This window comes from Schistocerca serialis, chromosome 8 (genome assembly GCF_023864345.2).
Source record: "Schistocerca serialis cubense isolate TAMUIC-IGC-003099 chromosome 8, iqSchSeri2.2, whole genome shotgun sequence".
Classification (NCBI taxonomy): domain Eukaryota; kingdom Metazoa; phylum Arthropoda; class Insecta; order Orthoptera; family Acrididae; genus Schistocerca; species Schistocerca serialis.
Window position 1 is genome coordinate 499,394,493 of NC_064645.1, and position 72,089 is coordinate 499,466,581.

Consider the following 72,089-nt stretch of genomic DNA (forward strand, 5'->3'; position numbering starts at 1 on the left):
GTTATCCAACCTATGCCGCGACAAAAAATGCGACGTCCTGTGTATACAAGAGACGCATAGAGATGAGCGACAGAGACGACCAAAAATACCGGGCATGAAACTAGCTGCAGAAACACCGCACTCTCAGTATGGAAGTGCTATATTTGTAAGACCAGGGCTTCAGATAATCAGTGCTCACTGCACCGTAGAAAATAACATCGAAGTCATCTCAGTGGAGCTGAGTAACTGCGTGGTTACCTCCGTGTATAAGCCCCCTTCGGCTGCATTTTCCTTCACACCACCCAGGAACTTCCATAACAGCAAGACGTCTGTAGTAATCGGTGACTTTAACAGCCGTAGTCATTTGTGGGGATACTCTGAAGATGACGAAAATGGGGAGGCAGTCCTCTCCTGGGCTGAATCCTGCCAGTTGTCTCTTATACACGACAGCAAGCTACCCCCTTCCTTCAACAGTGGCAGGTGGCAACGTGGATTTAACCCTGACCTCCTCTTTGTGAGTGAAGACATCACACAGCTTTGCTCCAAATCAGTGTGCTCGCCCATACCAAAGATGCAACACAGGCCACTACTGTGTCAAGTTCTTCCAGCAATAAGGCCACAGGAGGTGAATTTCAAACGGAGATACAATTTCAAGAAAGCTGATTGGAAAAAATTTGCTAAGATGCTGGACAAGGAGATTAAGTCTGTGCGACCTATTGCTGAAGAGTATGACAGCTTTGTTCAAACTGTCAAACATTGCTCCCGGGCATCAATTCCAAGAGGGTGTAGGACAATGTATCTGCAGGGTGTGACACCTGAAACAGCTGCCCTGCTGGACGGATACTATCGACTACATGAAGAAAACCCTTATAGCGAGGAGACTTATCTGGCTGCGCAAAATACTCTCTCCTCAATCTCTGAGGCGAAGAGAGAACAGCAGATTAAACTGATGACAGAATGTGAGATGAGTAGAAGTAGTCAAAAGGCCTGGAGATTGTTACGACACCTTAACAATGAACCCTCCCAACCCAATACGCATACAAATGTGAAGGCAGACCAGATCGCACACCAGCTTTTGAAAAATGGTAAACCTGACCATACCAGTAAAATCGGGAGACGAATCCTGGAAAGGGAGCGCCAACAAGAGGGAAACACTCTGTCTCGACCATTCAGTCTGAATGAGATCGACTCAGCTCTAAATAAGTGCAAAGTCGGAAAAGCAGCAGGGGTAGATGACATAAGAAGTGAACAGATCAAGAACTTTTGTCCAGGCGCAAAGTGCTGGCTACTCTAGCTTACGAATAATTGTGTCAAGAGCGGCAAGATACGAAAATCTTGGCGGAAAGCAAAAATTATACCTATACATAAACCAGGGAAAGACCGGGATGACCCCAAAAGCTATAGGCCAATCTCCCTCCTATGCCACCTGTATAAGGTATTGGAAAGGTTGATCCTCCAAAGAATTACGGATATGATAGAACCATTACTGATCCCTCAACAGGCAGGATTTAGACAAGGGAAGAGCTGCACAGCACAGGTGTTGAAATTGATACAGCATATAGAGGACGGCTTCCAAAGGCGGCAGATAACAGGAGCGGTGTTTATAGATCTTTCAGCCGCCTGCGACACTGTCAACCACAGACTCTTGTTGCTGAAGCTATACAGCCTCACCAAGGACTACAAACTAACCTGTCTAATTAGAAATCTTCTGCAGAACCGAAGATATTTTGTGGAATATCAAGGACAAAGAAGCAGATGGAGGCAGCAGAAAAATGGGCTGCCACAGGGCAGTGTACTGGCACCCACCCTCTTCAATATATACACTAATGACCAGCCGTTACCAGAAGGAACACAAAGCTTCGTATATGCAGATGGCCGAGCAATCACAGCACAAGATCACAGCTTTGAGAGGGTGGAGCGGAAGCTAACTGATGCTCTGAAAGAATTAACTGCCAATTACAGGGACAATCAATTGAAACCAAATCCTTCTAAGACCCAGACCTGTGCTTTCCACCTCCGAAACAGACTAGTAGAACCTTGCAGATAGATTGGGAAGGAACCTCTTTAGAACACTGCAAGACTCCAAAATACCTCGGAGTCACTCTGGACCGTGCTCTTACATATAAGGAACACTGCTTAAAAACAAAGCAAAAACTGGCTGCCAGGAATAATGTGGTAGGAAGCTGACTGGAACAACATGGGGAGCACAGCCAGACACAGTGCGCACATCCGCATTAGCCCTCTGCTACTCTGCAGCTGAGTACGCTTGCCCAGTATGGTGCAGATCTACACATACAAAGAAAGTTGATGTTGCTCTGAATGAGACATGTCGTATCACTACGGGTTGTCTAAGAGCCACACCTGTGGAAAAACTGTACTGCTTATCCGGCATAGCCCCCCCCCCCCCCCCCGGACATCCGAAGAGATACAGCAGCACGTAGTGAAATGAAGAAGGCATTAACATCCGAAGCCCACCCACTACATGGCCACCAACCGGCATAGCAAAGACTTGTGTCTAGAAAGAGCTTCCTTCACAGTACAGAACCACTCGCTGACACTCCACATCAACACCGGGAGAAGAGATGGCAGGTCAGATGCCAGCATCTGGAGGAGTGGCTGATCCCGCAAGAAGTTCTTCCCCCAGGCCACACAGAGAAATGGTCCACATGGAAATCACTCAACCGCCTGCGTTCTTCTGTCACAAGATCCAAGAGTAATCTGGAGAGGTGGGGCTTCCAGGTGGACTCTCTCCAGTGTGACTGCGGAGCTGCCATGCAGACATCAACACATCTACTACAATGCACATTACCTCCAACCGTGTGCACCATGGAGGACCTCGTAAACGCTACACAAAGTGCACTGGACGTTGCAGATTTTTGGGCATCCACTGTATAGATTAAAATTATCTTATGTTTGACAACACAATCTGTGTCTAATCATTTATTTCATTCTTGACTAGTTTAATTTATAAACCATAATGTATGTATGTATGTAGTAATGTATCTAATATTGTTTTTAGTTTGCTTCTGACACGATAAATAAAAATAAATCCACATGGCGCGGATCCCAACCTCCCGATCAGTGCTCAAGAGTGCGTCGCACTAGAGATCTAAATACATTCGCCTTTACAGATGAAGCATCGTTTGCTAAATTTTTCCCAGTAAGTCGAAGTCGACAATTCGCCTTCTCTACCACAATCTTCATATCCTCATTCCATCTCAGACTGTTTTGCAACGTTACGCCCAGATATTTGAATAACGTGACTGTATCAAGCAGGACACTACTAACGCTGTATCCGAACATCACGGGTTTGTGTTTACTACTCATCCGCGTTAACTTACATTTTGCTACATTTAGAGCAAACTGCCACCAACTATAAATTTTGTCTACGTCATCTTGTATCCTCCCACAGTCACTCAGCTTCGACACTTTCCCGTACGCCACAGCATCATCATCTAACAAGTGCAGATTGCTGCCCACCCTGTCCGCCAAATCATGTAAGCACACAGAAAATAATAGCAATCGTATCACACTTTCGTGGGGCACTTCAGAGGTGTCCTTGTCCCTAATGAATACTCGCTGTTCAGGACAACGTATTGTATTGTGTTTTCCTACTTGAGATGTTTTTGAGGCATTCACATATCTGGAAACGTATTCCACATGCTCGCAGGACAGTGTCGTTGCACTGCTAGGGTCCTTTTTTAAATCAAGGAACTCTAAGGGTCACCGCCATCATGGTGATCACCAGCCATTACAGTTTGAAAGGCGTTGCACTGAGATTAACCTGGCCCAAAATTAATCATACGATTATACAGAGGAAACGATGATGTGTAATATCCGACTCAGTCTCGTCTCGCAAACACATGGAAAAATCAGCAGACAAGGTTTTTTTTATTTACAACTTAAAGTTTCTGTAAAACGAGTTTAGTAACACAACGTACCTCCACACTAGCAAAAAGGTGTGTAGACAACGTGACAAAACCACAGTGCATCTGAAGACCTCATAATGGTCTGAAGACGAAATATCCCAGCACTTGTTCGCTTACATCCAGCTAGATACCGAGAATTCTTTCTTCAAATGAACACAAATTAGAGAACGAAATGAAAGTCCATCAGCGAGTGGGCTTGTGTTGTGCTTGGCTAAGCACTCGTGTCTGATAACGTTCTATAGTAGCCCGATGTCGAGTAGTTCTGAAGGAACATTCTCATCATACAGTATGGGAAAACAGCAGTAACCCTGCACAACATGCGACATGGAAAGCCCCAAGACTACTGTGATGGCCTGTAAAAGTAGGTATCGCTAAGCGAATTGAAATTAATGAAGTAAACAAATTTAACGTATACTGGGTCATTCCGTGATCATGTTACAAAGTTTCAAAGATGATGGAGATGGTTAAATGTATCAACTTGAGGTATGAGACCATAGTACGGAAACAATTGAGATTAATTAAGTAAGCAAATTTAACGTATACATGGTCATTCCGTGATCATGTTACAATCTTTCAAGCATGACAGAGATGGTTAAATGTACCAATTTGAGGTAAGAGACTATGGTCCGGAAACGACCAAGTCAAAAGTTGTAAGAGAAAATTACCTCTGTCAATGGAATACCTATAACGGCACTGTTGTAGAGCAGATTGTAGTGCAGACAATCGCAACGAGCACATAGATGTAGCGGAAGTTCCAAGATCTGGAGGCCCACTTCAATTTGGACTGAAGGTTCGTGCCCACCTGGATCAGAGCCTCTTTGAAAAGTTGGTAGAATGAGGAGATACTGTTTCGTGGACAGCACACTCACCTGATCTGATCCCACGATTTCTTCTTCTGCGCCATGTGAAAGGTTTCGTATGCTAGACGCCTGTCGAGACTGGAGAGGGTCTTATGGCAAGAATTCTCGCTGCCTGCAACTCTTAATCTTTGCGACGATGCCACGCCTGCACTGACACTGGAGTACATAATTTTGAACAACTGTTTTAGATGTATCAGCTTGTGAAATTTGTGCAGATTAATGGAATTCGTTATTACTGTGCTGCAGGCAGAGGATTTTCAGTCTTTCTGACATCAAATTACGTGCATCGCTACTAATGTGGCAACAAGGCAAATTATTACGAGGTATTAGAGAGTGTTCAGCGGTAATTTCGTACGTCGTCATCAGGATTCAGAAGTTGGACGCTTTAGTTTCAGCGCTGCGCGAGGCTAAAAGTGAAATTTCAGTAGATTTTCCATAATACCTTTCGACTCGGAAATTTCTGGACACTCTGGACACATTTTCTCTTCTCCATCATCCCTGAAAGTTTGTAATATCGTCACAGAATCACCCTATATGTTTATAAAAATCATTCTATGTGCACATATCAAATAAAAATTAAAAACAAGAGTTTTCCGTGTTTTTACAGTTTTTGTTAGAAATTACTGAACATACACAACAATTAATTAATTTATAATGAGTAAGGGGAACAATAGTTGGTACCGCTAGGATACGTAATATTCAGTGCAATAAACTATTCTATCATCATCATTACTCTGACGTAATATAATAATAATAATAATATGAATCAAATGCATATTCTAACTTAAATTCGCTTCTGGAGCATCAAAAGAAGACAAGCAGCAGTATTTCAATGTGGTACTAGTAAAGTATCTTGGAACAGCTCTTCTTCGTTACTACATCATCCTTTTGAAATCGCTTACCACGTTCGGCAAAAACTGCTCCTCAGTTTTCAGGGAAGAACTAGACTGCCGCTCCAGTTTTTTTTTTTTTTTACTTTATTGTTATTTTAAAACCCGTACAACGGGCAGGCTTTCAGCAGCATTCTACGCTGCTCTTCAGCCATAGAATACACGAAAGTCCACGTAGCGTGTGCGAGTCCGGGGACCTGCCAAGAGAGGAGGAGGGGGGGGGGGGGGGAGAGGGAGAGGGGAGAGCAGAGATGCCATGGGCAGAGGATGGCTCTGAGCACTATGTGACTTAACTACTGTGGTCATCAGTCCCCTAGAACTTAGAACTACTTAAATCTAACTAACCTAAGGACATCACACACATCCATGCCCGAGGCAGGATTCGAACCTGCGACCGTAGCAGTCGCGCGGTTCCGAACTGCGCGCCTAGAACCGCTAGATCAGAAAGGTGCCGATCAGACGGACGTAGTTAATGGGAAGGGCGAAGGTTTGGAGCTTGAAGAGGAGACCGGAATGCCATACGTGGTCATAAGCACGTTCGAGGTCCAGGAAGAGGAAGATTGCGGAGCGACGGGAATTAAGCTGGTCGGAAAGGAGATGAGTGAGGTGAAGGAGAAGGTCGTCGGAAGAGAAGGACGGTCGAAAGCCACACTGGGTAACGGGAAGGAGGCGGTACTGGCGGAGATGCTGGTGGATGTGTCGGGTGAGGATAGAAACCAGGTGCGAGGGGAGGGACAGAGGCGTCAGTTCGATCGCGGACATCCGAGAAGAGGGAGTAATTGAACTGGGGATCATCAGGGCTGGAAAACACATCGGAGAGGTAAGAGGCAAAGTGATTGGCCTTACTAAGGGTGTCAGGGAAGGGGGTGATCTTCATGGAGAAGAGGATAGTAGGGGGAGGATTTAGTTCCGGTAAGGCTACGGAAGGCTGACCAGAACTTGGACGAGTTTAGAGGTAGGGTAGCATTTAAACGGGTGCATGTCTGTCGCCAGTCCCGGCGTTTCTTAGCCGCGAGCAAATTACGAATGTGTCGCTGGAGTTGCCGGTGGCGTCGTAGTGTGCCCATGTCACGCCGGTCATGCGTGTGTAGGAAGGCACGGTAGAGACGGCGGGATTCACGGAGGAGGAGGACGGCCTGTGGGGGTACGGGAGGACGGTGGGGGTGGATGGCGACAGTAGGGACGTGGGCCTCCACGGCCTCAGACAAGGTCTGCTGGAGAAAGGAGGCAGCATGGGTTACATCATCAGGGTGGTGGTAGGTGAAGGGGTGGCTATCGACCTGGGTGGAGAGGGTATCCTGGTAGGCATTCCAGTTGGCACGGGAATAGTCATGGACAGGGGGAGGGTCATTACGAGGGTCAGGGCGGGGGCGACGACCGTCTGAAATGGTGAGGAGAACAGGGAGATGGTCGCTACCAATAGGCTCCAGTCCATCCACCGTTATGTGGCGAAGGAGGTTGGGGGAGGAAAGGATAACATCGGGAGTGGAGTTGGATTCGGGACGGGTGTGCTGGGGGATGGGGTCGCCTTGAAGGGAGGAGAGGAACCGATGCCACTGCTGTAACTGGGCGATGGAACGACTATGGATGGTGAGGTCGGCGGCGATCACGTAGGAGGAGAAGGTATGGTCAGTGTGGGAGAGGAAGTCGAAGGGAATAGGGGCGTTAGGGCGGACATAGATGGTGGCGCAGGTAACGGTAAGGCCGGGGAAGAAGAGACTAAGGATCAGGTGTTCGGTGGGGTCGGGAAGGAGAGGTTGGAGCCGAATGGGGATCTGGCGGTGGTGACCAATGGCAACTCTGCCACGCGCAATCGGGAGGGGGTTATCGGAGCGGTGAAGGAGATAGGGCGAAGTGTGGATGGTGTGGTGGGGTTGGAGGAAGGTTTCATTGAGGAGGAAGGCATCCACACAGTGGGTGGCAAGGGTGTGCAGGAAGAGGTTCTTGTTGGTGGGATGGGAGTGGATATTGTTGAAAAGGATAAGGTGCTGTCGCACCGTGACAGGGATTTAGACAAGGGTGTCAAGACAGGAGAAGGTGAAATGGGCGTGGTTGTTGGAGTAGGTGGCATACATTTTTAGCTGGAAAATGGAACGGGCGGCGAGGGATATCTGTTGGAGGGTGTGGGGGCGGTGAAAAGGATGAACATTCTGAAGGACGATGGTGAGGAATCTGATGATGTCCTCAACGGTAGGGGATGGCCGAAGGGAATTGCCGGGAGGGGTGGGGGCGTCCAGAGGACGGACAGGGACGGTGAGTTCAGGAGTGGTCTGGGGGGGTCGGGTTTTACACTTTCGGGAGTAGGTGGGATGGGGGAGATTGCAGGTATTGCAGGAGGGAGGGGATTGAAGGTTAGGGCACTGCCGGAGGAAGTGTGCTTGCCTACAATGTGGGCAGGTGGGGGCCTCGTGGCACTCAGCTGTTGGGTGTGCGTTATAGTGCAGACACCTCTGGCAGCACAGGGATTGAGGAGGGGAACGGGAGGGGTCGACCTTGTAGCGCTGGTTGAAGAGGAGGGCACCCTCCTTCAGGAGACAATCAATGGATGGGGCGTCCTTGGAGAAAACCCGCATAAGGCGGGTGGGGCCAGCCGAGTTGAAAATGCAGCGGACCGCCCGCACCTCGAGCGTGGGATGCGCCTTGAGCTCTGCCAACACCTCCTCCTCCGTGATTGACAAACTGAGCCGAGTGATCACGGCAGTGAGGGTCAGCGGGCGACACGGGGGTTGGGGTTGGCAGGTAGGAGATGGAGAAGAAGCAGGGGTGAGGGAGGCGTTGGGGCCAAAACGGGTGATAGGCGGGAGAGGATGTCAGTATGGAGGGTTGGGCTGGGGGAGGAGATGAGAACGGAATCCCGCCTGGGAGTGAGGAGAGAGATGGGAGCACCAGGGAAGTGTTGGCGGAGGAGGAGGGAGAAAAAAAAAATGGTTCAAATGGCTCTGAGCACTATGGGACTTAACATCTGTGGTCATCAGTCCCCTAGAACTTAGAACTACTTAAACCTAACTAACCTAAGGACATCACACACATCCATGCCCGAGGCAGGATTCGAACCTGCGACCGTAGCAGTCGCGCGCTTCCGGACTGAGCACCTTAACCGCTAGACCACCGTGGCCGGTGGAGGAGGGAGAGATTCCGGCCTCGAGAAGAGAAGGATCGGGATGGGAGAGGAGGTATTTGTATAAAGAGGGGGGAGGAGGAGGAGGAGGAGGCAAAGGGAGCAGGGCCAGGTGGGAAGACATCCATGGCATCCTGGGGGGGGGGGAGTAGGAGGACGGGGCGGGGCTTTTTTGGGAGCAGAGGAGGTGGTGATGCCACTAGGGCGTTTAACGGCGGCAGAAGGGTGGGTGGTGACATGAGGGAAGAGAGCTATAGGGAGGTGCCGGGAAGGGGCAGGTCCCGGCGTGGACGCTGCAGTCAGCGCCGGAGATGGTGACGGTGGAGGGGACGGCGGCGGCGATGGTGGTGGCGGTGATGGCGAAGGCGATGGGGAGAATTGGGCATGGGCAGTGGCCCGACGGGCTAGCTGGAGTTGCAGTGAAAGGCTGGGGGAGTGGGGGTGAAGGGATCAGAGGGAGAGGAGTGGGAGGAAGAAGCTGGAGAGGGGGCGACAAAGAGCGAGGGCGAAGGGAGAGTGAGAAGAGGAGGGATGCAAAGAGGGGGGTGTGACTGGGCACACCACGTAATGGTGGTGGTGGCGGCGGAGGGGGAAGTATAAACTATGGCTGTGGTGGTAGTGGTGGTGGGGGCTGACATGACGACAGGGATAAACAAAAATGCACAGAACGAAAAGGAAAGGAAAAAACTGAGGACAGACGAAGACAAAGGATGAAGACGAAGACGGACGAAGACCAGAGTCCCACGCTGCTGGCGCTGGCGCTGATGACGGCTGGCAGGAATGCCGCAGCTGCTGCTGCTGCCGCGGACGAGGCCAGGGCCGCTGCTGCTGCTGGAGGGCAGGCTGGCTGGACCGCCGCTGCTGGAAGGCTGGCTGGCTGCTGCCGGCTGGACCGCTGCTGCTGGCCGGGACCGCTGCTGCCGGCCGGGACCGCTGCTGCCGGCCGGGACCGCTGCTGCTGCTGCTGCTGCTGCTCGGCTGGACCACTGCTGCTCGGCTGGCTGGCTGGCTGGCTGGCTCGCTCGCGGGCGCCTGAAAACCTAGCGCTTCGATTAGTGCTGGAACGGCACAATCGAAGGGCGGTATCCTTGCGGAGTACCGCCGGAGATGCAGCTCCAGTGCTCGCTTCGTCCCTTTATACCCGTGTCCCGCGCGACTGCGCATGCGGCCACAGATGCAAATTCGCCAGAGACGTTGTATGACAACGTTGAAATTATGGCAACTACATCATCCTTCTGGGACTCGATAGTGAAGGAGGCAACTGAAATTCGCTTGACGACGAATTTAATTAATAGAAATAGTGGTTTAAATCTTGATAAATCATGGAATCCGACACTTGCTGTAATAAACTCGCAAAGACGTCGTCACAGTGCAGTTCACAATGATATATCGATATGCCAACACAGATCAACTGCGGAGTCAAAGATACACCTCGCGCATTATGCACGTCTCTGCCGCTGACCAACGTCTCTGGCGCATTTGCATCTGTGGCCGCATGCGCAGTCGCGCTCTACACGAGTATAAAGGGACGAAGCGAGCACTGGTGCGGCCGGACTCGCACACGCATCGTGAACTTTCGCGCGCCGGAGATCGTCGCCCTCGGTTTAGTGTCTGTGCCGTCGTGTCTGTGCCTCAGTGTTTTTCGCCGTCCACGCTCCTTCGTTCACGTGTGTCATCTACCTCGTCAGTGTTTGTGCCCAGTGCCGACGGTTTTTCTTGTTTGTTTCGTCAAGTGTGAACGGCTTCATGTTTTTTAACTATTGTATCTCCTGTTTTTTAACCGCCATTCTGTTACTTGTCTGTCTCCCTTTCTTTTTTCTTGTACTGCTTATGGCTGAAGAGCGGAGTACACTGTTCCGCTGCCAGCCCACCTTGTATGGGGTGTCCAAATTACAATAAAGAAAAAAAAAAAAAACTGGTGCGGCAGTCGTCCGGCTCACTCTGAAGATGGCTGTACGTTATACAGCCGATATATTGGAGGAAGAAGGAGATTTCTTGCGGCTGCACACCCGAAACTTAATGGAATAGTGAACTGTTGATAATGTCGTCTTCGTTATCTTACAGACATTTTTGACTAACATCAACCTACCATGCCCAGTCTCAAAGGTAACTAACTCCCACAGCCTTTACAGTGCGTATTTAAAATAAATTCAATTTGCATCCTCAAAGTGGTGCAACTGGCGTCATTCTTACGCGACTGGCGAGAAATCTGGATAGACGTCATCTTTCAGGTGTAGATACACGACTGCGAACTGCGGTTTATCACGCTCAGCTCCATGTTAGTGTTGAGATAATTTCCGGTGGTATATTTAGGCCGAGCCAAATTTGCGAGTACCGCGTTTATTCGCAACGCGGCTCGCGGCTGCTGGCTGTGGAGGGTGAGAAGCGGCTGGTAGACACTGGTGTGGCTACGGGCAGCGACATTCCGGCAGGTCACGCGCGAGATGCGAATCGTGCCCCGATGTGATGCTAACAGCCAATTAGCGCGCGCGGCTACCGCAGCTGTCCGGCTCTCAGCCAATGGCCGCCGTTCGGCTGCCGGACGACTCTCTTCATTACTCGCCACTGTTAGCGTCCAGCGAGCGGCCTTGGACAACCACTGTACAACTGATTGGCTACTAAGCAAGAGGTACTAGTCCAGATTGCAACGCGAAATTATGTTCCTCTTAGCTGAGTAACCGTGGACTTGAGCGCTCACGAGTTATTACTCGACAAAGCTAATGCTATGAGATATAATGTCGTTATTGTCCAATGAAGTTAACACTGGGGGAATGGGACTACAGGCAAGTAAAACACAGTAGTTTTTCAACTTAGAACATATTATTCATCTAAAACAGCAAATGAGAAATCGTCCGGCTCTAGAGGGTGGTATTTAGATAAATGAAACGAACTCTAGGAGGTAAATGGCAAGAAAGATGGGACTTGGAAGTACGGACATGAATGAAAAAACAGGGGCAGTGCGACAAAGTGTAACTTTTTGGCATTGATGAAATCATGGTACTGGCTGCTGTAATGGCTCTTTATTTACGTGCCCATTACGGCACTCCAACCCCATTTCTCGATACCAGTAATATCATACTACATTTCTGCGAAGTAACGGACATATTTTTGTGACAATATTCACATTTGGTTTTATTAATGTATAGGTACTACGATGTACCGATATATTACAGAGATATTGTGTATTCATTTCTGTGAGACTGTCATAATCTTTGACTTACTTGTAACCGTTTTGGCGCGAATGGTACAGAGCAGTCTTTGTTTCACTTTGCAGAAGTTAAGTTGTTATTTCGCTTTGTAAAAGAACAGTCAAGTCTAGTGTTTGGTTAAAGTGGAAATTAAATATATGAAGATTGATACAAAACGGTTTTCTTGATGACGTGACAATTAAGAAGAAGTAAATGTGAATTTACAAGAAGTTTAATAAAAATGTATATCGTGAACACCAAGTCAAAAATTATTTCTACCCTACCATTCTTCTGATCTGGGATTGTCTGATCATTAAGAATTTCCTGAAAAACGCATTTGTTAGGCCTACATCTACATCTACATCTACATGATTACTCTGCAATTCACATTTAAGTGCTTGGGAGAGGGTTCATCGAACAATAATCATACTATCTCTCTACCATTCCACTCCCGAACAGCGTGCGGGAAAAACGAACACCTAATCCTTTCTGTTCGAGCTCTGATTTCTCTTATTTTATTTTGATGATCATTCCTACCTATGTAGATTGGGCTCAACAAAATATTTTCGCATTCGGAAGAGAAAGTTGGTGACTGAAATTTCGTAAATAGATCTCGCCGTGACGAAAAACGTCTTTGCTTTAATGACTTCCATTCCAACTCGCGTATCATATCTGCCACACTGTCTCCCCTATTACGTGATAATACAAAACGAGCTGCCCTTTTTTGCACCCTTTCGATGTCCTCCGTCAATCCCACCTGGTAAGGATCCCACACCGCGCAGCAATATTCTAACAGAGGACGAACTAGTGTAGTGTAAGCTGTCTCTTTAGTGGACTTGTAGCATCTTCTCAGTGTCCTGCCAATGAAACGCAACCTTTGGCTCACCTTCCCCACAATATTATCTATGTGGGCTTTCCAACTGAAGTTGTTCGTAATTTTAACACCCCGGTACTTAGTTGCATTGACAGCCTTGAGAATTGTACAATTTATCGAGTAATCGAATTCCAACGGATTTCTTTTGGAACACATGTGGATCACCTCACACATTTCGTTATTTAGCGTCAACTGCCACCTGCCACACCATACAGCAAACTTTTCTAAATCGTTTTGCAACTGATACTGGTCTTCGGATGACCTTACTAGACGGTAAATTACAACATCATCTGCGAACAACCTAAGAGAACTGCTCAGATTGTCACCCAGGTCATTTATATAGATCAGGAACAGTAGCGGTCCCAGGACGTTTCCCTGGGGAACACCTGATATCACTTCAGTTTTACTCGATGATTTGCCGTCTATTACTACGAACTGCGACCTTCCTGACAGGAAATCACGAATCTTTAAATATTGCTAAAATACAGATATGGACCTTCTAGCAGTCAAAGTGGAATCACCTAGAATCAACAAGATGAGCCACAACAACTTCGACGAAATCTACGTGGGAATCCATTCAAGATAAGTGCCAAAATTAATGACTTTTTTACAGTGACTTCATTATTTCCATTCTGCCGATACCATCCACAGTCAATAACTTTGTTGTTGCCCGATAAAGCGAACATATGCTGCGTGAGCAGCATTATTAATCTGTCTTCTAAGCTATTTTGCAAGTGGTGGTATTGTTAGACTGCCCATAGACCAATGTCCATAATCGTGTAATAGAAACGATCAGAGTAGTCACAAGCATACCATCGCGAAGTATTCTCACTAATATTGAACTGAATCATCAAAAGGATACTTTCAAGGCGACGGGAGCCAATTCGTGTTAAATAAATATAGCCGCAGTTCCCGCACTACTATCAGCAACGAAGTGATGATAGCTTTAAAGATCTGCAACCGAGTGAAACTCGGAGAGTGCCCTCCCGTTGTTTTGTAAACTCGGAGCTGCACAGCAGCGTGCCTCCTTCGAAGGAAAAAGTTCCTGCATCCAACTTTGGAGGGGCTGGCGGTGAAGACGGTTTTTGCGGCTTCCTGTCAGCAGGGCGACCCGACCTCCTGCGTTAAGTTTGGATAACCTGTGGCGGTGCCAGGTCAACGAGCGGTGGCGAAACTAGTTTTTATTTATTTAGCGTATGGCTAATACAGACATATCACGATATTACATATACATATGTACATATTGACACACAAGAAACTTAAGTATGTCTTTACAGCTGAATATCCAGTCCTTCAATCCAGCGCACTGCATCTGGAGTTGCTAGCAGGAAGTCCTCTTTGGCGCCGTGATAGGCTCGAATCCTGCATACACTGACAATGTGGTGAACAGTCTGGTATGGAGCCCCGCAGTCACAAGCTGGATCAGGCAGCTTGTTCCACTTAAAGAGAGCATCCCTGCCTCGCCCATGGCTGGTACGGATTCTGTTGAGAGTAGACCACGTCTTGCGTGGTAAGTCGAATCCGCTTGGAAGTTTAGCACCTGAGAAGATGTTATGCAGGTGCACATCTGTCATTGCTTCCCACCGACCTTTCCATTCTTCAAGAGGTTTGAAATTCTTAGCAACCATGTCAGCAGCATCGCACAGAGCTGGATGACGTGATTTCAGTCTCTTGCAATTTTAAAGGGGCAGGTCGCTATGCACGGGTAGGTTAGAATTCCTGGAGATCTTGTGGAATTCTCTCATAAGGGCAGTACATCTGCGTAGATCAGGAGGCATTATACCGGTTAACAGTGGAAGCCAATAAACTGGAGTAGATCTGATTGTGCCAGATATTATGTGCATTGTGGTATTCAGCTGGGTATCAACAAGCCTTGTATGATGACTATTCATCCAAACAGGTGCACAATACTCAGCACTTGAGTATACCAAGCCCAGAGCTGAAGTTCGCAGGGTGGTTGCTGAAGATTCCCAGGTAGTTCCGCATAGCTTATGGAGGATGTTGTTTCGAGTCCTCAGCTTTTGAGCTAAGTTAAGAAGGTGTTGTTTGAAGCATAGTGTTCGATCCAGGATGACACCAAGATATTTTGGGTTCCAGTTGTGATGAAGAATTCTGCCTCTGAAACTTACCTCCAGTTTTACGTTCGCCAACTGGTTATTTAGATGGAAGCAACACACTTCTTTTTTACTCACACTGGGTTGGAGTCTCCAACTAGTATTCCTACGCAACGGCGTGACTGCAGCACAAATTTAAAAACAACGACCCCAAACTTGGATTTTCAGCATCCTTTTTTTTAAATTTATGGATGGACATGAAAAATAATCCGCGCCCAAGCATTAGATGGTCTTCAACCTAGCCAGATGTTGGTGGATTCTGAAAACAGGAAAACTGGCTTTAATGAACAAGCTGGGCTGATTAATTTTGTCAACTTTTCACTTAACTAAGACATAGGCCCACGATTAACATCGTGAAAAACGTGGTTACGTATACTGTACGAATCCGTGATTGTAATGAGACTACTGTGTAATTCAACTCTCTTCATCAGTATGGGACTGGACTGCAAAGGTGCTAAGGCTTCTCAACATGGGTTTTACGTCTCTGAAAAGACCCGTGTTTATAGCGTGAAGAGACAATACGCAACGTTATTGTCATGTAACAATTCTCAGCAAAATTTGACAAGACGAAGTTGTGACAGGCTACAATCATTTAAATCGTCTCACTACAAGTAAAGATGTGACGTCCAAATTTGTGCGGATGAGTAAGTTTCCTTTAAAATCGGAAGATATATTGAAATATTAATTGATTTTCGAAGGAGCATAAGGCAGAGGAGAGAGAACGAGAAAGGGAGTTGCAGACTGTAATAAGTGTGAAAGAATGATTAGAGAACGTTGCCAGAAAACGGTCAGGCATCGAAATTAGTAACTTACCGTTTTCATTAAACTTCCTCTTTCTAGGACATTGTTTCGAATTCCTTACAAGCCCAACAACTTACACTACTGGCCATTAAAATTGCTACATCACAAAGATGACGTGCTACAGACGCAAAATTTAACCTACAGGAAGAAGATGCTGTGATATGCAAATGATTAGCTTTTCAGGGCATTCACATAAGGTTGCCGCCGGTGGCGACACCTACAACGTGATGACATGAAGAAAGTATCCAACCGGTTTCTCATACACAAACAGCAGTTGACCAGCGTTGCCTGGTGAAACGTTGTTGTGATGTCTCGTGTAAGGAGGAGAAATGCGTACCATCACGTTTCCGACTTTGATAAAGGTCGGATTGTAGCCTATTGCAATTGCGATTTATCGTATCGCGACATTGCTGCTCGCGTTGGTCCAGATCCAATGACTGTTGGCATAATATGGAATCGGTGGGTTCAGTAATACGGAACGCCGTGCTGGATCCCAACGGCCTCGTATCACTACCAGTCGAGATGACAGGTATCTAATCCGCATGGCTGTAACGGATCGTGCAGCCACGTCTCGATCCCTAAGTCAACAAATGGGGACGTGTGCAAGACAACAACCATCTGCACGAACAGTTCGACGACGTTTGCAGGAGCATGGAATATCATATCGGAGACCATGGCTGCGGTTACCCTTGACGCTGTATCACAGACAGGATGATGTACTCAACGACGAACCTGGGTGCACGAATGGCAAAGCGTCATTTTTTCGGATGAATCCAGGTCCATGATGGTCGCATCCGTGTTTGGCGACATCGGGGTGAATGCACATTGGAAGCCTGTATTCGTCATCGCCATACTTGCGTATCTCCCGGCGTGATGGTATGGGGTGACATTGGTTACACGTCTCGGTCACCTCTTGTACGCATCGACGGCACTTTGAACAGTGGACGTTACATTTCAGATGTGTTACGACCCGTGGCTCTACCCTTCATTCGATCCCTGCGAAACCCTACATTTCAGCAGGATAATGCACGACCGCATGTTGCAGGTTCTGTACGGGCCTTTCTGGATACAGAAAACGTTCGACTGCTGCCCTGGCCAGCACATTCTCCAGATCTCTCAGCAACTGATAACGTCTGGTCAATGGTTGCCGAGCAACTGGCTCGTCACAATACGCCAGTCACTACTCTTGATGAACTGTGGTATCGTGTTGAAGCTGCTTGGGCAGATGTTCCTGTACACGCCATCCAAGCTCTGTTTGACTCAATGCCCAGGCGTACCAAGGCCGTTATTACGTCCAGAGGTGTTTGTTCTTGGTACTGATTTCTCAGGATCTATTTACCCAAATTACGTGAAAATGTAATCACATGTCAGTTCTAGTATAATATATTTGTCCAATGAATATCCGTTTATCATCTCCATTTCTTCTTGGTGTAGCAATTTTAATGGCCAGAGGTCTATTAAAATCGAAATTTATACCAAAACTATTTCCCTGTTTCCGAACCTGCTAGGAGTGACATGTAGGTTCATTGTACGAGTATTACCGTCGGCTACTCTGATGCATTCATTTCACTGCCTTTTTAAAGATACATGTATAAACAAAAATCGCACTCTACATGAATGTTTAATTCCAATTGATAAGGGGAACATGTTGGAAATTTATTCTTGCAGCACATTTCGTATCTGTCTCACTATGCGGTACATGGGGCAGACGGTTGTGGTTTCATTTTGAAATGGATTACCATGAAAACGGGAATCTTATGAAGTGACGTACTATGAACTGGCACTTTTTTTTTTTGTCATCAGTCTACTGACTGGTTTGATGCGGCCCGCCACGAATTCCTTTCTTGTGCTAACCTCTTCATCTCAGAGTAGCACTTGCAACCTACGTCCTCAATTATTTGCTTGACGTATTGCAATCTCTGTCTTCCTCTACAGTTTTCGCCCTCTACAGCTCCCTCTAGTACCATGGAAGTCATTCCCTCATGTCTTAGCAGATGTCCTATCATCCTGTGCCTTCTCCTTATCAGTGTTTTCCACATATTCCTTTCCTCTCCGATTCTGCGTAGAACTTCCTCATTCCTTACCTTATCAGTCCAACTAATTTTCAACATTCGCCTATAGCACCACATCTCAAATGCTTCGATTCTCTTCTGTTCCGGTTTTCCCACAGTCCATGTTTCACTATCATACAATGCTGTACTCCAGACGTACATCCTCAGAAATTTCTTCCTCAAATAAAGGCCGGTATTTGATATTAGTAGACTTCTCTTGGCCAGAAATGCCTTTCTTGCCATAGCGAGTCTGCTTTTGATGTCCTCCTTGCTCCGTCCGTCATTGGTTATTTTACTGCCTAGGTAGCAGAATTCCTTAACTTCATTTACTTCGTGACCATCAATCCTGATGTTAAGTTTCTCGCTTTTCTCGTCTCTACTACTTCTCATTACCTTCGTCTTTCTCCAATTTACTCTCAAACCATACTGTGTACTCATTAGACTGTTCATTCCGTTCAGCAGACCATTTAATTCTTCTTCACTTTCACTCAGGATAGCAATGTCATCAGCGAATCGTATCATTGATATCCTTTCACCTTGTATTTTAATTCCACTCCTGAACCTTTCTTTTATTTCCATCATTGCTTCCTTGATGTACAGATTGAAGAGTAGGGGCGAAAGGCTGCAGCCTTGTCTTACACCCTTCTTAATACGAGCACTTCGTTCTTGATCGCCCACTCTTATTATTCCCTCTTGGTTGTTGTACATATTGTAAATGACCCGTCTCTCCCTATAGCTTACCCCTACTTTTTTTCAGAATCTCGAACAGCTTGCACCATTTTATATTGTCGAACGCTTTTTCCAGGTCGACAAATCCCATGAACGTGTCTTGATTTTTCTTTAGCCTTGCTTCCATTATTAGCCGTAACGTCAGAATTGCCTCTCTCGTCCCTTTACTTTTCCTAAAGCTAAACTGATCGTCACCTAGCGCATTCTCAATTTTCTTTTCCATTCTTCTGTATATTATTCTTGTAAACAGCTTCGATGCATGAGCTGTTAAGCTGATTGTGGGATAATTCTCGCACTTGTCAACTCTTGCCGTCTTCGGAATTGTGTGGATGATGCTTTTCTGAAAGTCAGATGGTATGTCGCCAGACTCATATATTCTACACACCAACGTGAATAGTCGTTTTGTTGCCACTTCCACAAATGATTTTAGAAATTCTGATGGAATGTTATCTATCCCTTCTGTCTTATTTGACCGTTTAAGTCCTCCAAAGCTCTTTTAAACTCCCATTCTAATTCTGGATCCCCTATCTCTTCTAAATCGACTCCTGTTTCTTCTTCTATCACATTAGACAAATCTTCACCCTCATAGAGGCTTTCAATGTATTCTTTCCACCTATCCGCTCTCTCCTCTACATTTAACAGTGAAATTCCCGTTGCACTCTTAATGTTACCATCGTTGCTTTTAATGTAACCAAAGGTTGTTTTGACTTTCCTGTATGCTGAGTCTGTCCTTCCGACAATCATATCTTTTTCGATGTCTTCACATTTTTCCTGCAGCCATTTCGTCTTAGCTTCCCTGCACTTCCTATTTAGTTCATTCCTCAGCGACTTGTATTTCTGTATTCCTGATTTTCCCGGAACATGTTTGTACTCCCTCCTTTCATCAATCAACTGAAGTATTTCTTCTGTTACCCATGGTTTCTTCGCAGCTACCTTCTTTGTACCTATGTTTTCCTTCCCAACTTCTGTGATGGCCCTTTTTACAGATGTCCATTCCTCTTCAATTGTACTGCCTACTGCGCTATTCCTTATTGCTGTATCTATAGCGTTAGAGAACTTCAAACGTATCTCGTCATTCCTTTGTACTTCCGTATCCCTGGCACTGAGGAGTTGAAATCCACACTAAGTTGTAAGGTCACTCACTTCCACTCCGTCAATTATTCACATTTCTTGACGTCGTCTTGGATGCTTATGGGTTCCACAAGTATGACATATTAAATTTCTGGTTTCTCTTCCCAAATGACTCACTGATTTTTGTGCCAAAATTTTATTTTCTATTTTACCAACGTTCGAAACACTATACATTTATAACATCGACAAATGGCTCGTCACAACTAATCCAACGCAGATTTCAATGTGTATTCGGCCTCTTTTAACAGAAAACGAAGCAAAAACGCAACAGGTCTACAGACTGACTACACTACTATAGTCATTTCTCTTCCGAGTATTGCTACGTGATACACTACTGGTCATTAAAACTGCTACACCAAGAAGAAATGCAGATGATATACGAGTATTCATTGAACAAATATATTGTACTAGAACTGACATGCAATTTGGGTGCATAGATCCTGACAAATCAGTACCCAGAACAACCACCTCTAGCCCTAATAACGGCCCTGAAACGCCTGGGCGTTCAGTCAAACACAGGTTGGATGGCGTGTACAGGTACAACTGCCCATGCTGCTTCAACACTATACCACAGTTCATCAAGAGTAGTGACTGGCGTATTGTGACGAGCCAGTTGCTCGGCCACCATTGACCAGACGTTTTCAATTGGTGAGAGATCTGGAGAATGTGTGGCCAGGGCAGCAGTCGTACCTTGTTTGTATCCAGGACCTGCAACATGCGGTCGTGCATTATCCTGCTGAAATGTAGGGTTTCGCAGGGATCGAATGAAGGTTAGGGCCACGGGTCGTAACACATCTGAAATGTAACGTCCACTGTTCAAAGTGCCGTCAATGGGAACAAGAGGTAAACCAGACGTGTAACCAATGGCACCCCATACCAGCACAGCGGGTGATACGCCAGTATGGCGATGACGAATACACGCTTCCAATGTGCGTTCACCGCGATGTCGCCAAACACGGATGAGACCATCATGATGCTGTAAACAGAATCTATATTCATCCGAAAAAATGACGTTTTGCCATTCGTGCGCCCAGGTTCGTCGTTGAGTACACCATCGCAGGCGCTCCTGTCTGTGATGCAGCATCAAGGGTAACCTCAGCCATGGCCTCCGAGCTGATAGTCCATGCTGCTGCAAACGGCGTCGAACTGTTCGTGCAGATGGTTGTTGTTTTGCAGACGTCCCCATCTGTTGACTCAGGGATCGAAACGTGGCTGCACGATCCGTTACAGCCATGTGGATATGATGCCTGTCATCTCGACTGGTAGTGATACGAGGCCGTTGAGATCCAACACGGCGTTCCGTATTACCCTCCTGAACCCACCGATTCCATATTCTGCTAACAATCGTTGGATCTCGACCAACGCGAGCAGCAATATCGCGATACGACAAACCGCAAACGCGATAGGCTACAATCCGACCTTCATCAAAGTCGGAAACGTGATGGTACGCATTTCTCCTCCTTACAGGAGGCATCACAACAACGTTTCACCAGGCAACGCTGGTCACCTACTGTTTGTGTGTGAGAAATTGGTTGGAAACTTCCCTCATGTCAGCACGTTGTAGGTGTCGCCACCGGCGCCAACCTTGTGTGAATGCTCTGAAAAGCTAATCATTTGCATATCACAGCATCTCCTTCCTGTCGGTTAAATTTCGTGTCTGTAGCACGTCACTTCGTTGTGTAGCAAATTCAATGGCCAGTAGTGTATATGGTACTTACCAGACAGGATTGACGAAGGACATCGGAAGAATCCAAATAAGGGGAGCTTGTTTTGTATTATCTCGAAATAGGGAATGGATAGTCGCGGATATGGTACGCTAGTTGAGGTGGTAATCACTAAAACAGAGGCGTTTTCCTGTTGCGGCGAGATCTTTTCACAAAATTTCAGTCACCAACTTTCTTCTCCGATTGCGAAAATATTTTTGACACTCCTACATAGGAAAAAAGGAAGATCGCAATAAAGTAAGAGAAACCATAGCACGCACAGAAAGAGTTAAGTGTTTATTTTTCGCGCTCACTGTTAGAGAGTGGAAACTCAGAGAAACAGTCCGAAGATGGTTGGGTAAACCCTCTGCCAGACACTTAAATGTGAATTGCAGGGAAGTCACGTAGATGTACGTGAAGAAACACGTTGTGCTTTGATTTAACAGGTAAACTTGCAACCTATCCTCTGCTCTGTAAACGTGGATTACCAGCGCACGTTATAATGAGTTACCTTTTTGAGTTTTTATATTTTGTGCAGACGTTCTGCATTTACATCCACCAGTGCTCACCGCGTATCCTCTTGAGTAGCTGACAGTTTTTAAAACGTTCGCAGCTGAGAGGACTGTGGGGCCCAATTAGCGCGGCTTGGGACTACTGCTCTCAAACGCCTTTTTCTGATACTCGCTAACGAGTTTGCAAGGAATTGCTCTCAGTGGCTGGCTATATGCGTTACCCACCTTCCCCCGTCACGTCACTTTAATCTCTGGAACAACTCAATCTGTTGCGGTGGGCACCGGAATGAGGGGTCGCTGCACAAAACCTGTGAGAGCCACGGCTGTCACTTCACGAGCGTGTTTGGCGATGTGCTCATAAATCTGACAAGTACTCAGGAAACAGGTATCTGCAGGACCTGTTTCCTGACTCGTGGTCACAACACAGGGAAATTTACAGAAAAACTGTACGAACTGGAACTTAGGAAAAATGTTTTATTTCATTCAACACTGGCCATGGAGCGGATGTTTGACAAAGAAATTCGCCAAACAGCCTTGCAGATTGAGAAGTTATTTTATTTTGTTTTCGCTACCAGTTTCGGCAGTTCAATATGCCGTCTTCACGCCCCTTCTGCACTTGTCAAAAATTATTGTTATTGGCATACTGGCCCCCGCACGAACCATGGACCTTGCCGTTGGTGGGGAGGCTTGGTGCCTCAGTGATACAGATGGCCGTACCGTAGGTGCAACTACAATGGAGGGGTATCTGTTGAGAGGCCAGACAAACGTGTGGTTCCTGAAGAGCGGCAGCAGCCTTTCAGTAGTTGCAGGGGCAACAGTCTGGATGATTGACTGATCTGGCCTTGTAACACTAACCAAAACGGCCTTGCTGTGCTGGTACTGCGAACGGCTGAAAGCAAGGGGAAACTACAGCCGTAATTTTTCCCGAGGGCATGCAGCTTTACTGTACGGTAAATGATGATGGCGTCCTCTTAAATAAAATATTCCGCCGGTAAAATAGTCCCCCATTCGGATCTCCGGGCGGGGACTACTCAAGAGGACGTCGTTATCAGGAGAAAGAAAACTGGCGTTCTACGGATCGGAGCGTGGAATGTCAGATTCCTTAATAGGGTAGGTAGGTTAAAAATTTAAAAAGGGAAATGGATAGGTTAAATTTAGATATAGTGGGAATTAGTGAAGTTCTGTGGCAGGAGGAACAAGACTTTTGGTCAGGTGAATACAGGGTTATAAATACAAAATCAAGTAGGGGTAATGCAGCAGTAGGTTCAATAATGAATTAAAAAAATAGAAGTGCGGGTAAGCTACTACAAACAGCATACTGAACGCATTATTGTGGCCAAGATAGGCACGAAGCCCACGCCTACTACAGTAGTACAGGTTTATATGTCAACTAGCTCAGCAGATGATGAAGAAATTGATGAAATGTACGAGGAGATAAAAGAAATTATTCAGGTAGTGAAGGGAGACGAAAATTTAATAGTCACGGGTGACTGGAATTCGAGAGTAGGAAAAGGGAGAGAAGGAAACGTAGTAGGTGAATATGGATTGGGGCTAAGAAAAGAAAGAGGAAGCCGCCTGGTAAAGTTTTGCACAGAGTATAACTTAATCGTAGCTAACACTTGGTTCAAGAATCATGAATGAAGGTTGTATACATGGGAGAATCCTGGAGATACTAGAAGGTATCAGATAGATTATATAATGGTAAGACAGAGATTTAAGAACCAAGTTTTAGATTGTAAGACATTTCCAGGGGCAGATGTGGACTCTGACCACAACCTATTGGTTATGAACTGTAGATGAAAACTGAAGAAACTGCAAAAAGGTGGGAATTTAGGGAGATGGGACTGGATAAACTGACTAAACCAGAGGTTGTACAGAGTTTCAGGGAGACCATAAGGGAACAACTCATAGGAATGGGGGAAAGAAATACAGTAGAAGAAGAATGGGTAGTTTTGAGGGATGAAGCAGTGAAGGCGGCAGAGGATCAAGTAGGTAAAAAGACGAGGGCTAGTAGAAACCCTTGGGTAACAGAAGATATATTGAATTTAATTGATGAAAGGAGAAAATATAAAAATGCAGTAAATGAAGCAGGCAAAAAGGAATACAAACGTCTCAAAAATGAGATCGACAGGAAGTGCAAAATGACTAAGAAGGGATGGGTGCAGGACAAATGTAAGGATGTAGAGGCATATCTCACTAGGGGCAAGATAGATACTGCCTACAGGAAAAGTAAAGAGACCTTTGGAGAGAAGAGAACCACTTGTATGAATATCAAGAGCTCAGATGGAAACCCAGTTCTAACCAAAGAAGGGAAAGCAGCAAGGTGGAAGGAGTATATAGAGGGTCTATACAAGGGCGATGTACTTGAGGACAATATTATGGAAGAGGATGTAGATGAAGACGAAATGGGAGATACGATACTGCGTGAAGAGTTTGACAGAGCACTGAAAGACCTGAGTCGAAACAAGGCCCCGGGAGTAGACAACACTCCATTAGAACTACTGACGGACTTGGGAGAGCCAGTCCTGACAACCATCTGGTGAGGAAGATTTATGAGACAGGCGAAATAAACTCAGACTTCAAGAAGAATATAATAATACCACTCCCAAAGAAAGCAGGTGTTGACAGATGTGAAAATTACCGAACTATCAGTTTAATAAGTCACAGCTGCAAAATACTAACACGAATTCTTTTCAGACGAATGGAAAAACTGGTAGAAGCCGACCTCGGGGAAGATCAGTTTGGATTCCGTAGAAATATTGGAACACGTGAGGCAATACTGACCTTACGACTTATCTTAGAAGAAAGATTAAGGAAAGGCAAACCTACATTTCTAGCATTTGCAGACTTAGAGAAAGCTTTTGAAAATGTTGACTGGAATACTCTCTTTCAAATTCTAAAGGTGGCAGGGGTAAAATACAGGGAGCGAAAGGCTATTTACAATTTGTACAGAAACCAGATGGCAACTATATGAGTCGAGGAGCATGAAAGGGAAGCAGTGGTTGGGAAGGGTGTGAGACAGTGTTGTGGCCTATCCCCGATGTGATTCAATCTGTATATTGAGCAAGCAATAAAGGAAACAAAAGAAAAATTTTGCGTAGGTATTAAAATCCATGGAGAAGAAATAAAAACTTTGAGGTTCGCCGATGACATTGTAAATCTATCAGAGACAGCAAAAGACTTGGAGAAGCAGTTGAACGGAATGGACAGTGTCTTGAAAGGAGGATATAAGATGAACATCAACAAAAGCAAAACGAGGATAATGGAATGTAGTCGAATGAAGTCGGGTGATGCTGAGGGAATTAGATTGGAAAATGAGACACTTAAAGCAGTAAAGAATTTTTGCTATTTGAGGAGCAAGATAACTGATTATGGTAGAAGTAGAGGAGATATAAAATGTAGACTTGCAATGGCAAGGAAAGCGTTTCTGAAGAAGAGAAATTTGTTAACATCGAGTATAGATTTAAGTGTCAGGAAGTCGTTTCTGAAATATTTGTATGGAGTGTAGCCATGTATGGACGTGAAATGTGGACAATAACTAATTTGGACAAGAGGAGATTAGAAGCTTTCGAAATGTGGTGCTACAGAAGAATGCTGAAGATTAGATGGGTAGATCACATAACTGATGGTGAAGTATTCAATAGAATTGGGGAGAAGAGGGGTTTGTGGCACAACTTGTCAAAGAGAAGTGACCGGTTAGTAGGACATGTTCTGAGGCATCAAGGGATCACAAATTTAGCATTGGAGGGTAAAAATCGTAGAGGGAGAGCAAGAGATGAATACACTAAGCAGATTCAGAAGGATGTAGGTTGCAGTAAGTACTGGGAGATGAAGAAGCTTGCACTGCATCAAACCAGTCTCAGGACCGAAGACCACAACAGCAACAACAATGGCATACTGGGCCGTCGGTTTCTGCATGTTGCAAATTCTCACGTGCTTCTACGTCTACATCTACATCGACGTCTACATACTACGGATACTCTACAAATAACGTTGACGTGGCTGGCAGAGAGTTCATCGAATCACCTTCACAACTCTCTATTATTCCAATTTCATATAGCGCGCGGAAAGAACGAACACCTATATCTTTCTGTACGAGCTCTGGTTTCCCTTATTTTATCGTGGTGATCGTTCCTCCCGATGTACGTCGGTGTCAACAAAATATTTTCGCATTCGGAGGAGAAAGTTTGTGATTATCTCGTGAGAAGATTCCGTTGCAACGAAAAACGCCTTTCTTTTAATGATGTCCATTTCAGTGACACTCTCTCCCACATTTCGCGATAATGCAAAATGTGCTGCCCTTCTTTGAACTTTTTCGATGTACTCCATCAGTCCTATCTGGTAAGGAACCCACACCGCGCAGCAGTATTCTAAGAGAGGACGGACAAGCGTAGAGTAGGCAGTCTCCTTAGTAGATCTGTCACATTTTCCAAGTGTCCTACCAATAAAACGCAGTCTGTGTTCCTTCCAGTTTAAGTTGTTCGTAATTGTAATTTCTAGGTATGTAGTTGAATTAATGGCCTTTGTATTTAACTGATTTACCGTGTAACCGAATTTTAATGAATTCCTTTTAGCACACATGTGGATGACGTCATACTTTTCATTACTTAGGGTCAACTGCCAATTTTCGCACCCTTCAGATATCTTTTCTAAATCGTTTTGCAATCTGTTTTGATCTTCTGATGACTTTATTGGTCGATAAAAGACAACATCATTTGCAAACAATATAAGACGGCTGCTCAGCTTGTCTCCCAAATCGTTTATATCGATAAGGAACAGCAAAGGCCCTATACAACTATCTTGGGGAACGTCAAAAATCACTTTTACTCGATGAATTTCCGTCAATTACTACGAACTGTGACCTCTGACAGGAAGTCACAAATCCAGTCACATAACTGAGGCGATATTCCATAAGCACGCAATATCACTACAAGCCGCTTGTGTGGTACAGTCTCAAAAGCCTCCCGGAAATCAAGAAATACGAAATCGATCTGAAATCCCTTGTCAATAGAACTCAACACTTCATGCGAATAAATAGCTAGTTGTGTTTCACAATAACGATGTTTTCTAAACCTATGTTGACTATGTGTCAATCGACCGTTTTCTTCGAGGTAATTCATTATCATCGAACACAATATATGTTCCAGATTCTTGCTGCATATCGACGTTAGATGCATTCAAGTCTTCGAAGGAAGCACTTGAGAATTCATGACATCCAGAAACAGATGGGCCCAGTGTGCCAATATCGATAATTTTTGAGAGGTGCATTTGGGGCCTGAATATCGAATTGCCAAATCTGATAGCGAAAACAAAATAATATAACTTCCCAATCTGCACGGCTGTTTAGCGAATTCCTTTGTTAAATATTTAACATTCGGTGTCCACAATGGATCAAAAGAGAAAGAGCGGATGGGTTGAAAGATAACATTGTTACCCTCTGTGAGCCAAAGAGGAATTACAAGACGTACTGCCTGCGAATGTCATGTCTCTATTGTGCTTGAAGTCCTCATTCGTAGTGTTCCTGGTACACGATGCTTCGATGCTATTCGACTGGTGTTGTCACAAGTGTCTTCGCTTACTCTCAAAACGACAACAGCTATCTTACTCTCAAAATCTGAATTTTCGTAACAGCACTAGGTCCTTCCCCAACCAACGAATGTTACCGAAATGCTACTTCTAGAAATTAATCCAAAATTGTTTTCCGATAGTAAAAGCTTTTCTTGTTCAAAAATTCTCATTTACGTCCGCTAATCATCTCCAAAACAATTTTGTATGGCTTAACGGTGTGACTACGTGATGAAGGTTCGCGAATTTGAAGTTGTTTCTACCAGAACTTTGTCTCTTTATAGTCTTTTGCACACACTCTCCAAATGTTTATCATTACAAATTTGTTTTGTGCTTTCTATTTTCTGGTGCATCCAACATCGAATAATAGTTCTCCACGACCATCTTTGCTGTTAAGCTAAGATTTGACTTTTTATTTTTTCCTTTTCCCTCCCTCTTAACATATTGGCTGACATCCAGAAATCTTGTGACTAACCTGTAATAACGTCTTGCGATGCTCAATTGTTTGCCATGTGCGTATTGTTTGGAAGTTTTGTTTCCTTGGTTGCTGACGTCAGAATGTCATTGTGGACTATGCTATCCCAAAGGTGGTGCAGCTCCGTTTCAGTATCATACTCTGCTCCTTGAAATTTTGTTGCTTGTTTGAAAGTGGATGTTGCCACCAACAAAGCTACGTTTATCACTGTAATAACTTATACATCTAGCAAGCCCACTATAGACGTTACCTGTTGTATTCTTCATTTATTACATTCTGTGCAATTTATGATTGGCGACTATATGTAGATTTACTGTAGCGACATTATGTGGCAGAGTGACTGGCTGAAGGCGTTCTTTATATATCAGAACGTGTATCCATTTCTGCGGAAGACTGAACAAAGATGCTCTATATCTGACGTCGAACTATTTTGGTCTGACAAAAGGTGCTGCGCCCTTTGCACCAATGAATTCAGCTTCATTCTTCTGGGTGATGACAGCTGCTGACTTCCATGTATAAATCAGTGTGTTAGTTACATACGGCGTTGTCAGAGAAGGAGAAAGCGATCAAATATAGATTTTTTCTAATTTAAAAATTAATATTTTAATGAAATTACGCCATGTAGGCAGTAATAAAAAATTTTGTTACAAAAAATCTGTGGTTTGCGGTACACCCTATACCAAGAACCCATCTGCTCTCCTTTTCACCAGAAATGCTAAGTGACCATCATTCGAAAATTCCACGGTGAGTTTCATAGTCAGGTGGCGTAAGTTAACATTTTCTAAAAACTCACAGAGCCTTTCCCTGCCATGAATCCAGATCATGAATTTTTTATCTGCATACCTGGAGAAGCATGAGACCTTGCATCTAGCCTCCTCTAATTCTTCCTCTCAGATGTCTCCATGAAGAACACCCTCCATTTCCAGCATGCGTGGTGATTGTTTACATCCCCCACGTAGACCACTGGGTGGGGCAGTAGAGGTAGGAGCAATCTGGGACTCTACTGCTGAAACTCTGCCTACTTCAGCAGTTGGACTAGTCTGCTCTACTGCAGAATGCGATGCTCTTCTGTGGATCAAAAGCACAGACACACAAATGCTCGATGCAGAGCCGAATAACACACTATGAATTATCAGTGGTACGTTGAGATCATCCCCCATCGATTGGCTGCAGATATTCAACCGCATTCGGGCCCCTGGTCTGCGGAGAAAATCAGCTCTTCACCGTGAGTTTAAACGCATACAAGGCAAGCCGCAGCTCCCTAACCATCAAGACACGGTTAGCCTAGAAAGAAACAGGCTTCGATCATGAAAACTATCCATGAAAATAGCCAGTCTCAGTTCAACTTAACCGACTCTTGGGAACGAGGCTGGAGAGGCGGTTGCCTTCCACACTTCCAGAACATGCTCTGCATAAGAAGGAAACCCCCTTACCTTTCACCAGTCGAGCGGAATACAAACGAAGATTAAAAGAATACTCACAAATCATGGCAGAGGCGCGGACTGTCTTTATGGAAGGCGTAAGGCTCCATCTCCTTCCTGCTGCACGAAACAAGAGTTTGTATGCCCTGTCGGTACCAATCTTTGTCCTGGTGGCGTAGCCAGTGCTTCACTGTGTGATCCACTTGCTCATCTGCCTCAAAATGTCTTCCAATAATGGCATCCTTTTATGGCCCAAACAAGTAGATGTCCGAGTGGAGCAGGTCAGGGATGTAGGGTTCATAGTCTCCCTGACCGCTGCAAATCGTGGAGTTCCACCGAACCGCCTTCTGATGAACTTACCCTCTGTGCCCAGCGAATAACTGTACTTCTGTCGACAGCAGGTGCTCCATAGACTTTTCACTAGCGTTTGTGAATATTCCCCACAGTTTCTTTGTCTGCAGTGAGAAATACAGTGACGGCACGTGGCTTGTAACGTACATCACTTGCAGACGCCATTTTGAAACTGTCCTGCAGGTACGCTATCTGTCGGAAGTGACGGAAACTTGGCGCGCTCACTCAGGAGACTTCAGATAATACATACTTAACGTCTTGCATTCGTAGCATTGTTTTCGGCTGAGAAAAGAAATGCGGTGCGCTACCTCCTTTCCAGCCCTCGTACCTTGCTTCGGAATCTCGCACGACACCGCATGTAACAGTGCTTATATATGCAACAAATTTACGAGGGCATGCTGCAGAGTAATGCCTCCGAATTTTGTATGTGAAGACTCTTAAAGCTTTTAAAATAAAACAAACACTCTATATCTCTATTATGTCTACATACCTATTTCTCAACATAGTGACCGCGACCGCGCACACATTTCTCCCAACGAGAGTAATTTGTTGATACCGCCACTATAGAATGTTTGACTTTGTTGACGGAGCCACAACTTCATCTCTGGTTGCACCACATCACTATAAAACTGAAGCTCTCGAAGGTGTTCTTTAAGTTCTGGAAATATATAAATATCGGTCGTGGTCAATTCGGGACTGCAAGGAGGACGATAGATGACAATAAACCCAAGGCGTCGGGTTGTTGCAGATGTCGCGACGCTCGTGTGTCGTTTGACATTGTCATGCTGAAGGAGAGGGCGCTCCATGTGTGGACGAATTCTTCGAATTCGAAACTCGATTACAGCACGCTGTTTATCACGCACCGACATACACTCATGCCCATAAATTAAGGATAATTGCAGAATGTGATGCCACACAACGTGGCATTACATAACACTGATGCTAATAACATAGACACATAGGGAACACACACTTGACACAGATCTGTAAGTCCACAGTGTTGGTGATAAGTTGAGAAAACCGCCCGAAAAACGTGTGCTACAAAACGCCACAGTTTTCTGCGCATGTACCCCGACATCAGTATGGGATATGATCACCATGAACTCGTACACAGACTGCACAACCGGTTGGCGTACTATGGCTCAGGTGGTCGAGCAGCTGCTGGGGTATAGCCTCCCATTCTTCCACCAGTGGCTGTCGGAGCTCCAGAAGAGTCCTGTGGGTTTGAAGGCGTGAAGCGATACGTCGACTGAGAGCGCTCTATGGGGTTTAGGTCTGGAGAACAGGCAGGCCACTCCATTCGCCTGGTATCTTCTCTTTCAAGGTACTCCTCCACGATGGCAGCTCGGTGGGGCCGTGCGTTATCATCAGTCAGGAGGAAGGTGGGATCCACTGCACCCCTGAAAAGGCGGACATACTGGTGCAAAATGACGTCCCGATACACCTGACCTGCTGCATTCCTCTGTCAAAGACATGCAGGGGTGTACGCGCACCAATTACAATCCCACCCCACACCATCAAACAACGACCTACATACAGATCCCTTTCAAGACTTTGGTATATGGTTCCTGGTTCACGCTAGATGAAATCCTAGCTAAAATCACTGTTCAGACTATATACCTGGACTCGTCCATGAACATAACCTGGGACCACTACTCAAATGACCATGTACTGTCTTCTTGACACCAGGCTTTACGGGCTCTCCTGTGACCAGGGGTCAGTGGAATGCACCTTGCAGGTCTCTGGGTGAATAAACCATGTCTGTTCAGTCGTATGTAGACTGTATGTCTGGAGACAGCTGTTCCAGTGGCTGCGGTAAGGTCCCGAGCAAGTCTGCCTGCAGTACTCCGTGGCCGACTGCGGGTACTGATGGCGAGATACCGTTCTTCTTGTGGTGTTATACACTGTGGACGTCCCGTACTGTAGCGCCTAGACACCTAGGAAACCTGTCTGCTTGAATCGTTGCCATAATCTTGAGGTCACACTTTGTGGTACACGAAGGGCCCGTGCTACGACCTGCTGTGTTTGACCAGCCAAAAGACACCCTAGTATTCCACCCTTCATAACGTCATAATTCGTGTTCTTTAAGCCATTTTCAACACACAGTCACCATTATCAAGTCTGAAACATATTTACTCGCTGCACCGTACTCTGACATGCACCAACACACCTCTGGACTGCTGCCAGCGCCACCGTGCGACGACCGCAGGTTTAATGCGACGCATGGTCATTCCCCGAGGTGATTTAAACCCGCAAACCGTCCACCAGAGGGCTGTTTCACCATGTATCAGCACTATCCTTAATTTATGAGCATGAGTGTAGTTACGGTAAGTATCTCAGTAAGTTAAATAGTACTAAACAAATTCTGGGTAGGTCACTCAATTAAATATCATCAGTTGGTGAGTTGGTGAGCAAATAACATTAATATAACGCCTTTTGGGATTACCCACCACCAGATATTCAGATACATCACATTCTTCTGATGAACTGAAAGTACATGTTGAGTACATCATCAGCCTGTCTCTGACAGTTATGTACTCAACATGAACTTTCATTTCGTCTAAACAACGGGATGTATTTGAGCGTCTTATGATGGCTAAACACGAAACGTATTATAGGAAATTCATTTGTTCATCAACTGATGACATTTCATTGATCGACCTATACATCATTTCTTCATTACTGTTTAACTTATGCATTATGGTCGCATGCTTCCTACACGGCTGTCTGTCGCACCTTCAACACACCGCGATGTTACACACTAAAATTCGGAGTCCTCTAGCGGCAGAGAACTGCAAATATGTGGGCATGAAGCACAAAGATGTAGAATGTTAACAACGTTGTTTTTTTAAAGAATCTTCAAGAGTTTTAACATTAAAAAATTCGGAGGGCATGACTTTTCAGCGAGCCCTCGTAAGTGCCCCTCTGTCTGCCAGAGATCACCGAAGTATCATTTCGAGACCACAAACCGTTCAGGAACAGAAGTCCTCAGTGAATGATGTATAGTCTTTTTTCATGGCTCTGGTAATCTTAGAAATGTTGGCGTCGGCATCAAGTTCGTTTCTTCAGCTGAAACTATAGTAAATTATACTTGCAGTGATGTAGTTGTGAAAATTCCATGTTCAACGGCGTTTCACACTTCAAAATCATATACGAGGGCAGTTCAATAAGTAATGCAACACATTTTTTTTCTCGGCCAATTTTGGTTGAAAAAAACCGGAAATTTCTTGTGGAATATTTTAAAATATTGCCGCTTCGTCTCGTATAGTTTCATTGACTTCCGACAGGTGGCAGCGCTGTACGGAGCTGTTAAAATGGCGTCTGTAACGGATGTGCGTTGCAAGCAACGGGCAGTGATCGAGTTTCTTTTGGCGGAAAACCAGGGCATCTCAGATATTCATAGGCGCTTGCAGAATGTCTACGGTGATCTGGCAGTGGACAAAAGCACGGTGAGTCGTTGGGCAAAGCGTGTGTCATCATCGCCGCAAGGTCAAGCAAGACTGTCTGATCTCCCGCGTGCGGGCCGGCCGTGCACAGCTGTGACTCCTGCAATGGCGGAGCGTGCGAACACACTCGTTCGAGATGATCGACGGATCACCATCAAACAACTCAGTGCTCAACTTGACATCTCTGTTGGTAGTGCTGTCACAATTGTTCACCAGTTGGGATATTCAAAGGTTTGTTCCCGCTGGGTCCCTCGTTGTCTAACCGAACACCATAAAGAGCAAAGGAGAACCATCTGTGCGGAATTGCTTGCTCGTCATGTGGCTGAGGGTGACAATTTCTTGTCAAAGATTGTTACAGGCGCTGAAACATGGGTTCATCACTTCGAACCTGAAACAAAACGGCAATCAATGGAGTGGCGCCACACCCACTCCCCTACCAAGAAAAAGTTTAAAGCCATACCCTCAGCCGGTAAAGTCTTCTGGGACGCTGAAGGGGTTATTCTGTTCGATGTCCTTCCCCATGGTCAAACGATCAACTCTGAAGTGTATTGTGCTACTCTTCAGAAATTGAAGAAACGACTTCAGCGTGTTCGTAGGCACAAAAATCTGAACGAACTTCTCCTTCTTCATGACAACGCAAGACCTCACACAAGTCTTCGCACCCGAGAGGAGCTCACAAAACTTCAGTGGACTGTTCTTCCTCATGCACCCTACAGCCCCGATCTCGCACCGTCGGATTTCCATATGTTTGGCCCAATGAAGGACGCAATCCGTGGGAGGCACTACGCGGATGATGAAGAAGTTATTGATGCAGTACGACGTTGGCTCCGACATCGACCAGTGGAATGGTACCGTGCAGGCATACAGGCCCTCATTTCAAGGTGGCGTAAGGCCGTAGCATTGAATGGAGATTACGTTGAAAAATAGTGTTGTGTAGCTAAAAGATTGGGGAATAACCTGGTGTATTTCAATGCTGAATAAAACAACCCATGTTTCAGAAAAAAAATGTGTTGCATTACTTATTGAACTGCCCTCGTATATATACAGGGTGAGTCACCTAACATTACCGCTGGATATATTTCGTAAACCACATCAAATACTGACGAATCGATTCCACAGACCGAACGTGGGGAGAGGGGCTAGTGTAATTAGTTAATACACACCATACAAAAATGCACGGAAGTACGTTTTTTAACACAAACCTAGGTTTTTTTTAAATGGAACCCTGTTAGTTTTGTTAGCACATCTGAACATATAAACAAATACGTAATCAGTGCCGTTTGTTGCATTGTAAAATGTTAATTACATCCGGAGATATTGTAACCTAAAGTTGACGCTTGAGTACCACTCCTCCGCTGTTCGATCGTGTGTATCGGAGAGCACCGAATTACGTAGGGATCCAAAGGGAACGGTGATGGACCTTAGGTACAGAAGAGAAGAGACTGGAACAGCACATTACGTCCACATGCTAACACCTTTTTATTGGCCTTTTTCACTGACGCACTTGTACATTACCATGAGGGGTGAGGTACACGTACACACGTGGTTTCCGTTTTCAATTACGGAGTGGAATAGAGTGCGTCCCGTCATGTCAGGCCAATAGATGTACAATGTGGTGGCCATCATTTGCTGCACACAATTGTAATCTCTGGCGTAATGAATGTCGTACACGCCGCAGTACATCTGGTGTAATGTCGCCGCAGGCTGCCACAATACGTTGTTTCATACCCTCTGGGGTTGTAGGCACATCACGGTACACATTCTCCTTTAACGTTCCCCACAGAAAGAAGTCCAGAGGTGTAAGATCAGGAGAATGGGATGGCAATTTATGCGTCCTCCACGTCCTATGAAACGCCCGTCGAACATCCTGTCAAGGGTCAGCCTAGTGTTAATTGCGGAATGTGCAGGTGCATCATCATGCTGATACCACATACGTCGACAAGTTTCCAGTGGGACATTTTCGAGCAACGTTGGCAGATCATTCTGTAGAAACGCGATGTATGTTGCAGCTGTTTGGGCCCCTGCAATGAAGTGAAGACCAATGAGGTGGTCGCCAATGATTCCGCACCATACATTTACAGTCCACGGTCGCTGTCGCTCTACCTGTCTGAGCCAGCGAGGATTGTCCACGGGCCAGCAATGCGTGTTCCGTAGATTCACTGCCCCGTGGTTTTGTGAAACCCGCTTCATCGGTAAACAGGTAGACCTGCAACGCATTCTCTGTTAATGCCCATTGACAGAATTGCACTCGATGATTAAAGTCATCACCATGTAATTGCTGATGTAGCGACACATGAAACAGGTGAAAGCGGTGACGATGCAGTATGCGCATGACACTACTTTGACTCAGTCCACCGGCTCTCGCAGTGTTCCGTGTACTCATGTGTACGTTCATGGCAACAGCAGCTAACACACCAACTGCAGCCGCTTCTCCTGTGACGGGCCTGTTAGGGACCCGTTTGCGTGCTACGACCATACCTGTTGCATACAGTTGGCGGTAGATGTTTTGCAATGTGCGGCACGTTGGATGCTTTCTGTCCGGGTACCGCTCTGCATACACCCTGCAGGCTTCAGCTGAATTTCGTCGATAAGTATCATCTCCGCCTTTTCAGAGTTCGAATACACCATGGTCACAGTTTCTACAACACTACACTATCACAGACGTCTGGTAACACGGTGTACTACAGTTGGTCTGCGTGCGGAGACGAATGCTGAATAACAATAGCAGCAAGCGCTACATGCGGACACTGCGACAGCTAGACCAAACCACAACAGTGCACTACAGCCACACTCGTAAACACGGTCGTCATCGTAAACATGTCCCTGAAGATGCTGCTCGCCGGCCGTGGCCCGTGTTTGTTACAACACGCAACTGAACGTCGGAGGTTTCAAGCGTCAACTTTAGGTTACAACATCTCCGGATGTATTTAACATTTTACAATGCAACAAACGGCACTGATTACGTATTAGTTTATATATTCAGATGTGCTAACAAAACTAACGTGGTTCCATTTTGAAAAAACGTAGGTTTGTGTTAAAAAACATAGTTCTGTCCATTTTTTTTATGGTTTGTATTAACCAATTACACTAGCCACTCTCCTCACGTTCGGTCTGTGGAATCGGTTCGTCGGTATTTGATGTGGTTTACGAAATATATCCAGCGGTAACGTTAGTTGATTCACCCTGTATATATATATGTTGTTGTTGTGGTCTTCAGTCCTGAGACTGGTTTGATGCAGCTCTCCATGCTGCTCTATCCTGTGCAAGCTTCTTCATCTCCGAGTACCTACTGCAGCCTACATCCTTCTGAATCTGCTTAGTGTATTCATCTCTTGGTCTCCCTCTACGATTTTTACCCTCCACGCTGCCCTCCCAATACTAAATTGGTGATCCCTCGATGTCTCAGAACATGTCCTACCAACCGATCCCTTCTTCTAGTCGTGCCACAAGCTCCTCTTCTCCCCAATTCTATTCAATACCTCCTCATTAGTTATGTGGTCTACCCATCTAACTTTCAGCATTCTTCTGTAGCACCACATTTCAAAAGCTTCTATTCTCTTCTTGTCCAAACTATTTGTCGTCCATGTTTCACTTCCATACATGGCTACACTCCATACGAATACTTTCAGAAACGACTTCCTGACACTTAAATCTATACTCGATGTTAACAAATTTCTTTTCTTCAGAAACGCTTTCCTTGCCATTGCCAGTCTACTTTTTATGTCCTCTCTACTTCGACTATCATCAATTATTTTGCACCCCAAATAGCAAAACTCCTTTACTACTTTAAGTGTCTCATTTCCTAATCTAATTCCCACAGCATCACCCGACTTAGTTTGGCTACACTCCATTATCCTCGTTTTGCTTTTGTTATATATATATATATATATATATATATATATATATATATATATATATATATGTGTGTGTAGAGAGAGAGAGAGAGAGAGAGAGAGAGAGAGAGAGAGAGAGAGAGGGGGGGCGGGGTGAGAGGGGGGAGGGGGGGGAGGGGGGAACGACTGAGAGGAAGGTTCAAATGGCTCTGAGCACTATGGGACTCAACATCTTAGGTCATAAGTCCCCTAGAACTTAGAACTACTTAAACCTAACTTACCTAAGGACATCACACACACCCATGCCCGAGGCAGGATTCGAACCTGCGACCGTAGCAGTCCCGGGGTTCCGGACTGCAGCGCCAGAACCGCTAGACCACCGCGGCCGGCTGAGAGGAAGGAACAATGTTCATGGCTGCCTGAATATCCCTTAACATTGCCACTAACGTAGCCATACACTCCGAAGAATTTGACGTGCTACACTGTAGCCACATTGAAAACATGTGTAGCTAGGCGCAGTCGGGAAAACGTAAAATAATTTGGAAGCATCTACACGACGGTGCGCGGTAAATACTCACGTACATTCTTCCCGCATATAAACAGAATGCGCTACCTCACAGTGAAAGATTCTCCACAACTGGCCGCATTACAACTGCGGACAAAGCTGGCAGCTGACTATCTCCACACGATATAGTCGTCTGGCGCGCGGGACAAATTGACGTCCGCTCGGCGCTTGCGGCGAGGCGGTTTTAGCACAGTGGCGGCGCAGCGGGGCACGGCTGATGGCTTTACAGTCAATTCCGGCCAATTGCGGGCGCGCTGCTCCGATTTACGACACCTGCCGAGGCGCGCGAGCCTTGCTAACCGCAAACTACTGCCTGCCGCACTGCGGTCTCACAAGAGCTGATCGCAGCTGATTTGTTCGCCGCGCCACGCGCACAATTCATCCGGAATCAAACTGTCCATTACACGCAGCTCTGCGGAGTTTAAACTAACTAAAGGATTCAGCTGTCTTACTAAAGATATGACGGGCTTGCTATACGGCACTACTGGCCATTAAAATTGCTAGGCGGCATGCAACAAACGTCAAATTGGTATGAAGTGTGGATGTCCAGATGATTAGCATTTCAGCGTAATCACCCGAAGTAGGTGGGTGTACTGCCATATTTATTTGATAAAAAGTATCCGGACAACTATTAGTGGACACCAATACGGGTTATGTTCATCCCTCGCCTTTCTGACTGCAGGAGACACTTTCAATGAAATGTCTGAATATCCTCAATGAGGTGTCTGAATATCTGTGGAGGATTGGCAGTCCATTCTTCCTAAAGAACAAAAATCAGAAATGGTGGTGATGTTGGACGCTGGGAACTGGAGCGATTTCAACTTTCCAATTCATCCCAAAGGTCAATTACAGTAATCTAACGTAACACCATCGTTGACTCGTAGTAGAATTTTGGAACGCATGCTGTGTTCGAACACTATGAATTACCTCGAAGGAAATGGTCTATTGACAAATTTTCAGTAGGTAGGGGTTCAGAAAATATCGTGCTATAGATGGTGGGTGTCAAACTGATTTCATATTTTTAGATTTCCAGACTTTTCACAGCGTTCCTTACAAGCATCTTCTAATCAAATTGCACTCCTATGGAGTAGAGCCTCAGTTGTGCGACTGGATTCGTGAGTTCCTTTCAGAAAACTCAAAGTTCGTAGTAACTGACGGATAGACATCGGGTAAAATAGAAATATCTGGCGTTCCCCAAGGAAGTGTTTATAGGCCCTCTGCCTTTACTGATCATATAAACGACGTAGAAGGCAATCTGTGTGGAACTATTAGATTTTTGCAGATGATGCTATCATTTAACGTCTTGTAAAGTCATCAGATGATCAAAAACAATTGCAAAATTATTTAGACGAGATATCTTTATGATGAGAAAGAGGCAATTGACTCTCAATTATGAAAAGTGTGAAGCCATCCATAGGAGTACTAAAAGAAATCCAAAATAAATGCTGACTGTTGCGGCCGAGCAGTTCTAGGCTCTTCAGTCTGGAACCGCGCGACCACTACGGTCGCAGGTTCGAATCCTGCCTCGGGCATGGATGTGTGTGATGTCCTTAGGTTAGTTAGGTTTAAATAGTTCTAAGTTCTAGGGACTGATGACTTCATATGTTAAGTCCCATAGTGCTCAGAGCCATTTGAACCATTTGAACCAAAATAAATCACACAAATCTGAAGGCTTTAAGTTCAACTGCATGCTTAGGGATTGCAATTACAAATGATTCAGGTTGGAAAGATCACATGGACAACACTGCGGGTAAATCAAACCAAACATTACGATTTACTGGCAGAAAACTTAAAAAGTGTAACAGTTCTGCTAAAGAGACTGCTTACACCACGGTTGTCCGACCTCTTCTGTAGTATTTCTGCATTGTGTGGGATCCACATCATATGGGACTGACGGAGTACATCGAAAAAGTCCAAAGGAGGACAGCTCATTTTGTGGTATCATGAAATAGGGGGGAGAATGCCACGGAACAGGTAAGTGAATAGGGGTGGCAATCATTGAAACACAGGTTTTTTCGTTTTCGTGTGATCTTCTCGTGAAATTTCAGTCACCAACTTTCTCCTCCGGTTGCGAAAATATTGTGTTGACGCCAAACTTCATAGGGAAAAATGATCATCGTGATAAAATAAGCACAACCAGAGCTCGCACCGAAAGATACAAGTGCTCGTTTTCTCGCGTGTCGTTAGAGAGTGTAACCGTAGGGAAATAGCTTGAAGGTGGTTCAATGAACCCTTTGCCAGGCAGTTAATTGTGAATTACAGGGTAATAATATAGATGTAGATATTATTGTCCATAACTGTTGCCTCACAGGCGCTGCTTTATAACAGGGTGCAGTGTAAAACTGTTATGAAATGATAATTAAATGGACACCCTAGCTGCAAACAGGCGTTGATGTACTTCATTGGGGACATGTTGAAAATGTGTGCCCCGACCGGGACTCGAACCCGGGATCTCCTGCTTACATGGCAGACGCTCTATCCACCTGAACCACCGCGGGCACAGAGGATAGTGCGTCTGCAGGGACTTATCCTTTGCACGCTCCCCGTGAGATCCATATTCATCATTTCATTTCTAGCAAAGCTGCATGGTCATCCACGGTAACTGTTCTTTTCGGGAACAGATACTACCGTCATATATAGTTAAAATATGGCTTCCCGGCCACTGACCTTCTTGTTCGAACGCACACGCTATGCCCGAACTCGTACGGGACTTGGTAGATTAATCTGCCACGAGTAATGAGTATGATGGGCAAACATCTATTAGGCGCACTAGGAATGTAGTGGTGTGGACATGTTGGGAATGTGGATCTCACGGGGAGCGTGCAAGGGATAAGTCCCTGCAGACGTACTATCCTCTGTGCCCGCGGTGGTTCAGATGTAAGCAAGAGATCCCGGGTTCGAGTCCCGGTCGGGGCACACATTTTCAACATGTCCCCAATGAAGTACATCAACGCCTGTTTGCAGCTAGGGTGTCCATTTAATTATCATTTCATTTCTAGCAAAGCTGCATGGTCATCCACGATAACTGTTCTTTCGGGAACAGATACTACCGTCATATATAGTAAAACTGTTACATCCGTAGTTTCCGGAATGTATCTCCACTGTACGCAGTATACAATTTTGCAAAATCCTTCCACATTTAGCATTTCCTTACGCATGATAAGGAGACCGCAACATAATCACGAAAAGCAACCCTGTACCAAACACCACTGCTTCCGTATTTCACTGCTGGCACTACACATGGTGCTAGCTAATGTTCTCCAGGCATTCGCCAAACAGAAACCCTTCGATCAAACCACCATAGCATACAGCAAGATTCATCACTCCAAATCACTCTTTTCCAGACATCTGCTATGCAGTGGCGTCGTTCTTTACGCAAACTAAAGCGTCGCGTAACATTGGCTACTGAAATGCGTGATAGATGAGCAGCTGCTGGGCCACTGTACTCCATTCCTTTCAACTCGTGACACACAGTCAACGTGCAACCTACACTGCTGTTAGCAATTTGGAACTCATGGGAGAATTCTTCCGTTAATGTTATGCACCTCTTATGACCATCCTCCTCTGTCCGTCAGTTCATAAGATGTGTCTGGTCTTAGTTTAGCTTTGGCTGTTTTGTCTTGTTTCCAGATGGCAATCACAGCACCAATAGTCGGCTTTGGTACCTTTTGACCGATGGAGATGTCGTCGATAGATTTCTTACTCATGTGACATTCAGTGATTAGTACATGTTCGAAATCACACCTCTACTGACCGACCCATTGTGCTGTCGCTGCTTCTTCACTGAAAATATAGCGCTCCGTGCCCCTTTTTCTACTATACAGCAGAGTCGATTCGAGGATTTTGTTCGGATGGAGGAGGGCTAAGGTCTAGAAATTTGATATTGTCGTACCGTCTTCAAATTCTCTAGAGTAGACGAAGACGTTTTCTTAATCTGTTATAGTACCAACTAAAATTGCGAGAAAATTTTCGAGATTGTTAAGTCTGAAACCTGTGTTGCAAAAATTTATCCCTCTCTCTCCGTAAGATATAGCGGGACTTTTCCGCTCATTTCAGCTGTAAACACTATATAAAATGTCACGAAACTTTTTAAAAATCTGTCAATGTGATACAATTATGATATGTTAGTTGTGAATACATTCCAGTATATAAAGGCTCGAAATTCCTTTCCACGAATTAAACAAACATCTGAAGAATGCAGAAATTAAAGTATATAAAAATGGTGGAGTTGTTTCACCCAGTCAGAGGCTATTCCACCCAGTGTATTTCAGGGTCAAAATCACAAGCATTTACCACAAGTAAACCGTTTCCGTCTTTTTACACCCACATACGATTTGTTAAACCATCTAGAACACTGTTGGCCCTTTAGCCGGAAGAGCTGCCTGTCACACTTGTTACTACATGTTTCATATCTTCCTCGAACCATGAAGCCTTTGGCTTTTTCCTCTTGTATATATGGATCACATGAAAACCAAGTTTTCTCTTCGAAACACCTTTGTGGGAAACGCCAGCAGTATTTGGTGATACAAACACTGAGTAATCTTTGTTCTTATACAAGTAACAACAAGAGCTTAAAATTTCACGTCATTGTGCATAGTACACCATAATTTGCTACGTTGTATTCTCTAATTATGGCAACAACCCACAACAATTTGCTTACCTTTAGAGTTTTATTCTCTGTCCTGCCAATAATGTGACATGAATCACCCTTACTGCACTCACACGTGACGACGCGGAGATACTGGCGACAGCAAAACGACTTCGACTCTGAGACGAACTAGGGCACTGTTGGAACATTTCTTGTTTCAGAAGGACTAGTCCCCTGAGCGGAATAGCACCGTTGTCCCCTGTCTACCTGTTCTTAGATTAAGAACAAACAGATATAGTTCAAAAATGGTTCAAATTGCTCTGAGCACTATGGGACTTAACATCTGAGGTCATCAGTCCCCTAGAACTTAGAACAACTTAGACTTAACTAACCTAAGGACATCACACACATCCATGCCCGAGGCAGGATTCGAACCTGCGACCGTAGCGGTTGCACGGTTCCAGGCTGAAGCGCCAACAACCGCTCGGCCTCAGCGGCCGGCACAGGTGTACTTCTGAGGAAGTTGTAGCCCCTTAGCCCCTCCTCCCCCTGGATTTTCCTCTACTGGGTGGTCCACTTCTCTTGGAAAGTGGTCGATTTCACGTTACATATCGGTGTCTGGATTCTGCTGATCAGACAGTTATGCTCGTATATTCTGTATATGAGGAAAGATTGTTCAATGGGTATCTAATTCATAAACAGAATTTTAATGTTGGTTGTTTATAAGAAGAACGTGTTTTGCACTATGTAAGAAGTAGAAACGTCTGCTAGCCTACGTCGCAATTCGACAGTGGCCTGATCGTGGCCTATTTCTACAGCCATTCTGCGACATTACTGCTGACTTTGATCACGATTCCATGAATTTGATGTGAACATGGAATAGATGGGCTCAGAAGCACCAATTCTACGCCTTACTGAATCTTAAAGGCCCTTCCGGGATAAGCGCCCTACAGGAGCAGACATACAGTGATGAGCCAAAACTTTATGACAACCAGCTTAATAGCGTGTTTGTCCGTCTTTCGGGCGAAATACATCACTCATTCTGCGTATCAGGCATCTGGCTGTTTGTTGGTAGGGTTATGAACGTATGTGGCATTGGATATCGACGCACAGGTCATGTAATTCGCTTAAATAACAGGCTGCTGATTTGCGTACGCGGTGGTCGCGTCCGATAGCGACGCAGATGGGTTCCACAGGATTTACATCAGGCGAATTTTGGTCTCCGAGACATCAACGTGAGTTCGATATAATGCTCCTCAGACTACCGTAGCATGATTCGGACTCTGAGACTTTGACAATTGCGCTGATGAAAGGTGACATCGCCCTCGGGAAAGACATGAAGCACGGAGGGATGCAGGTCGTTCGAAGCTGTCAGCGTATCTTCAGTTATTACCACAGGTCCAGTGCAAGCGCAGGAGAATGTCCCCCACAGCATAACAACGCTCCAACCAACCTGCGTCCGTCGCGCACTGCTCGTTTAGAGCAACCGTTCACCTCCATGACGGCGTTTGTGGAGACGACCATGGACATAGTGCAGCAAAAATGTGATTCATTCGAAGAGCCGAAACGTTTCCATTGATCGACTGTCGAATTGCGATGGTACTGTTCCCACTGCAATCGTAATTGACGATATCATTGGATCAACATGTGAACACGTAGAGGTGGTCTGCTGTGGAGTTCCATGTTCAACAATGTACGATGAGCGCTACCTCCGAAACATTTGTGGATGCACCAGCATTGTGCTCTTTTAGCAAAGATGCCACAGATCGCCATCCATCCTAATTTACAGAGAAGGCAATCCTCCGAACACTACGTTCAGTGAAGAGACGTGGACGTCGGATCATCTAGAGCCTAGCAGCAGTTTCACTGCCCTTCTAGCTCTTTCCGTAGATGCTCACGACAGTAGCACGTGAACATTCGACCAGCTTTGCCGTTTTCAAGACACTCGTCACAGGCTCTGCATAATAACTATCTGCTCTTTGTCGAAGTCTCTTATGTCAACGGATTACTCCGTTTCCAGCTCATAACTTCGCTAGGACGAGCGCCCATCCGTGTCTGCTCTGCTTTAATACACTCGTTACTGCGACACGCGCCCGTAGCGCCACAACGCGGCACGCAATGTCTCGGTGGGCAGTGGTCGTAATGTTCTGGCTGATCCGTGTATTATTTACTCAGCAGTGCAAAATCTTACAAACAGGTCACGTACCTCGACCAGGAAATAGCCTTCTCAGCAGCAACACAGGTATCCATCCACAGTGTGAGACATTGTGACGATGTACGAAGCAACACGCCCATTATTTTTGCAGCTTCTACTGCGGCAGTGAGAACGCTGGACACAGGGGTGGCATACACGCCATTTCCTCGTATGAGTGCAGGAACTGCGTACAGTTGACAATGGGCATATCCATACTGGAGGCACCCAGACGATGTACATTGCCAGACTGCATTAGTTGGTTGGTTGGTTGCTTGGGGAAGGAGACCAGACAGCGTGGTCATCTGTCTCATCGGATTAGGGAAGGATGGGGAAGGAAGTCGGCCGTGCCCTTTCAGAGGAACCATCCCGGCATTTGCCTGGAATGATTTAGGGAAATCACCGAAAACCTAAATCAGGATGGCCGGACGCGGGATTGAACCGTCGTCCTCCCGAAGACTGCATTAGTCTTTTTGACAGCAGACAAGAATCCAGTAACAGGCATGATTTATGGGAAGCCACTGAATACACAACCCTTATGGCAGGTAATTTGTACAGCAGTTGCTGAAGTTCTGAAGTGCTGGAGCCGATGGTTGTGGTCCATCTTCCAAACCTCAGGACGTCATCTTTCAACAAGTAACGCAACACCGCATATTTTCCAATTTAGTCCGGAACTAGCTCGATACAGAAAGTGTTCGAATTTTCCCTGGTCAGTATGCCCTCCAGATCTCTCATACAATGAAAATGTCTGGTCACCCCGCACTTCCACTCGCCAGCCACTAAAATTTCTGATATCTGGCAGCAAGCTCAAGCAGCACGAAAAGTGAAACTATATGGTTCAAGAGACCTTTTCAGGTTTTAAATTTCTATGACCAGGTTTCAAATATCGATGACTTATATGTGAAGACTAAAGGCTAGGATTCTAAGCTGGGTCTCCTGCTCATTTGGCAGATATGCTAACCACTAAGTCACTCTGGCACATTGGCTTTACACAAGTATTCAGACAACCCTAGAACGCTTCTCTCTTCAATCCAAATTCCTGTTCACGCTTCAGCCCGCTTGGTATTCCGTACAAAACGTGAGTTTCTCACTCAAAGGCAGGCATAGGTGCTTCAGTCAAATGAAACTATACGGTTCAAGCCTCGCACATATATAATGTGCTCGCAGACGGGAAAAAATTGCAATACGAAGAAATAATTAACGGAGAGTAATGAAATTTTGGGAATACATTTGTTTAGGTTTCATATTTAAGTGATTAACATTGCAGGATCACAGGTTAATGTAAGGGCGACATAAAGCCTTGGCAAATGTGAGATGCTGGCGCATTAATAACCGGTGTAGCCACCAGATTGTTGGATGCAAGCGTGCATTGTGTTGTACAGGTGTCGGATGCCGGTTTGTGGAATGGAGTTTCAAGCCTGTTACACTTGGCCTGTCAATAAAGGGATGACCAATGCTGTTTCTGGTGACGCTAGAATTGTCTATCGATCATGTCCCATATGTGCTCGACTGGAGACAGATATGGTGATCGCGTTGGCCAAGGCAACATGTTGCCACTCAGCAGAGCATGTTTGGCTTACGACAGAGGTATGTTGGCCACCGTTATCCTGTTGGAAAACGCCCACTGGAATCTACATCTACATTTATACTCCGTAAGCCACCCAAAGGTGTGTGGCTGAGGGCACTTTACGTGCCACGGTCATTACCTCCCTTTTCTTTTCCAGTCGCGTATGGTTCGCGGGAAGAACGACTGTCTGAAAGCCTCCGTACGCGCTCGAATCTCTCTAATTAATGACACCACAACAGGTCTAATTACCAGACTGACATACAGTTTTGCGGTCATGGTGCGTGGGATAAACACGACACTGCTCCTGCTGTCGTACGAAATCACATCCCAGACCATAATTCCAGTTAAAGTTTCAATGTGTCTAGCACACAGACAGGTTGGTTACAGGCTAACTGACCTCCATCTAGCCAAAACAGGGCAAGGCATTGTTACGACGCAGAACCAGCTTTCATCAGCAAACACAGCAGACATCCGTACTGCCCTCCAACGAGCTGTCGCTTTGCCGACTAAAGTTGCAAATGGCGGTAGTTTGCGATCAGTGGAAAGCACGTTACGGAGCGTCTGGCTCGGAGCTTTTCCTGAAGTAACCGATTTGTAACAGTTGGTTGTGGCACAGCGGTGCCGACTGCTGCTCGAATTTCTGCTGCAGATGCAGTACGGTGCGCCAGAACCAAAAGCCCAACACAGCGGTGTTCCGTCTCGGTAGTGCCACATGGCTGTCTAGAGCCCGGCCTTCTTGCGACCGTACATTCTCGTGATCACCGCTGCCAGCAGTCGTGTACAGCGGCTACATTCGTGCCAAGTCTCTGCAGTACCACAGGAGGAACATCCTGCTTCACATAACGCTTTTACACAACCTCATTCAACCTCAGTGAGGTGTTCATAATGGTGTCTTGTCGATCTAAAGGTACTCTTGACTAACATCAAATAAACACTTCCACTTTCAAACGTAACTAACGCTCAAAACTGTCTAGCGTTATTTAAAGCAAAACTGATTTGCATCCTCATAGTGGTGCCACTAGCGCCATTCTCATGCGACTGGTGCGAAATTTAAATAGACATCATCTTTCATGTATAGAAACACGTGGAATAACTCCTCCTTGGTTTTGCGATTCTTTTTCCGCCAAAGGCAGCAGCTCTATCTGCTAAATTTTGCACCATGTCTATCTTCAAATACTACACAAAATCCGCTAAATTTCAGTTAATGATAAATCACACAAACATAAAGGCTGTAAATTCAACTAAATACTTAGGGATTATAGTTACCAATAACTTAAATTGCAAAGACTTTCTAGATAACGTTGTGGATAATGCCAACCAAATACTACGATTTATTGGTAGAGCACTTAAAAGTGCAACAGTTCCGCTAAAAGGACTTCTTTCACCACGCTTGACCGCCTTCAATCAGGTGAGACTCACAGAGGACATCGGAAAGGTTCAATGAAGGCCATGTCGTTTCGTGTTATCGTGAAATAGAGGAGACAGTGCCACGGAGGTGATACGTGTACTGTGATGGCAATGATTAAAACAAAGGTGATTTTCGTTGCGGTAGGATCTTCTCATGAAATTTCAATCACCAAATTTCTCCTCCAGTTGCGAAAATATTCAGTTGGCGCCCACCTATATAGGGAGAAATTATCATCATGGTAAAATGAGGGAAATCAAAGGTTGGTTCAAATGGCTCTGAGCACTATGGGACTCAACTGCTGTGGTCATCAGTCCCCTAGAACTTAGAACTACTTAAACCTAACTAACCTAAGGACATCACACACATCCATGCCCGAGGCAGGATTCGAACCTGCGACCGTAGCAGTCGCACGGTTCCGGACTGCGCGCCTAGAACCGCGAGACCACCGCGGCCGGCGAAATCAGAGGTCACACCGAAAGCTTTAAGTGCTCGTTTTTTTCCGCGTGTCGTCCGAGCGTGTAGCTGTAGACAACTTGAAGGTGGTTCAGTGAACCCTCTGCATAGAAATTAATTGTGAATTGTAGAGTAATCATGTAGATGTAGGTGAAATCATATAAAAATTAAATCATGTCTGCCTCATAGGATAACATAAACGCGCAATAAATAAAATTTCGTTATCGGCTATCCTTACCGGTGTTGCAATTGCAATAGGCAGCTGTGTTGTTTGTTGGACATTTGTGTTTGCTCTGGCTACGTCAAGTCCAACCACTGAATTTCAGTCCAACCGAAACAGTAATAACTAAGCGAACGATTAATAAAGAAGGGAAAATTAATGAATAAAACATCATATTTACATTTTGAAGGTCGGTGTGCAGGTCACTTTGAAGCGATCGCGTATAGATGGAAAACGTAACGCTTAGGCCGAATTCATCCTGATTCTTCGTCTTTTCCTGCTCTTCCACGTGATCCTGTTTAGTAGACTTCTGTGAAAGGAAGGCCTATTCGTTTTAGCTACAGTCTGCAGTTCATTTTTGAAACACTGCTCAGTCCCACCCTTGGGTTTGTGCGAAGGATACCAAAAAAGGTGGACAAAGCAGATAGCAAAACTTCAATGAAGAACTGAGAAGTTCGTCACTGGCTTTATCATTCAAGAAAAGGTCATTACAGAAAAAAGTGTAATCCAACTGTAGATTCAACAGTAATAATTCTTCACACTGGGGAACGGTAAAATCCTAAAACTCCGGTAACCTTCCGATAGGCATCAAATAAACATTATTGTCGCTTACAGATTACGTTTGGTTCTCGTTCAAGGATATAGGCACGATTATGCTGCAGGTAACACCGTACTCTCAACATCGTTATGCTATCTCCAAACTTATGATTTGCACAATCTTAAAATGTCAGCTACGTTACGATATCAATATACACTCCTGGAAATTGAAATAAGAACACCGTGAATTCATTGTCCCAGGAAGGGGAAACTTTATTGACACATTTCTGGGGTCAGATACATCATATGATCACACTGACAGAACCACAGGCACATAGACACAGGCAACAGAGCATCCACAATGTCGGCACTAGTACAGTGTATATCCACCTTTCGCAGCAATGCAGGCTGCTATTCTCCCATGGAGACGATCGTAGAGATGCTGGATGTAGTCCTGTGGAACGGCTTGCCATGCCATTTCCACCTGGCGCCTCAGTTGGACCAGCGTTCGTGCTGGACGTGCAGACCGCGTGAGACGACGCTTCATCCAGTCCCAAACATGCTCAATGGGGGACAGATCCGGAGATCTTGCTGGCCAGGGTAGTTGACTTACACCTTCTAGAGCACGTTGGGTGGCACGGGATACATGCGGACGTGCATTGTCCTGTTGGAACAGCAAGTTCCCTTGCCGGTCTAGGAATGGTAGAACGATGGGTTCGATGACGGTTTGGATGTACCGTGCACTATTCAGTGTCCCCTCGACGATCACCAGTGGTGTACGGCCAGTGTAGGAGATCGCTCCCCACACCATGATGCCGGGTGTTGGCCCTGTGTGCCTCGGTCGTATGTAGTCCTGATTGTGGCGCTCACCTGCACGGCGCCAAACACGCATACGACCATCATTGGCACCAAGGCAGAAGCGACTCTCATCGCTGAAGACGACACGTCTCCATTCGTCCCTCCATTCACGCCAGTCGCGACACCACTGGAGGCGGGCTGCACGATGTTGGGGCGTGAGCGGAAGACGGCCTAACGGTGTGCGGGACCGTAGCCCAGCTTCATGGAGACGGTTGCGATTGGTCCTCGCCGATACCTCAGGAGCAACAGTGTCCCTAATTTTCTGGGAAGTGGCGGTGCGGTCCCCTACGGCACTGCGTAGGATCCTACGGTCTTGGCGTGCATCCGTGCGTCACTGCGGTCCGGTCCCAGGTCGACGGGCACGTGCACCTTCCGCCGACCACTGGCGACAACATCGATGTACTGTGGAGACCTCACGCCCCACGTGTTGAGCAATTCGGCGGTACGTCCACCCGGCCTCCCGCATGCCCACTATACGCCCTCGCTCAAAGTCTGTCAACTGCACATACGGTTCACGTCCACGCTGTCGCGGCATGCTACCAGTGTTAAAGACTGCGATGGAGCTCCGTATGCCACGGCAAACTGGCTGACACTGACGGCGGCGGTGCACAAATGCTGCGCAGCTAGCGCCATTCGACGGCCAACACCGCGGTTCCTGGTGTGTCCGCTGTGCCGTGCGTGTGATCATTGCTTGTACAGCCCTCTCGCAGTGTCTGGAGCAAGTATGGTGGGTCTGACACACCGGTGTCAATGTGTTCTTTTTTCCATTTCCAGGAGTGTAGTTATGATACCATAGAAGTTACAATATTAGTAGACAGAATCGTTATCATATCAGTTATGTTATATCAGCAGGAAAACAATATCACGGAAGTTATGATTTCGTTAAAGTTATAGTATCATTAAAGCTTCGATAATAAAAATTCTGATATCACTAAAGTTGCGGTATCAGTACAGATACGATATTCGCGAAGTTAAAATATTAATGAAGTTATGGTACCAAAATTGTAATAATCATGCTATCGTAATGATCTTGTTGGCCCATTTTATGTTCGAGAAGCTCAGTATAAAATCCTTACCAATATTTTAAGTGGTGTCGTGGCTTCTTTGATTAATCTTTATCTTGTGGTAATCTTTTCATATTTATAGCTTTGCAGCACCAGTTGTCTTTTATAATCTCTGTCGGTTGCCATGCTTCTTCTGGTGTTTAATCCATTGTTGCATATTCTACCGAAAAATGCAACTCATATTCGAGTGAGTCCCTTAATTGCTTGGTCTCTCCCAAACGCTTGCATTACGTACGTTATAACCCACTGCCGTTCAAACGCCTTCTGGACGTCACATTCCAAATCCTTCCAATTCCTTCTTTTCTGGTTTTACTCGCGGTGCTCGCTTCGCTTTCTCAATTAGAGGCCAATTACAGTCACAACAACTTTTTTCGCTCTAAGGAAACTTCCTCCATCGATTACAGTCTTCAAGGCAAACTTACTTCATTTTTTTGAAAAGGTAGCCGCCGTTTGTCTGTGTATTACTATATTTACCTTCTGTGTACTGTCTAGACTTCAGCTTTTATGTCATTATCGAGCACAATGCAGAACTGCCTTAACAGATATGATATAATAATGGTCTAACAGCTTCTAGCATTGTACTTGTAATGGCATAAAAGCCGAAAACTGGGCAGTACAGAACATAAATATAGCAATATACAGTCAAATGGCGGTTTACTCTTCTAGAAAGTATTGCGTGACTGTGGATCAAAACTATCGAAACCCTTGGTTTAGCTATTTCTTTCCAGCTTGTCTTCTTTGAAGTAACATGCATTCAGTTCTAATACATACTTAGCTGCATAAGTCGTGGGATAGAGATGTGCACATATACAGATGGCGGTAGTATAGCGTACACAACGTATAAAAGGACAGCGCATTGGCAAAGCTACCATTTGTATTCAGGTGATTCATGTGAAAAGGTCTTAGACGCGCGGGAATTAACGGACGTTGAACGCAGAATCGTAAATGGGGCTAGACGCATGGGACATTTCATTTCTGAAATCATTCGGGAACTCAGTATTTCAAGATCTATAGTGTCAAGAGTGTGCTGAGAATAACAGACTTCAGGCATTATCTCCGACCACGGACTACGCAGTGGCCTAAAGCCTATAGCAGCTGCCGGCCGCGGTGGTCTCGCGGTTAAGGCGTTCAGTCCGGAACCGCGCGACTGCTACGGTCGCAGGTTCGAATCCTGCCTCGGGCATGGATGTGTGTGATATCCTTAGGTTAGTTAGGTTTAAGTAGTTCTAAGTTCTAGGGGACTGATGACCACAGAAGTTAAGTCCCATAGTGCTCAGAGCCATTTGAACCTATAGCAGCTGTGGTTGCGTAGAGTTGTAAGTGTTAACAGATAAGCAACAGTGAATGAAATAACCGCAGAAGTCAATGTCGGACATATGGTGAACGTACCCATTAGGACAATGTGACGAAATACGGCGTTAATGGGCTATGGTATGTCTAGCGAGGCGTGCTAACAGCACGACATCGCCAGCAGCATCTCCCCTGCGCTCGTGAACCACGTCGATTGGAACCTGTAAGACTGGAAGATCGTGCCCTGGTCAGATGAGCTCCGATTTCAGTTGGTAGGAGCTGATGGTAGAGATCGAGTCCACGAAGCCATGGACCTAAGTTGTCAACAAGACACTGTGCAAGCTGGTGGTGGCTCCATAATGGCGTGGGCCGTGTTTACGTGGAATGGACTGGGTCGTCTGGTTCAACTGAAACGATCATTGACTGGAAATGGTTATGTTCGTCTACTTGGAAACCATGCGCAGCCATTCATGGACTTTAAGTTCCCAAATAACGATGGAATTTTTGTGGATGACAATGCACCATTCCACTAGGCCGCAACTGTTCACTATCAGTTTCAAGAACATTTTGCACATTTGGCCATCCAATTCGGACGACTTGAGTCCCATCGAACAGTTGTGAGACGTAATCGAGAGGTCAGTTCGTAGCAACATCCTGCTCCGCCAACACTTTCGCGTCCTGGCCCAATTTTTCTGCAAGGGACTTTCAACGACTTGTTGAGTCTGTGCCACGTCGAGTTTCTGCACTTAGTGTGACAGAACGAGCTCTGACACGATGGTGGGAGGTATCCCACGAATTTTTTAACCTCAGTGTACTTCCACTTACGGCTTCAGCTGGTTCCTTTTTCAAAATTTTGTTTTTAATCATTCATCCCCGCAATTCGTCTGTTACTGTTCTGTTTTTACTCCTAGTCTAAATTTTGCTTTGTTGCTTTTATTCTTTAGCACTTTTTCTGTGTAATAATTAAAACAAAAAATTGACGATAGGCTCTGCTACTAGCCTAAATCTTCTCAGTGACAAATCTGTTAATCTTAGCCACTGAAGCACGCGAGATTACAGTTGAAATAAGGAAACTCAAGGACGTGTGGTTGATCTGTCTATACATGTTTTGTTGCGATGTATATATTTTTAAAGGATTTCCTTACCATGAAGTTGTTCACCCATTTTTTCCATTACCCTCTGGTCAGTTTCACTTTCATCTTTTGTAATTTTTTATAGTATGTTCGCTATACAATGTGCTGTTAGAAAATGCTGAGATCAATTTGAGTGTGTCTGCCACTTCTTGAAACTGATTCATAGGTCAGTGGCGAAATGAGATAATAAACCTACGATAATTAATTTTTAATTATAAATTATTATTATCAGTTTGTTTCCAGCACCACCTGTTATCTTACAACCTGACCACTAATTGCACCACATTATTAAAATAAAAACTTGGTCCATAATTTTCTTATTCAATAGTAATACCGGTATTGCTCCCTGAGTATTCCGTCAAACACTGTCAGTTTTCTCAGTAATTCTAAAACACTCCCATATCATTTGGAGTCGTCACTCACACGACCACCAATCACGAGTTCCTAAGCCTTTCACTACTCCTGTTGTGACGCTAACGATACTGCTGTGGCGTTCCCTCCTCCATATGTCGCATGCCACGCTCTCTGCCGGTTGTACCACATGGTTTCACGTAATTTGTCGCTAACTACAATATCATTTCGTTTTTTTTACCGGTGTCTATTTTTTTCAGCCTTCTACATAAAATGGCACTGAGTTCAAAGTGGATTTTAAATATTCATTTAATGTGAGGTATCATCGAACGTTTCCGTGGATATGACCTCCTAATTAGTCCGATCTGACCTCAGGTGACAAAGTTATGGGATTCTATCTAATGTCGTTTCAGAACTCCTTTTGCCCGGCGTAGTGCAGCAACTCGACGTGGAACAGTCTCAACAAGTCGTTGGAAGTCTTCTGCAGAACTACTGAGTCATACTGCCTCTACAGCTTAATTCCCATAATTGCGAAAGCGTTGCCTGTGCAAAATTATGTGCTCGAACTCATCTCTCGATTACGTTCCATAAATTTTCGACGGTATTCATGTCGAGCGATCTGGGTTGCCAGAAAAAATTCGCTCGAATTGTCTAGAATTGTGGCCCGATGACATGGTGTACTGTCAGCCATAAACATTCCGTCGTTGTCTGGGAACATGAAGTTCATGAATGGGTGAAAATGGTCTCCTAGTAGACAAGCATAACTACTTGCAGTAAATGATCAGTTCACTTGGACCACAGGACCAGTCAATTATGTGTAAACACAAACAACACCATTATGGATCCACCACCAGCCTGCACAGTGCCGACTTGACAACTTGGGTCCATGGCTTCGTGGGGTCTGCGGCTCACTCAAACCCTACCATCAGCTCTTACCAACTGAAATCGAGACTCATCTTACTACCACGGTTTTCCAGTCGTCTAGTCTCCAACTGTTATGGTAACGAGGCTAGGAGACGCGCTGCTGGCGATGTTGTTCTGTTAGCACAGTCACTCGTGTCGGGCGTCGTACCATAGCCCATTAACGTCGTATTTCGCCGCTTTGTCCTAATGGATACGTTCACCGTACGTCCGTCATCTGCGGTTATTTCAGTCAGTGTTGCTTGCCTGTTGCCACCTACAACTTTACGCAAACGCCTCTGCTCTAGGTCGTTAAGTGAAGGCTTTGGCCACTGCACTGTGCGCTGTTCCTTGGTGAGAGGTAATGCCTGAAATGAGGTATTCTCAGCACACTGTTGACAATGTGGATTTCGGAATATTGACTTCCATAACGATTTCTGAAATAGAATATTCCATGCGTCTACCTCCGAACTACCATTCTGCGTTCAAACTCTGTTAATTCCTGTCGTGAGGCCACAATCACGTAGGACACCTTTTCACGCGCATCAGCTGAGTACAAATGACAGTTCCTACAATGCACTGCCTTTTCATACTGGTGTACGCAATACTACCACCATCTCTAAATTTGCATACCACTATCCAATGACTTTTGCTACCTCAGTCTAGACGACTTCTTTAGCTACGAAATGCTGAGTGTACCACTAGGCCCTGCGACAAAGGCTGACATTACACTACCACATTTGTTTCAAAAAGAATTTTGATCAAATATCTATCATATTTCAGGCAAAGATCTTTGACGTTGAACTAAAAGTGGACTTATACTGTTATCAAACATTTTGTCATAATTCTTTCAGAATGGCTGGCATATAGTAACAGAAGAACTACAAGATATCAACTGAGAAATTGTTATTTATATTGTTCTTATTTTCATAGTTCCCAGTCACTAAACGGAACAGTGATTTTTCCTATACGAATCTTCTTCTTCTTCTTCACTTCAGATATTAGGCAAATTGTCTATTATGGTACTTATCTCTTGCATCGTATTCCTACATTTCTTCATCCAGAACATTTATAGTTTCGAGCTTTTACAGGAAACCTTTCTCCACCCATTCAGTCTGCATATTTCTCCCACTTTCTCCTATTTTCCTTTATTTTCCCGTTGAGGTTATATATTCCTAAATGTTTCCATATGTCTTCATTTTTCTTTCAATCTTCCCTTGTACATCCTTCCGCTGTTCTTAGGCATCTCATTTCTTGAGCCTGTATTGTACTTTCTTGGTGTCTTGGTGTTGCCCGTGCTTCACTTCCATAAGAAAGGCTTGGTAGTGCTGTTGTTTTGTAAAAACATCAACTGTGTTCCTTTCCTGGCTTTATCCTGCAAGCTCTTTACGGTGGTTCTACATCTACATCTACATCCATACTCCGCAAGCCACCTGACGGTGTGAGGCGGAGGGTACCTTCAGTACCTCTATCGGTTCTCCCTTCTAGTCCAGGCTCGTACTGTTCGTGGAAAGAAGGATTGTCGATATGCCTCTGTGTGGGCTCATGATCGTTCAATTTTAAATCACTCCTAATGCGTACTCCCAGATAATTTATGGAATTAACTGCATCTAATGATCCTTCCTCAGGTGTGGTTCCACATATGTAAGTAAATTTATTTAATTTTTGGTCCACATCATGGTTATATTCGTAAGTGATGACGCATGCTACATATTTAAAAAATTTTACTTGCTCCAAGATTTTATTATTCGGGACTATTTTAGATCTTACTCGCTGTCTGCCCTGAAATGCCATCACTTTCGTTTTTCTACCTACATTGTTAGGTTGTGATTTGAGGCTTTCTGCTGATACTTACAGACTTCCATTTGTAGATCATTTTCATTCTCTGTAATCAGGGTTAGGTCATCTGACATAAAATTACATTTAAAATTTTCCATTTGCTGATAACTTCATGTGTTGGAGAACTCAGTATCCGCGTCGTATTCCTTCGTTTGTATTCATTGGCTTTGTTGCTATATTTCTATTGTTGTTGTATCTAAGACCATTTGCTCATTTGTGTACAGACGCAATATCTTAATAGCATATCTGAGGTGAGATGGAGAACTTCGTTCAACCATGATATTTCATAGCATTTTTCTATTCACGTTATGGAAAGCTTTCTAAAAATCCACAAAAGCAAAATGGGTTTCCCTATTGAACTCTCGTCTCTTTTCTATAACTTTTTGCATTGTAAAAACATTGTGAAATGTTGATCACCCTTTTCTAACACCTGATTGTTCTTCCGTGATATTTTGAAGTCCCACAGTTAGGATTTTGGCACATAATTTATAGGCTGCATCCAGAAGGCTTATACCTCAAAAGTTACTACATTCATTCATATCGCCCTTCACAAAGAAAGATATTACTTTGGCTCTCAGCCAGTCTCTTGGTACCTACGTATTTCTCCAACAATGATGCAGGAGTAACCATCCATACTTCCAGAGTTCCGTATTAATACTGTTCTGGCGTATCGACAAGAGCCGGAACGAAGACGAAGAACGCGATATCAGAGAAGACGGTGAGATGACGTCAGGCAATAGCGCACTGACCAGGACGTCACCACGATAGGAGCGGCATCTAGACGAAGTGAATATAAGCGCCGCTCCTGCCAGCCTTGGCCGGACAGTATTCGCACCATACTACGAGAGCACTACGATAGCAGTGACATGTGATCCATATCAATTGCTTACATGGACCTTGCGTACAGCAAAGGACTTTGTTTGCATGTCACCCATCGCTTGCGACACCAATGTAAATTCAAAGTACTGCCTATCTTCATTATTGTAATAAAAACTATTAATGTGAATTGCTTGAACTGTTGTATAGCATTCCGGGAACGGAGCATCCCTTAAGCACCCCGTACGAGACGAGTAGGCAGGACCCTACATTTGGCGACGAGTATCCACCGAACCCAGTGTCAGACGACCACGGAATTTTGTTTTTTGCTGGCGCCTTAATTCTCTCTTCTCTTTACTTTGCAGGGGCGCTTGTTGCTTTAACAGTTTCTTGATGTTTTTGCTAATCAGTGTTTTCAGGTGGGAGTTACAGAAAATTCCTTTGCTTTTTTTGCTCGTTTGCCTTGTTGTCTGTTGCATTTGTGTCTTCCAACATGCCCACACCACCTGTCCCGCCCCCTGCTCCGGCGCCACACCCACAAGCGCTAGATGCCACACAGCTAATGCAGATGTTTCAGTTCCAGACGCAGCAGATTTCTGCACTACTCAACACGGTGCAGCAGCTACTGGGCAACACTGTGCGCTCGACAGAACAAGCACCTACTGCTATGCCACCTTTTCGACAATTTTGTGAAAAGCGAGGAATGGCTCGAGTGGTTGTCCCAGTTTGACGCCCATCTCCTAGCTCTACTGTGGAAAGCCATTATCTGTTGTCAACAGTAGAACGTGCAGTGTTCTGCCTAATCACAAAACTTTTCCCTAAACGCCACTCCGATTGAACTGGCTTATGACGAACTGGTGGACTCGCTAACAAACTATTATGACCAACAAGTGAATGTGGTAGCAGCTAGGCATCAATTCTTTGATCGGAAAAAACGGTAAGAAGAAACTTATCGCGAGTAGGTAAAAGACTTGCGTAGTATGACAAGAAAATGCAAATTTAAATGTGTTTGCGGTGCTTTATATTGAGATGTTACGTTGTGTTATGCGATTGTGTACGATGTACCTGATATCAAACTCAGAGAACAGATTTGGAAACAGTGTGGCGGCTCATTCGGCTGCGGCAGCAGCTCGCCACGCCGAAAAAACAACCTTCCGCGTCGTGTGAGCAGTTCGCTAAATAGGCGGCTACATGGCCAACAGAATTAAATCTTGCCCTTGGTGTTATTCACAGCACAAACGCCAAGGCTGCGTATCCTGACAAGCTCAGCGTTACCCTTGTGGAAGGAAAGGACATGTACAATCTATATGTTTGCAACGGATCAAACTTAAGAATTTGGCCAAATCACAAAAATCTAGTCACAAGGCCCATGTCATTAATGCAGTATATTCAAAGTCTGTAGCAGGCATTCGCAAAAATGGCATGTGAGCAGTTTCTTCAGTGATACAACAGTGAAACAAACTTGAAGCAAGAGTAAGCCATTATTGTTTATTTTTCCCTGGGCAGCAGGTCAGGCATTGAAGTGTGGTCACGTGGATTCAAAACTTTCAGTCTATTCTGATGCAGTTACGACAGTTTAGAAAAAAACCGGTCGTAAATTTTATCATGTGTTTGTAAGAAGATTCTTTGATGCAGAGAAAAAACAAGCAGTTCAACGATGTATGTACATATTAAGGTACCACATATCAAAATATCTTCAGTTGTACCTGCCACACCCGGTATGATAATAAAATCTGAGTGCAATGTAATGTACACTATGTGATCAAAAGTATCCGGACAACCCCAAAAGCCGGCCAGGGTGGCCGAGCGGTTCTAGGCGCTACAGTCTGGAACCGCGCGACCGCTACGATCGCAGGTTCGAATCCTGCCTCGGGCATGGATGTGTGTGATGTAGGTTTAAGTAGTTCTAAGTTCTAGGGGACTGATGACCACAGCAGTTAAGTCCCATAGTGCTCAGAGCCATTTGAACCATTTTTGAACAACCCCAAAAACATACCTGTTTCATATTAGGTGCTTTGAGCTGCCACCTTCTGCCACGTACTGCATATCAGTGACCTCATTAGACGTCGTGAGAGAGCAGAATGGGGCGGTCCGTGGAACCACGAACTTCGAACATGGTCAGGATTTCTACATTCCTAAACATCCCTAGGACCACTGTTTCCGATGCAATAGTGAAGTGGAAAAGTGAAGGGACACGCAAAGCACAAAAGTGGACATGCTGACCACGTCTGTTGACTGACAGAGACCGCCGACAATTTAAGAGGTTCGTAATGTGTAATAGGCAGACATCTATCCAGAACATCACACAGGAATTCCAAACTGTATCAAGAGCCACTGCAAGTACTGTGGCAGTTAGGCGGGAGGTGGGAAAATTTCGATTTCATGGTCGAGCAGCTGTTCATAAGCCACACACCACGCCGGTAAATGCCAAACAACACCTCGGTTGTTATAAGGAGCATAAACATTGGACAACAGAACAGTGGCAAAACGTTGTGTGGAGTGATGAATTACGGAACACAATGTGGTGATCCGATGGCAGGGTGCGGGTATGGCCAATGCCCGGTAAGCGTCATCTGCCAGCGTGTGTAGTGCCAACAATAAAATTCAGAGGCTGTGTTGTTATGATGTGGTCATGTTTTTCATAAAGGGGGCTTGCACCCCTTGTTGTTTTGCGTGGTACTATCACAGCACAGGCCTACATTGATGTTTGAAGCAGCCTATTTCTTCCCACTGTTGGAGAGCAATTCGGGGATGGCGATTGCATCTTTCAACACGATTGAGCACCTGTTCATAATGCACGACTTGTGGCGGAGTGATTACACGACAATAATATCACTGTAATAGACTGGCCTGCACGGGGTCCTGACCTGAATCCTATACAATACCTTTGGGATGTTTTGGAACGCCTACTTTGTTCCAGGCCTCACCGACCGACATTGATACCTCTCCTCAGAGCTTTTCGTCTTGTCTTTGCATCTATGCATTGCGATTATGTATCGAGTTTCTCTAGCATGTCCGCTTTCTTCTTTTATGTGCATGACATAACCACAGCTAACACATGTTCCTTTACATCTTGCACAATACTCAATTCCTGTTCACTTTCAGCTACTGCTGCTGCATCACAATAAAAAGTATCGTGCTAATTTTCTGCAATTTAACAAAAATATTTCTTTAATTGCGTGTTCAGTGAACAAATAAATATCGGTAGCGTCTAGGAACTTGCCTCACGCTTCTCCCGGTTTTTGATTTCTTACATAAATTTCTCAGTGCAGACTATTCTAATTCGCTTTGAAGAAACTGCGGGTTTCCATCTCGATGCCTAAAAAGGAAAAACATTTTATTCCACCCCGGATAATAAACTGCCTTCCCATATTCACAGCGCAACAGTTAACTCCGAAATACTACCTAATTTGCATTTTGGGTGCGCAGTGAGTAATGCTAGCCCCCTGCAGTAAGCAGAAGACGATCGCTTTCTTTGATCGAATATGAGGCGAGGCGACAGATTTGATCAACAAAACTTGACAAAAGGCATCATTTGACAAGATTTCGCTATTACACTATCAAACATATTTGACAAATCTACTTTCGTAAATAAATCTGATAGTGTAAAACCGGCCAAATCAACAAAGTAACATGTGGTTGCACACCGACGAAAACAGCGAAGACACAACTATCATCAGGCAAGGTGATGCTATTTTTTAGAACTGCCCTGGTATGGTGCTAACAGATTATTCTCGTATCGGTGAAAGCGTCACAGGAGCATACTACTGTAACCTCCTGACAAGGCTACAGGAGGCTGTTATGATGAATCTCACTTGCAGCTGTCTAAGGGGATGTTTTGACTCCACTACAAGGTCGCAGTTCATTTTGCACACGACGCATTCACCCGCGCTTTTTCTATAGGCTTCCAAATTTTGCATCTATCGTATTCTCCTAACATGGCATCTTCTCTTCTTCCTGTTTCTTTGGACGAAGAAACCATTGCCCGGTAGGCATTTTCAGAGTGAGGATTAATTAATTTTCGACGTGTAACGTTTCCTAAATAGCTAAAATGCCCATTTCTATAACGAAGGTTTCCACCATGTCATCAATAGCACAGAAAATGTGACGTATTGAAGTAGATATGAAACGAAACTATACGATTTCAGAGACTTTTACAACTCTGAAATGTCTATGAGACTAAAGCGATGAATGAGAATGTATACCAAAGCCAGGATTTGAACCGATGTCTCCTGCCCACTAGGCAGATGCGCTAATCACTACGACACTCTGGCACAATGGCTGAGCACACCTCCACTGACCATCCTAGCAAATGGTTCAAATGGCTCTAAGCACTATGGGACATCTGAAGTCATCAGTCCCCAAGACTTAGAACTACTTAAACCTAACTAACCTAAGAACAACACACACATCCATGCCAGAGGCTGGATTCGAACCTGCGACCGTAGCAGCAGCGCGGTTCCACCACCCTAGCATGTCTCCCTCCTCAATCCAAATTACCACTCATGCCTCAACCCACTTGGTCTCTGGAACTATACATTTTCATGTGGTTAAAGCACGTATGGCTGGGTTTCAGGCAGGTTCCCCCGTTTCGCTCCATGCTGAGGTGCTGTGCCAGTAAAACTGGAGACAGTCTGCAATACTGTTCGAGTTAGGTGGGATACCAAGTGGCCTGAGCCTTGAATAGAAGTTTTAATTGAGGAAAGAGATGATCTAGGCTAATCTGTGCAGTTGCGCAAAGCCACTGAACTAGGGTGGCCTAGTGGTTAGAGTATCTGCCCAGTGAGCAGGAGATGCAGGTTTGAATCGCGGTCTTGCTACAAATTTTCGATCATCGCTTCAGTCTGCGCAAATACGCCAAAGTAGAGACGGACCAACGTCGTCATCAAGACTCATGTTTACAGATTGATATTTTACAGGTGACAATTATAACTTCATGACACCCGTCGTAGTTACACAAAGGTAATTAACTGGCTAAGTGTGATAGCAGTTATGGAAAGACTTCAATTTAGATTTTCCCACAAGTATAAGCGGCATACTAGATTACGGCCCTTCGTTCCTCTTCCGACGACGAGCAGGACGCTGTTTAATGTTATTTTTCTTGGAGGAAATTACTGGTTTGACGTTGAGGCTCAAGACTGCTCTCCTGACAAGTTTATTGAAGACAGAGGACCAAAGGCCGGTAGCACTCTCACAAACTTTCGAGACAACTCGTGATTAACGACCAACCTTTGAAAAACTCGTTGAAATGTGTTGTGCGCAACGCAATTTAAAAACGTTCCGTCTTCTTGTCATCCACCATGTCGTTGCCGTTGCGCTCGGGAGGCAACTTCAGCGATTATTCTGTCTCATTCTTCAGAGCTAATTCAATTTTAATTTCTGAGAGACGTCGTGACCCTGAGCGTTGTTCGTACTAGTATAGCAATCAAGCAGCAGCTGTGGACAGCTCATTTTGTCGACACCAAGAATTACTCTGCAGCGACATTATCGCTGCTTTGTTTCCACTCGGCGCAAGTCTCTGTGTTCACTTACATACGGTGTCTGTTCTTTCGGACATGTCCGAAATAACAGATACCATTTAGATCCTGCAGCCACTATGAATCAAGACACAAAGGAATTCAGGATATTAGATGCCACTGGGTATTGGTTTAAATCAATTGCGATAATTGAAAATTTGTGCCAGGCCAGGATTTGAACCCAGGTCTTTTTCTTACTAAGCTGACCACTTTTTTTTGCATTTTTGTTCTTTGTGCTTGGTTGCAACGGACGTCACATGACATCCGTTGAAGTCCGTTAAGTCCGCTGTTGATCCTTTCACTCAGTTTTTATTACAGAGAGCAACCAGCTCTCTGACCGAACACGCTGAGCTACCTTGCCGGCACCACTACGCCGTCTAGACACGGTGGTCATCGCAACTGCACGGAATACCCTAGCACACTTTCCGTCAGACCCAAATTTTCAACCTCTCCACACTACTGATGAAGTGCCTTTATCTTCATTACTCCCGTACAGTGAAGGGATTATTGGCCGTGCACATCTTAATCATAGGCCAGGTGTAGAAGTATGAAACCGGAATTTGATTGCAATAATTACACGTCTGTTGTTTGAAACTGATAAACAAAATTTTATTCAAAACGATCTCCATTGCTATTTATACAATTCTCCCACGTGTCCGGCACTCTATGAATGTCATGCCACCCCCCACTCCACCCCCACCCCCAAAAAAAAAGAATAGTTCTTGTTTTGAAGCGAACCTGTCAGCGAACTATTTTCGTACATTTTCATACGAATTGAAGCACTATTCAGCGCGGACGTGTCCTAGTGATGCAAATAGACGATAATCGGACGGAGTGGGATGGGGCACTATCATGGAGAAATATGACTGTGTGTTGCCTTTTACCATATCACGGTCGTTTTTCAAGTAATGCTCGATTTATATTGATTGCTTGCTGTTAGTAGCGATCAGTGTAAACGGTTTCACCATGTTCTAGCAACTCATAATAGATGACACCCTTCTGATCCCACCAAACACAGTGTCGTCTTTCCAAAGAGATTTGGTCTTGCAGTTGATGTCGATGGTTTGCCTGGATTCACCCATGATTTACGACGCTTAGGATCAGTTTTTCATCACCTGTCACTATGTGACGGAGAAACGACTTCCTGAGCAGCATTTGACAAGTGGTCTTTCGATTTGCTTGCTGTCTTTCATTCAATTCATGCGGAACCCATTTTCCCACTTTCTGAAAATTTCCCGTAGCTTTCAACCGAAGAGAAACGGCTTTCTGCGTCACATTCAATTGTTCCGCGCATTAGTGTTGAGTCTGAGTAGCATTTTCATCCAATAAGGCTTGTAATTAGTTGACTTCGAACTTCTTCGGTGGTTTCCCGCGGTCGTCGATTCTCACGTCAAAATCACCACTTTTGAATTTTTATAATCGTTCGAAACAGTGTGTTTTCCCAAGAGCACTTTCTCCAAAAGCTTATACAAGCATTCGATGAGATTCTGCAGCAGTTTTTTTTTCAAACGATAACAGAAAACCAATGCTGTCCGCAAATCTTAATTCGTAGGCACGAAACTCGACATGTTTACGGGTTTGAAACAGATACCATTGTGTGGAACTTGGGTTACTGCGTGTTGACATTCGTCGTCAGCCGTTAGAGGAAGCCGATGGCGCTGCTGGCGTGGTCTCACGGGCCCTACGCTGACGGATAGCACCATCTCTAGGGATTCGTATTTCTACACCTGGTATGTGTGGTACCTGTCCTTTCGTCGGACAAGCCCTGCATATGTGGTTTCTGTGCTTTCGGACATGTCCAAAATAACAAAGAGTAAACACAAACGAACCAGTGGTCCCTTCCCTGCAGATACACACCAATCTAGAACTCTTACAGCGATCGGCGAAATGACGCGAGCAATGAGGATAACGAACAAGGGCTCCTACATCAGTAGCGTGTGGATAAGCCAAAAATTTGCGCCTGACGGGAGGTGTGATCGTGTAGTGCGCGCAGGTGCAATGACCACTGTGTCTGAATGGTAGCTGTCTAGTAAGCAGGAGACTTGGGTTCATATCCAGGCCCAGCACAATTTTTAACTTTCCCCATTGATTTAAACCAACGCCCACAGGCAGCTAATGTCTTTAATTCTTTTCTGTTTGTCTGCGTTCACTCATGCATATTAATGTATCCTATTTATGGCTCGGAATTACGAATACTGCCTTTTTAGGAAGGTAATAATATACTACATTCAGTCAAATGCCTTAAGAGTCCTTTGCTGTCAAAGAGTTAGAGGAACTTGGAAGAGAAGTTGAACGAAATGGATAGTGTCTTGAAAAGACACCTTTCGTATTGTTGTTGTTGGGGTCTTCAGTCCTGAGACTGGTTTGATGCAGCTCTCCATGCTACTCTATCCTGTACAAGCTTCTTCATCTCCCAGTACCTACTGCAACCTACATCCTTCTGAATCTGCTTAGTGTATTCATCTCTTGGTCTCCCTCTACGATTTTTACCCTCCACGCTGCCCTCCAATGCTAAATTTGTGATCCCTTGACGCCTCAAAACATGTCCTACCAACCGATCCTTCTTATAGTCAAGTTGTGCCACAAACTTCTCTTCTCCCCAATCCTATTCAATACCACCTCATTAGTTACGTGATCTACCCACCTTATCTTCAGCATTCTTCTGTAGCACCACATTTTGAAAGCTTCTATTCTCTTCTTGTCCAAACTGGTTATCGTCCGTGTTTCACTTCCATACATGGCTACACTCCATACAAATACTTTCAGAAACGACTTCCTGACACTTAAATCTATACTCGATGTTAACAAATTTCTCTTCTTCAGAAACGATTTCCTTGCTATTGCCAGTCTACATTTTATATCCTCTCTACTTCGACCATCATAAGTTATTTTGCTCCCTAAATAGCAAAACTCCTTTACTACTTTAAGTGTCTCATTTCCTAATCTAATCCCCTCAGCATCACCCGATTTAATTTGACTACATTCCATTATCCTCGTTTTGCTTTTGTTGATGTTCATCTTATCATTTAATCATACATTAAAGCTGCATGTCCTCGGGAAAAATTACGGCTGTAGTTTCCCCTTGCTTTCAGCCGTTCGCAGTACCAGCACAGCACGGCCGTTTTGGTTAATGTTACAAGGCCAGATCAGTCAATCATCCAGACTGTTGCCCCTGCAACTATTGAAAAGGCTTCTGCCCCTCTTCAGGAACCACATGTTTGTCTGGCCTCTCAACAGATACCCCTCCGTTGTTGTTGCACCTACGGTACGGCCATCTGTATCGCTGAGGCATGCAAGCCTCCCCACCAACGGCAAGGTCCATGGTTCATGTATTAATATCAACAAAATTAAAAAAAAGAAAGGTACGGATTACAGCTTAACTAAATTAGGTAGTGCTGAGCATATTCAATTAAGAGATGAGACACTAAAAGTAGTATATGAGTTTTGCTATTTGGGTAGCAAATTAAGTGTGATTGTCGAAGTAGAGACGATATAAAATGCAGACTGGCTATATCATGACATGTATTTCTGAAAAGGAGGAGTCTCTTAACATCTAGTAGAAAATTTGAATGTTAGAAAATCATTTCTGAAGATATTTGAAGTGCACACTTGAACAAAAGTGAAACGTGGACGTTACGCAGTGTAGATAAGAAGAGAATATAATTTTCTGAAATATTGTGCTACACAAGAAGCTGAACAGTAGGTGAGTAGATCGAGAAAATAAAGAGGACGTTCTGGATAGAATTTATGACAGAAGGTATTTGTGGTAGAAAGTGACTAAATGAAGTGATTGTTTGCTTGCAGATATCCTGAGCCATCAAGGAGCAGTCCGTCTGGAAATAGAGGGAAGTATGGAGCGTAAAAGTTGTAGATGGATACCGTAGACCTGAATACAGTTAGGAAGCTCAAAAGAACGTAGAGTGCAATAAGTTAGATAAAGAGGCTTGAACACGATAGATTAGCTTGGAAAGCTCCATCATCAAGTCTTTTGACCGGACCACAACAAACACCAATGAAAGAAAATGAAAAACACGATCTATCTGATTTGTGTTGAAAGAAAAATGTGGTACAATTACTGCTATAAGTTATCATTCGTCACAGCACTTTGTGTAAACATAAAATGTCATTTCGCACATTGCGTCAAGTAACATTACACAGCAAGAAACCACAGTTTGACTGTTTAGGAATATTACAAACTGTAAATAATAATCTAGAATAAACGTTTAGAAGCAATTACGATAGAAAAACAGTTATTATAAATCAAATCGATATTACACTTCATACACGAGAAGCGCCGCAACGAATCTAGGTACAAATGGTTCATATGGCTCTGAGCACTATGGGACTTAACTTCTGAGGTCATCACCCCCATAGAACTTATTACTATTTAAACCTAACTAACCTAAGGACATCACACACATCCATGCCCGAGGCAGGATTCGAACCTGCAACCGTAGCGGTCGCGCGGCTCCAGACTGTAGCGCCTAGAACCGCTCGGACAATCTGGCCGGCCACGAATCTAGGGACAGAGTCATCTCCAACATCTACCAACATTTACATGGAAGACGAGCACTAGCATACAAAGTAATGGTATACATATATAAACAAGTTAGGAGAAGTTACGGCAGAAGTGAATACAATGGAAAAGAAAGCATTTGATTAGTTACGTTGCAAACGAGATGATGGGAATGGTACGTATTCTGATGAGAAGAAAGGCTTTCCGAACGTTGTAGGTGTAATAATAGATGAATCGAAAACACAATCGACAAATTATCGAAGACATGGTACAGCTGTATCAAAATCGCTACTGAGACGGTGTCTATTGGCATAGAAGCTTTAAGCACTCGGTAATGGGCAAACGAAGTGCCGAAATATGTTGTGGTAAAAATATCACACTTTCGACAATTGGTGGGTTAAAATCTCAGTACCGTCAATCAACAACAACAAAAATACAGAACGACAAGAAGTGAAAAAGCTAAGAGAAAAGATGGGCCGGCCACGGTGGCCGAGCGGTTTTAGGCGCTTCAGTCCAGAACCGCGCGATTGCTACGGTCGCAGGTTCGAATCCTGCCTCAGGCATGGATGTGTGTGATGTCCTTAGGTTATTTAGGTTTAAGTAGTTCTAAGTTCTAGGGGACTGATGATCTAAGATGTTGAGACCCATAGTGTTCAGAGCCATTTGAACCAAGAAAAGATGGAATAAATACAGAGCTACACTTCTAGGTGAGAAACTTGCTTAAGAAGATCAAAGTGTGTTTAGAAAATACGGTGCAGAAGGAATGTTTATACAATGGAAGGGCTCATATGAAAACGATGGGAATGTAATCTTGAAACCCACTGCGCTTTCCAGATTTTGAGAAAGATTATAATCAAAGGATTATGGGGAATAAAACGTGACAATGGCTATCGACTAGAATCCATAAAGGCAATCAGTAGATTTACGCTGAGACACAGGTACAACTTTACTTCTAATCATATTATGCAGTTTCTCATTTACAAGTTCGGAAGGACTGAAAAAAAATGATATTAAATATAGCGACAAAAGGACAAGTACAGTAATAATCAAACAAGGACTAGAAGATGTTCTCTTTCTCCCCATCGCTTTCACATTTATACTGACGACCATATTAATTAAAATATTTTGGCATTTTGTGTAGTGGTTCACTTAATTTCTTGGGAAAAGTCAGTGCTTCATCCCCATCTACGGAGAAAAGTTTGAAGGGAGGCGGCAGAGAAGAGCGGGGCTGTAGCTTCTATTAAATTCCAATTGACACTCTGTCTCACTACTGATAAAAGCAAAATTTCTTTCCCGTGTATTCCACAGCAGAATCGTGACGTCAGAACTCGAGCGCAGTTGGCTGTGGCGGTTGGTGATGTCCACTATAGCTGTCTCTAGACAACTGGTACGCATCTTCTTGAGCTCCAGAATCCACATTCTCATCCTTTCGATAATGTGAGATACACATGTTGCGCTGTGGAGCAATCGGTATGATTCAAAATGAACACACTTCATATGCCGCGATCGCAATGTAGACAATTTTGTTGCTTCAAGATGACCGGTTTCAACAGTCTTATGTTGTCATCATCTGATCTTCTAGGAAGTGTTTGTAGACTCCTGAGTCAATCTGTAGCAATTCCGGACGAGTATGGTTGTAGCATTTTCCTAAAGCAACTGTCCAAGTCTCTCAGAATATGCACAATAGACATGACTGGATGCAGGTGATCAGACTGTATGCTTAGGTACGTGTCATCTGTCGGAGTCGTATCTAGACGTGTCACTCCAACCGCTCAGGCGACACATCATTACAGATCCTTCACCTCCTTTGAACAGTCCCCTGCTGACATGCAGGGGCCATGGATTCATGAGGTTGTCTCCATACCTGTACACGTCCATCCGCTCGATAGAATTTGAAACGAGTCTCGTCCGACCAGACAATATGTTTCCAGTCATCAACAGTTCAATGTCGGTGTTGACGGGCCCAGGCGAGGTGTAAAACATTGTGCCGTGCAGTCATTAAGCCTACACGTGTGGGCCCCGGTTCCGAAAGCCCATATCGATGATGTTTCGTTGAATGCTTCGCACGCTGACATTTCTTGATGGCCCAGCATTGCAATCTGCAGAAAACTGCTGAAGGGTTGCACTTCTGTCACGTTGAACAAATCTCTTCAGTCGTCGTTACTCCCGTCCTTGCAGGTTCTTTTTCTGGTTGGAGCGGTGAAGATTTCCTGTTGTACCGCATTGCTGATATTCACGGTGCACTCGTGAAATGGTCGTACAGGAAAGTCCCCGCTTCATCACTACCTCGGAGATACTGTGTCGGGCGCCGACTATAACACCACGTTCAACTCATTGAAATCCTGACAACCTGCCATTGTAGCAGCAGTAACCGATGTAAGAACTGCGCCAGAGGTTTGTTGCCTTATATAGGCGTTGCCGACCGTAGCACCGTATTCCGCCTGTTAACATATCTCTGTATTTGAACATGCATGCGGGCACCAGTCTTTCTGGCGCTTCAGTGTATTTCGCCGCCATGCCGTTTCTACACTCCTGGAAATTGAAATAAGAACACCGTGAATTCATTGTCCCAGGAAGGGGAAACTTTATTGACACATTCCTGGGGTCAGATACATCACATGATCACACTGACAGAACCACAGGCACATAGAGACAGGCAACAGAGCATGCACAATGTCGGCATTAGTACAGTGTATATCCACCTTTCGCAGCAATGCAGGCTGCTATTCTCCCATGGAGACGATCGTAGAGATGCTGAATGTAGTCCTGTGGAACGGCTTGCCATGCCATTTCCACCTGGCGCCTCAGTTGGACCAGCGTTCGTGCTGGATGTGCAGACCGCGTGAGACGCCGCTTCATCCAGTCCCAAACATGCTCAATGGGGGACAGATCCGGAGATCTTGCTGGCCAAGGTAGTTGACTTACACCTTCTAGAGCACGTTGGGTGGCACGGGATACATGCGGACGTGCATTGTCCTGTTGGAACAGCAAGTTCCCTTGCCGGTCTAGGAATGGTAGAACGATGGGTTCGATGACGGTTTGGATGTACCGTGCACTATTCAGTGTCCCCTCGACGATCACCAGTGGTGTACGGCCAGTGTAGGAGATCGCTCCCCACACCAAGATGCCGGGTGTTGGCCCTGTGTGCCTCGGTCGTATGCAGTCCTGATTGAGGCGCTCACCTGCACGGCGCCAAACACGCATACGACCATCATTGGCACCAAGGCAGAAGCGACTCTCATCGCTGAAGACGACACGTCTCCATTCGTCCCTCCATTCACGCCTGTCGCGACACCACTGGAGGCGGGCTGCACGATGTTGGGGCGTGAGCGGAAGACGGCCTAACGGTGTGCGGGACCGTAGCCCAGCTTCATGGAGACGGTTGCGAATGGTCCTCGCCGATACCCCAGGAGCAACAGTGTCCCTAATTTGCTGGAAAGTGGCGGTGCGGTCCCCTACGGCACTGCGTAGGATCCTACGGTCTTGGCGTGCATCCGTGCGTCGCTGCGGTCCGGTCCCAGGTCGACGGGCACGTGCACCTTCCGCCGACCACTGGCGACAACATCGATGTACTGTGGAGACCTCACGCCCCACGTGTTGAGCAATTCGGCGGTACGTCCACCCGGCCTCCCGCATGCCCACTATACGCCCTCGCTCAAAGTCCGTCAACTGCACATACGGTTCACGTCCACGCTGTCGCGGCATGCTACCAGTGTTAAAGACTGCGATGGAGCTCCGTATGCCACGGCAAACTGGCTGGCACTGACGGCGGCGGTGCACAAATGCTGCGCAGCTAGCGCCATTCGACGGCCAACACCGCGGTTCCTGGTGTGTTCGCTGTGCCGTGCGTGTGATCATTGCTTGTACAGCCCTCTCGCAGTGTCCGGAGCAAGTATGGTGGGTCTGACACACCGGTGTCAATGTGTTCTTTTTTCCATTTCCAGGAGTGTATGTCAACACTCCACCGGCAGCGCGGCGCTGTGAGGCAAGCTTGTGAGAATCGTGTTCGCCACCAGCTTACGTGGCTGATAATAGGATTTTAGCTGCGTGCTTTTTTTGTCATTTGTATGCATTTTACCAACTTTGTGTATTTTATCCACTGAACTTTCATCAAGACATGCATATATGGAGAGCGCCTTTTATGCATTGACGTAATGTAACATGGTAGTTTTGTAGCAATTTCCAGAATATCAGCTGATGGCAACTTAAGACTGTCGAAATCGGTCATCTTGGAGAAATGAAACTGTCTACACCACGATCGCTGCGTATGAAGTGTACTCATTTCCTTTCGATAAAGATATTCGCGTGTTTACTTATCATTATTAAATATCTGGTGGCTGTTCTCAGTCTATTCCTCGAAATTTCCATGAAGAAATTTGGCGCGTTCGGGCTTAAAGCACTCCCCATAGACACCCCATCTGGCTGTTAGTAAAACTGGTCCTTCCACTTTAAGTACGTGGTTGTGAGACAGTACCTTAACAGTTCTGCAATAGCGGCGGGTAAAAAACGATTCAGCTGTTTCAAAGCATCATTAAGCCAGACCATAGTCCATGGTGTGCCTCTTGACGAACATGTGGTTCCGTAGCCGGCCAGTGTGGCCGTGCGGTTAAAGACGCTTCAGTCTGGAACCGCGTGACCGCTACGGTCGCAGGTTCGAATCCTGCCTCGGGCATGGATGTGTGTGATGTCCTTAGGTTAGTTAGGTTTAATTAGTTCTAAGTTCTAGGCGACTGATGACCTCAGAAGTTAAGTCGCATAGTGCTCAGAGCCATTTGTGGTTCCATTACGTAGACTGTACGATTGTTTGTGAAAGCATGAGAAGTAGAGATAGGTCGTTTTCATGAGAACCTCAATGGTATTAATTCAGTTCAGCACGTTGGAACAGTTAGGCGGCAGATTACATTTTCTGTATGTACTTGGTTTCAAGAAAGAAGATGGGAACGAAATGTAGGGCTTCTCCAAGAACTTCAATGACGACCGCACAATAACCTGAAACATTTTAATAAATATAGCATTTCCGATTGTGAAAATTTGCATTTTACGTACTGATGACCTTAAAAACAGAACTCAACCAATCCCCTCTCCCCTTGAGGTGGAAAACAAAACACAATACCAATAAAAGACAAAAATCTACTAGCGAGAAACGTCGTGGTGGGTTAGGGTTAATTGCATAGATGTTGCAATATCCTTATTTATTTTTAGATAAACAAATAACATGAAGCTGAAGACGATTTTGATTTAGTAAATGGTTGCTCTGTTAACACCAAAATTGAAAATGCAAACAATAATGCCAGTCAGCAGGTAATA

The 72,089-nt window shown here is 45.1% G+C and overlaps 1 non-coding gene across 1 annotated transcript; it reads right to left on the reverse strand.

The window, feature by feature from the left end:
* Nucleotides 1–39,959: 39,959 nt before the first annotated feature.
* On the reverse strand, nucleotides 39,960–40,034 carry Trnat-ugu (transfer RNA threonine (anticodon UGU)). Its single transcript has one exon. It is a non-coding gene; the product is annotated as a tRNA-Thr (tRNA).
* Nucleotides 40,035–72,089: the final 32,055 nt, after the last annotated feature.